The sequence below is a fragment of the Mustela nivalis genome, assembly GCF_964662115.1.
Source record: "Mustela nivalis genome assembly, chromosome: 6".
Taxonomy (NCBI): domain Eukaryota; kingdom Metazoa; phylum Chordata; class Mammalia; order Carnivora; family Mustelidae; genus Mustela; species Mustela nivalis.
This window is the reverse complement of record NC_139025.1, coordinates 94,495,119-94,567,207: the sequence shown is the minus strand read 5'-3', so window position 1 is coordinate 94,567,207 and position 72,089 is coordinate 94,495,119. Positions and strand designations below refer to the sequence as shown.

The 72,089-nt window shown below is 36.5% G+C and overlaps 1 protein-coding gene and 3 pseudogenes across 4 annotated transcripts; 1 reads left to right on the top strand and 3 right to left on the bottom strand.

Moving 5' to 3' along the window:
* Positions 1 to 7,459: 7,459 nt before the first annotated feature.
* Positions 7,460 to 12,921, bottom strand: LOC309867698 (olfactory receptor 11H6-like). The gene is made up of 2 exons (XM_082736764.1): positions 12,628 to 12,921; positions 7,460 to 8,650 (listed from the first exon to the last, which is right to left on the bottom strand). Exons 1-2 carry the CDS (start codon positions 12,674 to 12,676, stop codon positions 7,671 to 7,673), a joined length of 1,029 nt encoding a protein of 342 aa, XP_082592890.1. The 5' UTR covers positions 12,677 to 12,921; the 3' UTR covers positions 7,460 to 7,670.
* Positions 12,922 to 32,652: 19,731 nt separating this feature from the next.
* Positions 32,653 to 33,587, bottom strand: LOC309866626 (olfactory receptor 4K14-like; annotated as a pseudogene). Its single transcript has one exon. The product of its transcript is annotated as an olfactory receptor 4K14-like (transcript).
* An 8,097-nt stretch (positions 33,588 to 41,684) lies between these two features.
* LOC309867693 (importin subunit alpha-1 pseudogene) lies at positions 41,685 to 43,357 on the top strand (annotated as a pseudogene). Its single transcript has one exon. The product of its transcript is annotated as an importin subunit alpha-1 pseudogene (transcript).
* A 10,071-nt stretch (positions 43,358 to 53,428) lies between these two features.
* Positions 53,429 to 54,363, bottom strand: LOC309867753 (olfactory receptor 4K13-like; annotated as a pseudogene). The gene has a single exon. The product of its transcript is annotated as an olfactory receptor 4K13-like (transcript).
* Positions 54,364 to 72,089: the final 17,726 nt, after the last annotated feature.

Genomic DNA, 72,089 nt, shown 5'->3' with positions numbered 1-72,089 from the left:
GCAGGTGTTCAGAATGGTTTGATAGTTATTTAGCCAAATTCCTGGGGCCAGACCACAATCGTATCTCTTACCCCACTGCCATCTTAGGCCTAGTAGTATGTTATCTAACTTACATGTATTTGTGGTCTTTCCGAATATTTTTCTTTTAGTTGACTTCAAGATTCATACTGTTGTGGTCTGAATATATGCATGATATTATCTCAATACTTTTGTAGTTAATGAGATCTGCCTTATGACCTAGCATGTGCTCTTCTGTAGAATATCCCAAATGCATTTGAAAGAATGTGTATTTTGCTGCTATAGGATGAAATCTTCTAAATATGTATCTGTTAAGTCTGTTGGTCCAGTGTGTCATTCAAAGCCATTGTTGCTTTATTGATTTTCTGCTTAGATGATCTGTCCACTGATAGAAGATGGGTATTAAGTTTCTGCATATTATTGTGTTATTACCAGTGAGTTCCTTTATGTTTGTTCTTAATTGTTTTATATATTTGGGTGCACCCATGTTCGGGGCATAAATATTTACTATTGATAGATCCTCTTTTGGGATAGTCCCCTTTATTATGATACATTGCCCTTCTTCATGCCATATATGCAGTCTTTGATTTAAAGTCTCGTTTGTCTGATATTAGTATTGCTACTCCTGCTTTCTTTTGACATCCATTCACATTACAAAAATTTCTTCATCACCTCACTTTCCTTATGTAGGTGTCTTTACATCTAAAATTAGTTTTTTAAAGGCACCACATAGATGGACCTTATTTTTTTATTACATTTTTGATTAGAACATTTAGTCCCATTAATTATTGGTAGAAATGTATTTAGTTCCATTTTATTGTTCTGTTACTGTTTCTGGAGATTTTCTGTTTCTTCCTGGTCTTTGAGACTTTGATTTTTCCTTTCCACTTGAAGAGTTCCCATTAATAATTTTTACAGGGGTGGCTTGGTGGTCATGAACTCCTTTAGTTTTTTGTTTGTTTGGATATTACTTATCTCTCCTTTTCTGAATGACAGAGTGATGGTCTTGCTGGATAGAGTATTCTTGACTACATATTTTTCCCATTCAGCACTTTGAAAATGTCATGCCACATTCTTCTGGCTTGCCAAGTTTCTGTTGAGAAATCTCCAGCCAGCTTTATGGGTCTTCTCTTGTAAGTTAGGGACTTCTTTTGCCTCGTTGGTTTTAAGATGTTTTTATCACTGTATTTTTCAAATTTAACAACATGTCTTGGTGTTGGCCTGCTTTTGCTAATTTTGATGGAGCTCCTGTGCCTCCTAAATCTGGAAGTCTGTTTCCTTTCCCAGATTAGGGAAGTTTCAAGCTATTATTTCTTTAAATAAATTTTCTTCCCCCTTTCCTCCCTCTTCTTCCTCTGAGACTCCTAGAATACAAATGTTACTGTATTTGATGGAGTCACTGAGTTCCCTAAGTCTGTTTTTGTGTTCTATAATTCTTTATCTCTTTTGTTCAGCTTTATTATTGTCCATTCTTTTGTACTTTATATAGAAGTGATATCATTTTTTCATTCCTCTCCTTCTTTCAGCCTTGTGTTTATTGCATCAAGCCTGTTTCCAATCTCATTTTTTCTACTTTTTATTCCTGTTTCTTAATTATTTTTATCTCTACAGTAAGGCCCTCCCATAACTCTTACAATTTTTTTCTCAAGCCCAGTGAGTATCCTTATGATTGTTGCTTTAAATTCTCCATCCAGCATGTTATATCTGTTTCACTGAGATCTCTGGCCATGACCTTATCTTACTATTTCATTCGGGATGAAAGTTTCCATTTCGGCATTTTGTCTAAGTCTCTGCCTTCCTCTCTGTGTTAGAAAAACCTGTTATGTTTTCTGATCCTGAGAATAGTGGCCGTATAAAGAAGAGATCATATAGTGTCCAGGAAGTGGCGCTTCAGCGAATGTCTCTGATGTGTGCTATGTGTGCTTTGCTGTTATGTTTCTTTCTAAAGAGGCTCTTCTTGCCTGCTCTGGGAAATGTTGAGAAATCTCCAGCAGTAGTAGATAGATTGCAGGGGAGGGGGAGGAGGTGATAGAGCAGAGGAGCACAAAATCCGACCTTTTAGAAGTCTGCTCCACTGAATGACATCATTCTGGTGGCTGAGCAGGGGGTGAAACCCTAGCTAGGACAGTATGGTCTCAGAATCCTCAGGGTCACAGAAAGGCCAGGGGTGCCTGAACGTGGCAGAGCTTCCAGGTATTGGAGCAGAGATACTGGCTTCAAAGAGTGAGCTGAAGAGTGGGATCTCAACTCAGGGATGCCATAAACTGTGATCTGTGACACAGTGAGGCCACTGCTCTTTGAGCAGGGACTTAACAAGCATCAGGTCCAGGGAGATTGGAGACTCCCTTTCCTCCCCAGAAGGAGTGGTGTGGGAGTGCACTGCAGGAATCTGGTGGGTACCAAGACTCCAAATGGGGCCATGTTCCAGAGATACAAGGCTTGATCACACAGAGTGCAGCCAAAGACCAGAGAGATAGGAGTGACTGCTTTATTCTGAGGGCTCACTGACCAGTGGCGACCCAAACTCTCGGGTCCTCTGGGGCCAGAGATTGGGAGGCTGTCATTTTCATTTCCATGCTCTAAAGTTGGATGGAAAGATTTCAGGAAACAAAAGCTACTGAGAGCAAACCTGAGCAGATTACTTAGCCTGGCCCCTGGCAAGGGCAGTGCAATTCCACCTTAGGCAAAGACATTTGAGAATCAATGCAACAGGCCCCTCCTCCAGAAAATCAGCAAGAACATCCAGCCAAGACCAAGTTTACCAATGAACAAGAACTGCAAAACTAACTTGAATTCAAATAAAAATAAATTTAAAAATATATTTACAGGGCGCCTCGGTGGCTCAGTGGGTTGAGCCTCTGCCTTCGGCTCAGGTCATGATCTCAAGGCCCTGGGATCAAGCCCCGCATAAGGCTCTCTGCTCAGCAGGGAGCCTGCTTCTCTTCCTCTCTCTCTCTCTCTGCCTGCCTCTCTGTCTACTCGTCATCTCAGTCTGTCAAATAAATAAATTTTTAAAAAAGTCAAAACTTCAAAGGATATATTCAAGAAAGTAAAAAGTCTACAGATTAGGAGAAAGTAACTGCAGATTACATATCTGGTAAGGGACTTATGTCTAAAATATGTTAATAATACTTTCTACAATTCAACAATAAAAAGACAAATAACACAAAGTAGTGCTCAAAGGATTTGAATATTTATTTCCTGAAAGAAGACAAACAAATGGCCAAAATAAGCACATGAAACAAAGGCCAGTAACATTAAGGGAAATGTTAATGAAAATGAAGAGAGAACATTTCACACCTACCAGGATGACTCAAGTCAAAAAAGCAAAAAAATAACAAATATTGGTGAAAATACAGAGAAAGTTGAAATCCACATTATGTACATTGTGAGTATGATATAAAAATGTTGTAGTCTCTTTGGAAAATAGTCTGACAGTTCCTCAAAATGTTCAATTTACAGTTAACTTATGATCCAACAGTCCTACTCACAGGGATATACCCTATGGAAGTGAAAAAGGTTCAAATAAAGATCATGACTGTTCACAGCAGCATTACTAATAATAGGCACAAAACAGAAACTACTCAAATGTCCAACTGTTGAATAGATAAGGAAAATGCTTTATATCCAAAAGATAGAATGCCATACAGCCAAGAAAAGAAACAAAGTAGATACATGATATGACATAAATGAACCTTATAAACATTATTTGAAGGGAAAGAAAGAAGCCAGTCACAAAATGCCACATATTGTAAGATTTCATTTATATGATGTCCAGATTAGGTAAGTAAAATGGACAGTGGTTGCAAGAATTTGAGAGAAGGGAGAGTTACTGCATACAGGCTTTCTTTGTAGGATAAGGAAAATTCTAGTTGAGAGTATGTGATATAGTGTTCTTGAGACTGTGAGTAAAGGTATATCTAGTAATTCCAGCAACTATAGCAGTACCCGACAGCTACTAGTCATTACACCCTAACTTACAGTAGGAAAAAATGGGCATATCAGGAAAAGGAGAAGCATGGTTCATCCTAAATAAAGCTCTTTTGAAAAACAATTCTTAGAGGGTGCCTGGGTGGCTCAGGGGGTTAAAGCCTCTGTCTTCAGCTCAGGTCATGATCCCAGGGTCCTGGGATAGAGCCCCCACATCGGGTTCTCTGCTTAGTAGGGAGCCTGCTTCCCCCTCTCTCTCTGCTTGCCTCCCTGCCTACCTGTGATTTCTGTCAAATGAATCAACAAAATCTTTGAAAAATAAATTCTTAGAAGTAAATATATAAAGGAAAAATTGCATTGGCAATTGCATTGGCAACCATCTGGATCTAAATATTCAGAGTAGTTTCACTAAAACCTGGTGAGACAGTGGGAAGACATGTAATTATGATCAATGAGGAATCACCTTTCATAAGACTATATCTTCTCCTGTTTTTAGTATTGACACAAGAATTAACACTTAAATGTTGTTTTCTAAATTCAGCATATATATAAAGTATTATGTCATCTACAAAGACAGAAGAGAGTTTGACTTCTTTTTTGCCAATCTGAATACCTTTTATTTCTTTTTATTGTCTGATTGCTGTTGCTAGGACTTCTAGTGCTATGTTGAACAAGAGTGGCGAGAGTAGACATCCTTGTCATGTTCCAGATCTTAAAGGGGAGGCTGTCAGTATTTCCCCATGGAGGATGGTATTTGCTGAGGGTTTTTCACAGATAGATTTTATGAAGTTCAGGAATGTTTTCTCTATCCCTATACTTTGAATCGTTTTAATCAGTAATGGATGCTGTATCTTGTCAAATGTTTTTTCTGCATCAATTGAGAGGACCATGTGGTTCTTCACACTTCCCTTATTGATTTGTTCTATCACATTGATTGATTTGCAAATATTTAACCACCCTTGCATCCCATGGAGAAATCCTACCTGGTCATGGTGGATAATCTTTCTAATGTACTGTTGGATCCTATTAGCAAGTATCTTGTTGAGAATCTTGGCATCCATATTCATCTGGGATATTAGTCTGAATTCTTATTTTTGGTGAGGTCTTTGCCTGGTTTGGGGATCAGGGTAATGCTGGTTTCATAAAAAGAGTCTGGAAGTTTTCCTTCTGTTTCTATTTTTTGAAACAGCTTCAGGAGAATAGATATTATCTCTTCTTTGAATGTTTGGTAGAATTCCCCAGGGAATCCATCAGGTCCTGGGTTCTTGTTTTTGGGGAGGTTTTATGATCACTGTTTCAATTTTGTTACTGGATATTGATCTATTCAGGTTGTCAATTTCTTCCTGATTCAGTTTTGAAAGTTATAGGTTTCCAGGAATGCATCCATGTCATCTAGGTTTCTCAATTTACTGGCATATAAGTGTTGATAATAATTTCTGATGACTGTTTCTATTTCCTTGACATCAGTTTTGATCTCTCCCTTTTCATTCATAATTTTATTAATTTGGGTCCTATCTCTTTTCTTTTGGATTAGTTTGGTCAATGGTTTATTGATCTTATTGATTCTTTCAAAAAGCCAGCTTCTAGTTTCATTGATGTGTTCTACTGTACCTCTTGTCTCTGTCTCATTGATATCTGCTATAATCTTGATTATTTCCCTTCTTGTGTGTGGGGTTGGCTTAATTTGTTGTTGATTCTCCAGTTCTTAAAGGTGTAAAGAGAGCTGGTTTATTCTGGATTTTTAATTTATTTATTTATTTTTTTTTTTGAGGGAGGGTTGGATTGGTATGTGTTTCTACCTTAAGACTGCCTTTGCCATATCCCTTAAGTTTTGGACCAAAGTATTTTCATTCTCATCGATTTCCTGGTTGATCCAAACATTCTTAAGCAGGGTGGTTTTTAACTTCCAATTATTTGAATTCCTTCCAAACTTTTTCTTGTGGTTGAGTTCCAGTTTCAAAGCATTGTGGTCTGAGAAAGACTCTATCCCCAAACTACTAGAACTCATCCAGAAATGAAGTAATGTGGCAGGATTAAAAATCAATGTACAGAAATCAGTTGCTTTCTCATACAATAACAATGAAAATATAGAAAGGGAAATTAGAGAGTCGATTCCATTTACTATCACACCAAGAACCATAAGATACTTGGGAAGAAACCTAACCAAAGAGGTGAAGGATCTGTACTTGAAGAACTACAGAACACTCATGAAATAAATTGAAGAAGACACAAAAAGATGGAAGAGCTTTCCATGCTCATGGATTGGAAGAATAGACAATGTTAAAATGTCTATACTGCTTAGAGAAACCTATACTTTCAATATCAGCCTGATCAAAATTCCATTGACATTTTTCAAAGAGCTGGAACAAACAATCCTAAAATTTGTATGGAATCAGAGAAGATCCAAAATTGTTAATGAAATGTTGAAAAATAAAAAACAAAAATCTCATTTCAAGCTTTACTACAAAGCTGTGATCACCAAGACAGCATGGTACTGGCACAAAAACAGACACATAGACCAGTGGAACAGAATATAGAGCCCAGGTATGGACCTGAAACTCTATGGTCAAATAATCTTTGACAAAGCAGGAAAAAATATACAGTGGAAAAAAGACCATCTCTTCAATCAATTTTTCTGGGAAAATTGGACAGCTATTTGTAGAAGAATGAAACTCAACCATCCTCTTTTACCATATACAAATATTAAATTTAAATAGATAAAATAGGGTGCCTGAGTGGCTCAGTGGGTTAAAGCCTCTGCCTTTGGCTTGGGTCATGATCCTAGGGTCCTGGGATCCAGTCCCACATTGGGCTTTCTGCTCAGCAGGGAGCCGGCTTCCATATCTCTCTCTCTCTGCCTGCCTCTCTGCCTACTTGTGATCTCTGTCTGTCAAATAAATAACTAAAATCTTTAAAAAATGGATAAAATACCTCAATGTGAGGCAGGAATCTATCAAAATCCTAGACGAGAACTTAGGCATAACCACTTTGACAATGGCCACAGCAAATTCTTTCAAGATATGTTTCCAAAGGCAAAAAACAAAACAAAAAATGAACTTTTGGGACTTTATCAAGATCAAAAACTTCTGCACAGCAAAGGAAACAGTAAACAAAACAAAGAGGCAACCCATGGAATGGGAGAAGATATTCGCAAATGACATTACAAACAAAGGGCTGATATCCAAGATCTATAAAGAACTCCTCCACTCAACACACACAAAACAGATAATATATATATATATATATATATATATATATATATATATATATACCCATCAAAAAATGGGCAGAAGATATGAACAGACACTTCTCCAAAAAAGACATACAAATCGCTAATAGACACATGACAAATGTTCATCATCTAAATTCAGCATACATAACTTTTGACTCATTTGAGAAAATTTTAGCCATAAAGGTAAAATAAAGGTCAGATTGACTGCATGTAGCATGTGTGTGTGATATTAGCAGCAAAATTTTAACTAGTATTAAATCTAAGGATCAGAAAGGTTAGTGATTTTTTTAAATTTTTATTTGAATTTGAAAGATTTTACTATTAATAATTTTCCATAATAATAAAAATGAAGAGATGGATACAGTTTATAAACATTCTATTGCAATGAATGTTCCTCAACCCTAAAATTTTTAATTCCATTTATACAACTGAATATCAAGCTTTTAATTATTTATTCACATACATTTTTTTAGTTGTGAACAAAAGTACTTCAAAGATTTCTTCTATGCCTCTGACTAAATCTCACAATCCTGAATAATTTTCTCAAAGCTACCTTCATCTCCTTATTTCGGAAACTATAGATCAAGGGGTTGAAAAGAGGAGTTAAAACAGAATAGGACAAACTCAGAATCTTCTGTATCTCAGCTGGATTGCCTGCTGTTGGGCTTACATATATGACCATGATAGAGCCATAGAACAGGGACACCACAGCCAGATGGGAGCCACATGTGGAGAAGGCCTTATGCTGACCTTCTACTGAGGGGACCCTCAGCACAGCTCTAATCACCAGGATATAGGTGCTGGTAATAAAAAGGAAGGTGGAGAAAATGATTACTGAGTTGTAGATGGCACAGATGATCTCAGTGGTGTGAGCTGGCACACAGGACAGTTTTATAAGGATATCTGGGTCACACAGGAAGTGATCAATCTTCTTGGAACAACAAAATGGGAGTTGAAAGATGAGGTTAATAGGCAAGAGGAAGTATAGGAACCCACACACCCAGCACCCAGCTCCTATTCTGATGCAGCGCTGAACAGTCATGACAGTGGAGTAGTGCAGGGGCCTGCAGATAGCAAGGTATCTGTCAAAGGCCATGGCAGACAAGAAGAAGGTCTCAGTGGCACCCATGGAGAAGAAGAAGTAGGATTGGAGGAAGCAGCCATAGAAGGAGATGGTGCTGGTCTCAGAGAGTAAGTTGGCCAGCATATTAGGGACAATGGAGGTGATAAACCAGATCTCCAGGAAAGAAAAATTGGCCAACAGGATGTACATTGGAGTTTGAAGTCGATGGTTCCATCTCACAGCACAGATAATGCACAGATTTCCAGTTAGTGTCAGAATATAAGTCCCAGAGAAGATTGAAAAGAGGAAAACCTGAATTTCACAGGTATAAGAGAAGCCCAAAAGAATGAATTCACTCACAGAGCTAGAGCAATTATTTATGTTTGAATATTCATTTGTTTGTAATGCTGTAGAAACAACAAATTTCCATAAGATAAACGACCTCTTAGTATTACTTATTAAGGCAAATATATTGATTATGATTACACCACTCTACATGTCAATAAAATAATATTATAACTCATATATCTTAATCATTTTTAACTATTCGTAGTACTATTCTAGATATAACAAATATAAAGTGAACAGATACTTGCCTGTCATCCTGAGCGTTACAATCAAAATTTTTGGTATTGACAATAAACAATTCTATATTCAGAGATCTACAAAGTTTGGTCAAGCAGTTAATGAATACAGACTGAATTAATACAGCTAAGAGATAACTCAGCATTTTTAACATATGAAGATATTAAGATAATAATATTCTATAATCTTTGTTCTATTTGTGAGAGAAAAATGTCAAGTAGATTTGAAGACAATATCCAATTTGTTAAGTACTATATGCAATACAATTAATGTTTTATTAATTAATAAATAATTTTATTGTTAGGTTATGGACAATACTCATATTTATTTTAGAATAGATTATAAGTCAACATTAAAATAAGAAATTAAAAAATTAACAGACAGGAAGCAAAAAGTTGTTGACATGGATGTGGGGAAAGGGGTACCCTCTTACACTGTTGGTGGAAATGCAAGCTGGTATAGCCACTCTGGAAAACAGTATGGAAGTTCCTTACATGTTAAAAATAGAGCTACACTACAACCCAGTAATTGCACTATTACATATTTACCCCAAAGATACATATGTAAAAAGAAGGGGCACCAGCACCCCATGTTCATAGCAGCAATGTCCACAATAGCCAAACTGGAAGGAGCCAAGTTGTCCTTCAACAGATGAATGGATAAAGAAGATGTGGTCCAATTTCCTTACACCACACACAAAAATAGACTCAAAATGGATGAAGGACCTTAATGTGAGAAAGGAATCCATTAAAATCCTTGAGGAGAACACAGGCAGCAACCTCTTTGACCTCAGCTGCAGCAACATCTTCCTAGGAACATTGCCAAAGGCAAGGGAAGCAAGGGTAAAAATGAACTATTGGGATTTTATCAAGATCAAAAGCTTTTGCACAGCAAAGGAAACAGTTAACAAAATCAAAAGACAACTGACAGAATGGGAGAAGATATTTTCAAACGACATATCAGATAAAGGGCTAGTGTCCAAAATCTATAAAGAACTTAGCAAACTCAACACCCAAAGAACAAATAATCCAATCAAGAGATGGGCAGAGGGCATGAACAGACATTTCTGCAAAGAAGATATCCAGATGGCCAACATTCACATGAAAAAGTGCTCCATATCACTCGGCATCAGGGAAATACAAATCAAAACCACAATGAGATATCACCTCACACCGGTCACAATGGCTAAAATTAACAAGTCAGGAAATGACAGATGCTGGTGAGGATGCGGAGAAAGGGGAACCCTCCTACACTGTTGGTGGGAATGCAAGCTGGTGCAACCACTCTGGAAAACAGCATGGAGGTTCCTCAAAATGTTGAAAATAGAACTACCCTATGACCAGCAATTACAAACGTAGTGATCTGAAGGGGCATATGCACCCGAATGTTTATAGCAGTAATGTCCACAATAGCCAAACTATGGAAAGAACCTAGATGCCCATCAACAGATGAATGGATCAAGAAGATGTGGTATATATACACAATGGAATATTATGCAGCCATCAAAAGAAATGAAATCTTGCCATTTGCGACAACGTGGATGGAACTAGAACGTATCATGCTTAGCAAAATAAGTCAAGCAGAGAAAGACAACTATCATATGATCTCCCTGATATGAGGAAGTGGTGATGCAACATGGGGGCTTAAGGGGGTAGGAGAAGAATAAATGAAACTAGATGGGATTTGGAGGGAGATAAACCATAAGTGACTCTTAATCTCATAAAACAAATGAGGGTTGCTGGGGGGAGGGGAATTGGGATAAGGGGGGTGGGGTTATGGACATTAGGGAGGGTATGTGCTTTGGTGAGTGCTGTGAAGTGTGTAAACCTGGCGATTCACAGACCTGTACCCCTGGGGATAAAAATGTATGTTTATAAAAAAAAAAAAAAAAAAAAAAAGAGGATGTGGTCCATATATACAATGGAATATTACTCTGCCACCAGAAAGGATGAATGCCCATCATTTACACCGACATGGATGGGACTGGAGGGGATTATGCTAAGTGAAATAATTCATACAGAGAAAGACAATTATCATATGGTTTCACTCATATGTAGAACATAAGGAATACTGCAGAGGACCGCAGAAGAAAGGAGGGAAAACTAAATGGGAAGAAATCAGAGAGGGAGACAAACCATGAGACTTTGGACTCTGGGAAAGAAACTGAGGGTAATAGAAGGGAGGTGGTACATCAAGGAGGGTACATGATGTGATGAGCACTGGGTATTATATGCAACTGATGAATCATTGAACACTACACAAAAACTAATGATGTAGTATCTTTTGGCTAATTGAGCATAATAAAAAAATAAAAGTATTAGACCTGAAAAAGAAAGTTTTTAAATATCAATTGCTCCCTTCAGTAAAAATATACTCTTAAAAATATTACATGTAGGGACGCCTGGGTGGCTCAGTGGGTTAAAGCCTCTGCCTTTGGCTCAGGTCATGTTCCCAGGGTTCTGGGATTGAGCCCCGCATCAGGCTCTCTGCTCAGTGGGGAGCCTGCTTACCTTCCGATCTCTCTGCCTGCTTCTCTACCTGCTTGTGATCTCTGTCTGTCAAATAAATAAATAAAGTCTTTAAAAATATTACATGTATATGGGTTTTTTAAAAATGTTCACGCATTTCAGTACTTAGGATGCTGCACAGTACGTCAAAGAGATCACAATCATTGAATTTTTGTCAACAAAGACAGCCCAAGAAAATGGAGTGGATTTGCCTCCTCCCCCAACTTTGTATTTACCTTCTCTTTTTGTAATCTCTTTGTCCAGTGTAACTGAATATGCTTGAAAGTTAAATATATTTCATTTTATATATGGACACACACACATATATATATATATATATTACACATATTTATGGAATGAGAGAGGACATATTTTTACAAATATTTTCAAGTTGAAAAACTGATGTGCAAACACTGTCTTTCTTTAAAAGGAAATTTAAAAATATTTTACTTATTTATTTGTCAGAGAACGAGAGTGCACAGGCAGGCAGCATGTCAGGCAGAGAGACAGAGGGAGAAGGAGGCCCCCCGCTGAGCAGGGAGCCTGATTCAGGGCTAGATCCCAGAACCCTGGGATCATGACCTGAGTCAAGGGCAGCCGTTTAACCCACTGAGTCACCTAGATGTCCCTCGAAAGGAAATAAATCTTAAAGATATTCATAAAAATCCTCATCTTTAACATATAGAAAAGATTTTGCAGATTGAAATAAGGACAGGAATGTGAGTACCAAAACTTAAAAATACAGAATAGAAAAAATACAAATATCTTGAAAGTAGAATGTTGCATAGTAGAAAACATCATTAAACAAGGCTTAGAAAAGACAAATTACTTACTAGACATTAAAGTTAAATATGTATCATTCATAAAGCTATGGCAAATTTCACTGTGCTCAAAGAGGCTGATCCTTAAATTCTGCAAAACATGAATAAAATTTTCTTCTTTCTTATCCTCTAAAAATAACAGAAATTAGCAGGGCAATAGGCAATATATCACTTGAATTTCACTGAAGGAAACTTTGACTTACTGGAAATACATTCACTTACTGGAATTTTCTCTACCTATAGACCCCAACTCCTACACAGAGCAATACAAATGGGGAACTAGCAAACTACTTTAAGAGTTCTAATACATTTTTAAAGTTAGATTTGCTTATAAGCTCTAAAAAAATGCCTGGCTTTGATCCTGAAGAAAAAAATATTTTCATAATTCTTATGTTAACTGGTGGAATATAAAACTAGGAATGGTGGAAGGGGGACAAAGAGAGGCTTGGAGTCATGTGAGCTTTACCTTACCTGCAGATACAAGATGGGTATCATAGAAATCCGTATGGTTGAACACCATCTTCTGTATCACAGTGAAAACTCTAGTCTCAGATCTCAGAAAAAGAACAAATATAATAGTGTTCCATGCACTGCTGTGGGGATTCACAGAACTGTAGACCCTTTTAGGAGAAGAACATTACAAAATCAGTCATGGGCCTCTTCAGGCTTGCCCTCTTATACTTTTGCTTAAATAAACTGACAAAGCAACAGGAAACTTGACAGTTGAAAAGAGAATCATAGTCTCATGATCTACACAGAACAAAATGAACAACTGAAATAGGAAGCCCTTTTATTTTCTGTGAGGATCATCTTTGGGGAGTGGCTCTCTAGAGAGCGAATTTATAAAACAATGGCCCCATTTCCTCACTCAGAATGCTGTAATTTGTTTCAAATTCAAACACGTTTCCTACTTTAATTCACAAAATTTTTTATTTGGAGATACAAGAGAAATACAAACACATAAAATGATCTGGGCAGGTATTAGTTTTCTGTTTAACTATGATAGAATCTTCTTTCTGATTGATGAAGTTCTAGAACCTAGGTGAGGTTCGGTGGGCTGAGGTCTGGAGCCGATGACCAAGAACTAATTCTTGAGACATCTTTGGTGCAAAATGGTGGTTTATTAAAGCATGGGGACAGAACCCATGGGCAGGAAGAGCTGCTGCCCTGGGTTGGGGTTGTGAGAGATGGCAGGTTATGTACCCTGCCATTGGGGGAAGGTGAGGGGAAGGGAGGTTTCAATGGAACTTTCATATGTTAAAGAGGGCCTATAAGGTGTGGGATACTGGAGGCCTTGCTGCTTGATCAATGTTGCCTTTTGGCAAGCCATTCACATTTCTGCTATCAAGCACCTTTGTTAGTGAGACTTGGGTTTAGAAGAAATTTAACTTTATTTAGGGCTTGAGGAACTGAGTTATTTGCCTCTGGAAATTGTGCTATTGATAAGGTAAATTCTTTGTTTGTAGATCTCTAGGACATTTGTAAACCAAGGGAGACCCCTGTCTTGTAGGACTGTGATTTCTGCAAGTTAACTATTTGTTTCTCACTTATGGCAGTCAGAGGTGCCTGAGGAATGTCACACACATTGCTGAGGGGAGCGGGTGGAGAGGGGGTGCAAGGTGCCAGCTTTTGCTTTGTCCTCTGCCAGGCTCCTGATCCCTCATCATGATGATAAAAAAAAAAAAAAAAGTTGTGATTCTGGCAATGAGACTTCTTTCCATTCTTAGAGAAAAGACTATGGAATGTAGGTTAACACAGAGATTAGGAGCCTGTGCACTTAAGCATATTAAAGACTCTCTTCTTTTGTTTCAGACTATTTATCATCTTAACTTCAATTTGTTTGTCCCACCACAAGCTCACCACAATCACAAACACTGAGATGCATTCTTTAACTATGAGTAAAATTCTTTAAATAAGAAAGACATTTATCGAAATTTCCCTTGAAGTTAAGTACTTTGCTAATGCCTTTTAATGGCTCCATAGTATAGCATCAACATTTTATGAATAAACAAAATTTACATAATGATCCCCAAGTTTTTGAGAAAACTTGGGGATCATTATGTAAATTTTGTTTATTCATTTATTATACTTTTGGTATAATATTTTTCATTTATTATACCTTTGGTATAATATTTATTCATTTATTATACCTTTGGTATAATAATTGGAGCTATGAAGATTTTAAATCTAATATTAACATATATCTTGAGTAGAGTATTTCCAAATAATAAAATATGATCAAATAGAGGTTAGTACTTTAAAAGATATTCAATATTAAATCATTTACATAATATGTGAATATAACATATAAACATAACTTTTTAAAATCATTGATTGATAGAAAAATATAGGAACATCTTACTAATGGTAGAAAAAAGTCATAGATAAAATTGAACACCTATTTTTGATAGACTTCATAATAAATCAGAGATAGAAGAAAATTTCTCTACTTGGTAAAGAATCTCTGTACCAGAAATAAGTGGCTAAAACATTCTATAATAATAAAATTGAAAGTATTCCAATTAAAATCAAATTCAAACAAGAATGGCCACAATAGTAAACAGAGTTACTGTTTCAAGTGATTCACTGTCCTTCCAGTAAAAGGATTATATATCCATGTCTCACAAATGTTACACTAGCCAATGTAACTTGGTTTGTCCAATGTAATGTATGACAAATTTAAATATACCCTTCTTTTAAAAGATTTTATTTTATTTATTTTTTGTCAGAGCAAGCATAAGTGCATAAGCAGGGGGAAGGAGCAGCAGGCAGAGGGAGAGGCAGGCTCCCTACTGAGCAAAGAGCCTCATGTGGGACTTGATCTCAGGATCCTGGGATCATGACCTGAGCTGAAGGAAGATGCTTAACCAACTAAACCACCCAGGTAAAACAGTGCCACTAACCATATTAAGTAACAAAGATAGATTTTTTGATGGGTATACCATGAGATAGAAGCCACTAATTTGCACTGACACCAGAAGTTACAAAAATTTTTATGAATTATATACAAATTTACATGAATTCGGTATCCTTTAAGGGAAGTCTATAATATTTGACAAAAGGGAAATTTATAATATTAGATCCAAATTGACTCCAGCATATCCTTTGAGGGCATTTTCTACAACAAGCCAGAAGAAAAGGAATCCAAGGAAACAGTGAATGTCTCTGGGCAAGGAGCTGCCTTAGAGTTTGAAGCTGGCAAAGTAGCAGGCATTTGGGAGAAATGGTCCTGAAGAGAAGGAACCTAAAGAAAAGGAGCTCAAAAATCTATGGATTAATTTTCATTTCCTTTCTTTCATTTCAGTGACCAGAAATACCAATTTTAAAAGTGAGGCTCCAGTTCAAGAACCAAGGAATACATACCAGAAATAAAAATAAAATTAAAAAGAAGAACCCTAACAAACACACACACACACAAAAATGTCTGTAAGAAGTATGAAATATATACAGCACTTATATAGCCATCATGCGATATAAATACAGGACATAGTAAAAAGTCCTAATATATGTGTAATTAAAGTCCTTAATATAAATGAAAAAAATTACCAAATAAAAACAATATTTAAAGAAATAGCCGAGATTTTCCCAAACATAATAAAAATACATAACTTACACATTTAAGAGAGCCAGAGAATCACAAGTATTATATAAACAAGTCAAATTTCACTTGGCTAATGTTAAAAATGTTAAAAATCAAAGACAAAGGAAAAAAAAAATAAAACCAAAGGGGGGGAAGTCATATTGATGAAGTCCCAGAACCTAAGTCAGGTTTGGTGGGGTGAGGAGGTTCGGAGCCGACAACTAAAGAAAGAATTCTTAAGAAGTCGTTGATGCAAAAGGTGATTTATTAGAGCACGGGGACAGAGCCTGTGGGCAGGCGGAGATGTGGCTGCCCTGGGTTGTGAGGGTAGGCATGTTATATACCCTGCAGTATATAGGTGAGGGGAAGGGAGATTTCAGTGGAGTTTTCATATGCTAAAGAGGGCCTACAAGGTTCCAGGATATTCCAGGCCTGCCAGAGACCTTGCCCTTGCCCTTGCAGCTGGATCAATGTTGTCTTTAGACCAGCCATTAACATTAAGATAGTTGGGAGACTTTTTGGTGGGGTGTCACAATCCTGCTATTAATTGTCTTTGTTAGTGAGATTTAGGACATTTGTAAGCCAAGGGAGACTCCTGTCTAGCAGGATTGTGAGCTCTCCAAGTTAACTATTTGCTTATTGTTCATGGCAGTCAGGGCTGCCTGAGGGATGCTATACATATGGAGGGGAAAGGGTGCAAAAGCGCCAGCTTTTGCTTTTTCTCAGCCAGCCTCCTGCTCCCTCATCAATATTACTTTCAAAGGAGAAGTAGTAACACTGATGGCAACTATTCAACAGGAACAATTGAGAACAGAAGTAGATAAAATATTTAAAAAGTGGTGAAAGAAAAGAGAAATTAACCAACCTAAATAATGTGAAGGCAAAAAGATAAAAATTTTTCAGAAAAAAAAAAAAAAGAAAGAACTTCTTGCCATAAGATTTATCACACTACAAATAATAATCCTTTAAGCTGGAGAAAATAACCCCAAAGGGAAACACAACACTGAGGAAGAATTGAAGGGAAGTAGAAAACATAAATATTGGGTAAAAGTTGGCTGCTCAATGCCACAATAAAACAATTTTATGATTTGTAATAAATGTAAAAGCAAAGAAGACAATAAAAACATGTGTGACTAAATGAAATTAAAAAAATTTTCCTGTTTTCTAAGTTTTAAGTAATACATTTGTGAATTATATACAATGTATTAGCAAGAAAGGTTATAAATAAAAATCCAAAACAGAGAATATTAAATATATGAAGTCACTGGTTAATGCAAAACTAAGCAAAAAAGGAGAAATAAAGAAATAAAGAGCAGATGGAAATATTAAAAAAAAACAACAAACTGATAAACTGAATTATATTGATAATTACATAAAAAATAGGCATTTTTCACACTCCATTTTTAAAAAAAGATTATTACCATAGGCTGTTTAAGAAACACACCTTATACATCAAGACACAGAAAGGTTGAAATAAAAGGATGGAAAAAGAAATGAAATACAACACTTAAGAAAAAAATAGATCTTTCTTATGATACAAAGACCAATTAATCATCAAGAAATGGCAGTTCCAAATTTGCATGTAGCTAATAACATAATTTCAAAATATGTAAACAAAAGTTGTAGCAGGATAGAAAGTTTTTAATCACTTCAGATTTTAACACACCTCTCTTGGTAAGTAAGAAAACAGATAAAAAAAAATACCAGTAAGATTTTAGATGTATTAGCATGAGTAACTAACTTAAACTGACATATGTAAAAAGTAGAATTATAGTTGCACACAATGCAAACTATGCACAATCTTTTGCAAAGACACATAGAACACTTACCAAAATAACCACTTTTCTGGTCCAAAATACAAATCTTAACAAGGTTTAAAAGCATAGATTTCATGTTCTCAGACAACTGTAGAATTAAGTAGAAAATCTGTAATATAAAGTTAACAATACTGAAAAAGAAAAAAAAAAAGAAAAAAGGAAAACCCCAGATATTAAGAATAGAAAATTTTAAAGGTCATCACTACAAGCCCTACACACACTATATGGTTAATAAGAGAATATTATGAACCACTTCAGTAAAAATTTATTTTTTAAGAGAGAGAGAGCCAGAAGAGTGGGGGCAGGGGATGAGAAACTCTGACTGACTGAGTCACCAAGGCATCCCTGAGTAAATTTTAACTTTTAGACAATGAATGAAAAATCTGAAATGCAGAGTAGACCAAAACTACAGCCATTAAATATAGAAAATTTTAACAATGTCAAGCATATTAATGCTATTGAATCTTTAACTTAAAACCATCTCCAAAAACTCCAGGCCTAAGCAGTTTCATTGATAAATGCTTTGAAATATTCATGGAAAATATTTACATGATTATTCCTTCCAGCACCAGGAGACTACACATTCTTCTCAAGCACACATAGAATATTTTCCAGAGCATAAGTTAAGTCACAAAACAAGCCTTAAAATAGATTGAATTAATAGTATTTTCTCCAGCCATAATGACATGAAACCAGAAATGAGTAACAGGAAGAAAACTAGAAAATTCACAAATGTGTGGAAATTAAACAACACACTCCTGAACAATCAATGGGTAAAAGAAGAAATCGAAAGGGAAATTAAAAAAAAAAAAATCCTGAAACAGGGACACCTGGGTGGTGGCTCTGTTTTTTAAGCATCTGACTATTGATTTTGGATCAGAGTCAGGATCAGATCATGATCTCAGAGTTGTGATACTAAGCCCCTCCCCACCCCCATTTATGATCTCCCCCTCTTTCTTTTTCTCTCAATAAATATAAATAAAAAATAACTAAAATAAATGAAAATGTGCACATAACATATTAAAACTTATGGTGAGCAGCAAAAGTTTTAAGAGATGAGTTTACAGATAAAGGCATACATTAAGAAGAAAGATATCAAATAAAAAGCATGATTTTACACTTCAAGGGATTATAAAAAGAATAATCTAAGCCCAAAGTTAATAGAAGAAGAAAATAACAGCAATCAAAGCTGAAACAAGTGAAATGGAGAACAGAAACCCAATAGAAATGATCAATAAAACTAAGAGCTGTTTTTTTAAAGTTAAAGAAAACTGAAAAAGCCTTAGCTAGACTAAGAAAAAGATAAAGAAGACAAATAAAATCTGAAATAAAAGGGGAGACATTATAAATGATACAACAGAGATATAAAAGAATCATGAGACTACTATGAATAACTGCATGCTAACAAATTGGATAACCTAGGAGAAATGGATACATTCTGGGAAAAAACTACAACTTATAAACACTGAATCATGAAGAAACAGAAATCTTGAATATACCAATAACAAGTGAAGAGATTGCATCAGTAACCAAATGACTGCCAACAAAGAAAAGCACAGGACCAGACAGTCTCACTGGTAAACACTATAAAATATTAAAGAGGAACTGACAGTCTTCCACAGAAGATGGTGGAGTAAAAGGATCTCAAACTCACCTCATCCTATGAATGCAAATAGGTGACACACACATCAGTGTAACAATAACCCAGAAACTGACCCGAAGACTGGCAGAAGAGACACTCCACAACTAACTGTAGAAAAGAGGCCACAGAGAAGAGGGTAGGAGGGCAGAAAAGACTGGAAGCCAAGATGATTCCCAGGATTGTCTGCAGGAGGGAATGATCAGGCAGGTATGAAGAGGAGAGAGGACCAGGCCCTCACACTGATTACCCCAAGCAAAAGGGACCCACACAGGGAAGAAGAGTTTACAGAACATTTGGCTTTGAAAACAAGAGGAGCCTAACAACCAATGGGGGCTTAACATCTGGAACTAAAAATCAGTGCTCTTGCCAAGAGAGTGGAGACCCCACACTTAAAGGGACAGCAGAACAAATAGCCCCACTGAGACACAACAAAGAGGCAGCAGTTTAAAACATGCCTGGGGTATATGGAAAGATTTATTTCCTCCTCTGAGAGCATGTATTGGAGGGGCAAGGGATCTTTAAGAGACTTCTCTGAGAACCAAAGAGTATGTTGGCACCATTTACGTTCCCTACACCCTAGCCTAGATACAAGGACAACTGCAGGAATCAGCACAGTTCCAACACTTTCTCCAGCTTGCTAACAGTGTGCCCCACCCTAGAACACTTCTTCAAATCTCCCCCTTCCATTCCAGCTGGCTTTGGTAGGACTTTTTCCAGGTGGTTACATGTCCCCTCAGCTGATCACCGTGGATCTTCTGAAAGAGAGATGATATTTGCAAATGAGAGGGTAGGTATCAAAAAATATATAAAGAACTCATACAACTGAACACCAAAAATCCCCATAAAATAACACTTAAAAATGGGTGGAAGACTTAAAAAGACATTTATCCAAAGAAGATATACAGATGGCCAACAGACATTTGAAAAGATGCTCAACAGCTGTCATCATCAGGGAAATGCAAATCAAAACCACGAGGTATCACCCCACACCTGTCAGAATTACTAAAAGCAAAAACACAAGAAACAACAAATGTGGTTTTATTGGTGGGAACAAAAACCAGTGCAACCACTGTGGAAAACAGTATGAAGCTTCCTCAAAAAATTCGAGATAGAATTACTCTGTGTTTCATTAATTCCACTATGGAGTATTTACCCAAAGAATACAAAACTACTAATTCAAAAAGATAAATACACTCTTATGTTTATTGCAGCATTAGTGATGCAGAAGCAGATAGTGATGATATGGAAGCAACCCATGTCCATCAATAGATGAATTGATAAATAAAATGTGGTATATATATTTAATGCAATTTTATTCCTCAACCATAAAAAAGGATGCAACATTGCCATTTGCAATAACAGGAGGGATAGAGAGTATAATGCTAAGTGAAAAAAGTCAGAGAAAGACAGATACCATATAACTCCACTCATATGTATAATTTAAGAAACAAAACAAATGAACAAAGAAAAACAAAAGGGACAAACCAAGAAACATACTCTTATTCTTTTTATTATTTGTCCCAGTCAGTGATGTCTATTTCAAATTCAATTATTTTTCTAAAAATATCTTTGTTCAGACAAATTCTCATATTTGCAGGTTCATTTGCTTTCATTTATTTACTATATATTTTGCCAGAGATAATTATTATTACTTTTAAAGCAATTACATTTACATGAGTATCATATCACTTAGTGTAGACCTTAGTTTAATTTACCATAAATTGAGAAAAGAAGTATATTGATGCTTATAGATATCACCAATGATTAAAATATCACTTCTGCCACATTTACTACAATTTCATAATAGATTAGAAAGTACAACATGAATTCTTTCAAGAATTCTACCATGCTTTTTAAAACTTTTTTTTTCATAAACATATAATGTATTATTAGCCCCAGGGATACAGGTCTGTGAATCATCAGGTTTACACACTTCATAGCACTCACCATATCACATACCCTCCCCAATGTCAATAACCCCACCACCCTCTCCCATCCCCACACCCCTCCACCACCCTCAGTTTGTTTTGTGACACTGAGAGTCTCTTATGGTTTGTCTCCCTCCAGATCCCATCTTGTTTCATTTATTCTAAGAAACATAGTCTTTTTTTTTTTTTTTTTTTTTTACTACAGGGAACAAACTAATGGCTACCAGAGGGTAGGTGAGTGGGGATAGATGAAACAGGTGAAGAAGATTAAGATTACAGTTATCATGATAAGGATTAGATCAAGATTTGACAAATACATAAGCAGATTCCTCCTAAAAATGTGTGCTATGAAACAATCTATTCAGGGATATCAAAACCCTTACAATTAAAAAAAAATGATTATACATTGACTCATATGACTCTATAAACTTTGTGACATATTTGAAAATGCAATCAAGTGTTTGAAGAGCTTTTATTTCAAAAAAGTGATTTGGAGCTTGCATTTGATTCCTCTCTTAACAAATTCCTATAAAATAACCAAGTAATATAAAAGTTGGAAAAAGTCATCTGCAACAAAACATAAAAATATAAATAAATGCAGTAGTAAGTTTTGTGAACATGGGTTAGGCAATGAAATAACATCATATATATGTAATAACAATATCCCAAGAAACATAAATATGAGTAACAGAAGTAAAAAAAATGGATAAATTGGACTACATCAAAACCCAAAATTTGAAAGGACACAATTAAGAAAGTAAAAAGGCAGCAAATAGATTTAAAAAAAAAAATTGCAAAGTATATGTCTGATAAGTAACTTGTATCCAGAATAAAGATCTTCTACAACTGTAAAAATATTAAAAAACTCAATTAAAAAATGGTCAAGGTGGGGGAGGAGTCAAGATGGCAGAGAAGTAGCAGGCTGAGACTACTTCGGCTAGCAGGAGATCAGCTAGATAGCTTATCAAAAGATTGCAAAAACCTACAAATCCATTGGCAGATTGAAGAGAAGAAGAAGAGCAATTCTAGAAACAGAAAAACAACCACTTTCTGAAAGGTCGGACTGGTGGAGAAGTGAATCCAAAGCGACGGGAATATAGAACCTGGAGGGGAGGGGCCGGCTCCTGGCAAGCAGAGGAGCAACGGAGCACAAAATCAGGACTTTTAAAAGTCTGTTCCGCTGAGGGACATCGCTCCAGAGGCTAAACCAGGGTGAAGCCCACGCAGCGTCAGTGTGGCCTCAGGTCCCGCAGGGTCATAGAAGCATCGGGGGTGTCTGAGTGTTGCAGAGCTTACAGGTATTAGAACAGGGAAGCTGGCTACAGAGACAGAGCTGACAGTGAGCTCACAGCTCGGGGTTACCTTGAACCAGTCGCAGGCTCGGTGAGTTCGGAGCGCTGCCAGAGGTCAGACAGACGGGAGTTACTGGGCACTGTTCTCTGAGGACACACTGAGGAGTGGGCCCCGGGCTTCCGACCTCCAGGCCAGAGACCAGGAGGCCGCCATTTGTATTCCCGTCCTCCAGAACTCTACGGAATGTGCTCAGGGAACAAAAGCTCCTGAAAACAAAACCGAGCCAATTACTCAGCTCAGCCCCTGGTAAGGGTGGTGTAATTCCGCCTGGGGCAAAGACATTTGAGAATCACTACACCAGGCCCCTCCCCCAGAAGATCAACAAGAAATCCAGCCAAGACCAAGTTCACCTACCAAGGTTTGCAGTTTCAATATCAAAGAGAGCAGCAGAAATCCAGAGGAGGAGAAAGCAAAGCACGGAACTCATGGCTTTCACCCTATGATTCTTTAGTCTTGCAGTTAATTTAATTTTTTTTTTCTTTTTCATTTTTTTTCCTCTTCTTGTGCTAATTTTTTTTTTAACTTTTACCCTTTTCTTTTTTTACGTTTTTTAACTGGTTTATCTAATATATATGTATTTTTTCTTTTTTATACTTTTCTTTATTTGTTTTCTTTTTTTAATTCTTTTCTTTTATTTCTTTCTTTTTTCTGAACCTCTTATTATCCCCTTTCACCCCTTCACGATTTGGGATCTCTTCTGATTTGGTTAAAGCATATTTTCCTGGGGTTGTTGCCACCCTTTTAGTATTTAACTTGCTCCTTCATATACTCTTATCTGGACAAAATGACAAGACAGAAAAATTCAAAACAAAAAAAGAACAAGAGGCAGTACTGAAGGCTAGGGACGTAATCAATACAGGCATTGGTAATATGTCAGATATAGAGTTCAGAATTACAATTCTCAAAGTTCTAGGTGGGCTTGAAAAAGGCATGGAAGATATTAGAGAAAACCTCTCGGGAGATATAAAAGCCCTTTCTGGAGAAATAAAAGAGCTAAAATCTAACCAAGTTGAAATAAAAAAAGCTATTAATGAGATGCAATACAAAATGGAGGCTCTCACTGCTAGGATCAATGAGGCAGAAGAAAGAAGTAGCGATATAGAAGACCAAATGACAGAGAATAAAGTAACTGAGGAAAAGAGGGACAAACAGCTACTGGACAATGAGGGGAGAATTTGAGAGATAAGTGACAACATAAGTTGAAACAACATTAGAATATTGGGATTCCAGAAGAAGAAGAAAAAGAGAGGGGAGCAGAAGGTATACTGGAGAGAATTATTGGGGAGAATTTCCCCAATATGGCAAAGGGAACAAGCATCAAAATTCAGGAGGTGCAGGAATGCCCCTCAAAGTCAATAAGAAGAGGCCCACACCCCATCATCTAATAGTAAAATTTACAAGTCTTAATGACAAAGAGAAAATCCTGAAAGCAGCCCGGGAGAAGAAGTCTATAACAAACAATGGTAAGAATACTAGATTGGCAGCAGACTTATCCACAGAGACCTGGCAGGCCAGAAAGAACTGGCATGGTATATACAGAGCACTAAACGAGAAAAACAAGCAGCCAAAAATACTATATCCTGCTAGACTACCATTGAAAATAGAAGGAGAGATTAAAAGCTTCCAGGACAAACAAAAACTGAAAGAATTTGCAAACGCCAAACCAGCTCTACAGGAAATATTAAAAGGGGTCCTCTAAGCAAAGAGAGAGCCTACAAGTAGTAGATCAGAAAGGAACAGAGACAATATACAGTAACAGTCACTTTACAGGCAATACAATGGCACTAAATTCATATCTCTCAATAGTTACCCTGAATGTTAATGGGCTAAATGCCCCTGTCAAAAGATACAGGGTATCAGAATGGATAAAAAAACAAAACCCATCTATATGTTGCCTCCAAGAAACTCATTTTAAGCCCGAAGACACCTCCAGATTTAAAGTGAGGGGGTGGAAAAGAATTTACTATGCTAATGGACATCAGAAGAAAGCAGAAGTGGCAATCTTTATATCAGATCAATTAGATTTTAAGCCAAAGACTATAATAAGAGATGAGGAAGGACACTATATCATACTCAAAGGATCTGTCAAACAAGAAGATCTAACAATTTTAAATATCTATGCCCCAACATGGGAGCAGCCAACTATATAAAACAAATAATAACAATATCAAAGAAACACATAAACAATAATACAATAACAATAAGGGACTTTAACACTCCCCTCACTGAAATGGACAGATCATCCAAGCAAAAGATAAACAAGGAAATAGAAGCCTTAAATGACCCACTGGACCAGATGGACATCACAGATATATTCAGAACATTTCATCCCAAAGCAACAGAATACACATTCTTCTCTAGTGCACATGGAACATTCTCCAGAATAGATCACATCTTCAGTCCTAAATCAGGACTTAACTGGTATCAAAATATTGGGATCATTCCCTGCATATTTTCAGACCACAATGCTCAGAAGCTAGAACTCAACCACAAGAAGAAGTTTGGAAAGAACCCAAATACATGGAAACTAAACAGCATCCTTCTAAAGAATGAATGGGTCAACCAGGAAATTAAAGAAGAGTTGATAAAATTCATGGAAACAAATGATAATGAAAACACAATGGTTCAAAATCTGTGGGATACAACAAAGGCAGTGCTAAGAGGAAAATATATAGCGGTACAAGCCTTTCATAAGAAACAAGAAAGGTCTCAAGTACACAAATTAACCCTACACCTAAAGGAACTAGAGAAAGAACAAGAAAGAAAACCTAAACCCAGCAGCAGAAGAGAAATCATAAAGATCAGAGCAGAAATCAATGAAATAGAAACCAAAAAACAATAGAACAAATCAACAAAACTAGGAGCTGGTTCTTTGAAAGAATTAATAAGATTGATAAAACCCTGGCCAGACTTATCAAAAAGAAACGAGAAAGGACCCAAATAAATAAAATCATGAATGAAAGAGGAGAGATCACAACTAACACCAAAGAAATACAAACTATTTTAAGAACATACTATGAGCAACTCTATGCCAACAAATTTGACATCTGGAAGAAATGGATGCATTCCTAGAAACATATAAACTACCACAACTGAACCAGGAGGAAATAGAAAGCCTGAACAGACCCATAACCAGTAAGGAGATCAAAACAGTCATTAAAAATCTCCAAACAAACAAAAGCCCCCAGGACCAGATGGCTTCCCGGGGGAATTCTACCAAACATTTAGAAGAACTAATTACTATTATCCTGAAACAGTGGGAAAACCCAATAGAAATGGAAGGAAAACTTCCAAACTCATTTTATGAGGCCAACATCACCTTGATCCCAAAACCAGACAAAGATCACATCAAAAAAGAGAGCTATAGACCAATATCCTTGATGAACACAGATGTGAAAATTCTCACCAAAATACTAGCCAATAGGATTCAACAGTACATTAAAAGGATTATTCACCACAACCAAGTGGGATTTATTCCAGGGCTGCAAGGTTGGTTCAACATCCGCAAATGAATCAATGTGATACAACACATCAATAAAAGAAAGAACAAGAACCATATGATACTCTCAATAGGTGCTTGAAAAAGCATTTGACAAAGTACAGCATCCCTTCCTGATCAAAACTCTTCAAAGTGTAGGGATAGAGGGCACATACCTCAATATCATCAAAGCCATCTATGAAAAACCCACCGCAAATATCATTCTCAATGGAGAAAAACTGAAAGCTTTTCTGCTAAGGTCAGGAACATGGCAGGGATATCCATTATCACCACTGCTATTCAACATAGTACTAGAGGTCCTAGCCTCAGCAATCAGACAACAAAAGGAAATTAAAGGCATCCAAATCGGCAAAGAAGAAGTCAAATTATCACTCTTCACCGATGATATGATACTATATGTGGAAAACCCAAAAGACTCCACTTCCAAACTGCTAGAACTTGTACAGGAATTCAGTAAAGTGTCAGGATATAAAATCAATGCACAGAAATCAGTAGCATTTCTCTACACCAACAACAAGACAGAAGAAAGAAAAATTTAGGAGTCAATCCCATTTACAATTGCATCCAAAACCATAAGATACCTAGGAAGAAACCTAACCAAAGAGGCTAAGATTCTATACTGAGAAAACTATAAAGTACTCATGAAAGAAATTGAGGAAGACACAAAAAATGGAAAAATGTTCTATGCTCCTGGATTGGAAGAATAAATATTGTGAAAATGTCTATGCTACCTAAAGCAATCTACACATTTAATGCAATTCCTATCAATGTTCCATCCATCTTTTTCAAAGAAATGGAACAAATAATTCTAAAATTTATATGGAACCAGAAAACACCTCAAATAGCTAAAGGGATATTGAAAAAGAAAGCCAAAGTTGGTGGCATCACAATTCTGGACTTCAAGCTCTATCACAAAGCTGTCATCATCAAAACAGCATGGTACTGGCACATAAACAGACACGTAGATTAATGGAACAGAATAGAGAGCCCAGAAATAGACCCTCAACTCTATGGTTAATTAATCTTCAACAAAGCAGGAAAGAATGTCCAATGGAAAAAAGACAGCTTCTTCAATAAATGGTGTTGGGAAAATTGGACAGCCACATGCAGAAAAATGAAATTGGACCATTTCCTTACACCACACACAAAAATAGACTCAAAATGGATCAAGGACCTCAATGTGCGAAAGGAATCCATCAAAATCCTTGAGGAGAACACAGGCAGCAACCTCTTCGACCTCAGCCGCAGCAACATCTTCCTAGGAAAAACGCCAAAAGTAAGGGAAGCAAGGGCAAAAATGAACTATTGGGATTTCATCAAATCAAATGTTTTTGCACAGCAAAGGAAACAGTTAACAAAATCAAAAGACAACTGACAGAATGGGAGAAGATATTTGCAAATGACATATCATATAAAGGACTAGTGTCCAAAATCTATAAAGAACTTAGCAAACTCAACACCCAAAGAACAAATAATCCAATCAAGAGATGGGCAGAGGACATGAACAGACATTTCTGCAAAGAAGACAACCAGATGGCCAACAGACACATGAAAAAGTGCTCCATATCACTTGGCATCAGGGAAATACAAATCAAAACCACAATGAGATATCACCTCACACCAGTCAGAATGGCTAAAATCAACAAGTCAGGAAATGACAGATGCTGGCGAGGATGCAGAGAAAGGGGAGCCCTCCTACACTGTTGGTGGGAATGCAAGCTGGTGCAACCACTCTGTAAAACCGCCTGGAAGTTCCTCAAAATGTTGAAAATAGAACTGCCCTATGACCCAGGAATTGCACTACTGAGTATTTACCCTAAAGATACAAACATAGTGATCCGAAGGGGCACGTGCACCCGAATGTTTATAGCAGCAATGTCCACAATAGCCAAACTATGGAAAGAACCTAGATGTCCATCAACAGATGAATGGATAAAGAAGATGTTGTATATATAAACAATGGAATACTATGCAGCCATCAAAAGAAATGAAATCTTGCCATTTGTGATGACATGGATGGAACTAGAGTGTATCATGCTTAGTGAAATAAGTCAATCAGAGAAAGACAACTATCATATGATCTCCCTTATATGAGGAAGTGGAGATGCAACATGGGGCGGTTAATGGGGTAGGAGAAGAATAAATGAAACAAGATGGGACTGGGAGGGAGACAAACCATAAGTGACTCTTAAGCTCACAAAACAAACTGAGGTTTGCTGGGGGTGGTTTGGGGGGGGTTATGGACATTGGGGAGGGTATGTGCTATGGTGAGTGCTGGGAAGTGTGTAAAACTGGAGAATCACAGACCTGTAACCCTGGGGATAAAAATATGTGTTTATAAGAAATAAAAAATTAAAAAAAAAAAAAAAAAGATCCATTATGACCAGGTTGGATTCAACTCTGGGATACAAGGATGGTTCTACATTCGCAAATCAATCAATGTGATAGAACAAATTAATAAGAAAAGAGAGAATAACCACATGGTCTTCTCAATTGATGCAGAAAAAGCATTTGACAGAATCCAGCATCCGTTCCTGATTAAAATGCTTAAAATATAGGGATAGAGGGAACATTCCTGAACTTCATAAAATCTATCTATGAAAGACCCACAGCAAATATCATCCTCAATGGGAAAAAGCTTGCAGCCTTCCCATTGAGATCAGGAACACGACAAGGATGCCCACTCTCACCACTCTTGCTCAACATAGTATTAGAAGTCCTACCAACAGGGACGCCTGGGTGGCTCAGTTGGTTAAGCAGCTGCCTTCGGCTCAGGTCATGATCCCAGCGTCCTGGGATCGAGTCCCACGTCGGGCTCCTTGCTTAGCAGGGAGCCTGCTTCTCCCTCTGCCTGCCATTCTGTCTGCCTGTGCTCACTCTCTCCCCCTCTCTCTCTCTGATAAATAAATAAAAATCTTTAAAAAAAAAAAAAAGAAGTCCTACCAACAGCAATCAGACAACAAAGAGAACTAAAAGGTATCCAAATTGGCAATGGAGAAGTCAAACTCTCTCTTTTCGTAAATGACATGATTCTTTATACGAAAAACCCAAAAGACTCCACCCCCAAACTACTAAAATTCATACAATTCAGCAACGTGGCAGGATACAAAGTCAATGTACAGATAACAGTGGCTTTTTTGTACACTAACAGTAAAAATACAGAAAGGAAAATTAGAGAATCAATTCCATTTACTATAGCACCAAGAACCATAAGATCCCTGGGAATAAACCTAACCAAAGAGTTAAACGATCTGTACTCAAGGAACTACAGAACACTCACCAAAGAAATTGAAGAAGACAAAAAAAAGATGGAAGACCATTCCATGCTCTTGGATAGGAAGAAAAAACATTGTTAAAATGTCTCGACTTCGTAGAGCAATCTATACTTTTAATGCCATTCCAATCAAAATTCCACCAGTATTATTCTAAGAGCTGGAGCAAATAATCCATGGAATCAGAAGAGACCCCAAATCGCTAAGGAAATGTTGAAAAACAAAAATAAAACTGGTAGCATCACGTTACCTGATTTCAAGCTTTACTACAAAGCTGTGATCACTAAGGCAGTATGGTACTGGCATAGAAACAGACACATAGACCAGTGGAACACAGTAGAGAGCCCAGATATGGACCCTCAACTCTATGGTCAATTAATCTTCGACAAAACAGGAAAAAAAATTATACAGTGGAGAAAAGACAGTCTCTTCAATAAATAGTGCTGGGAAAACTGGACAACTATAAGTAGAAGAATGAAACTCGACCATTCTCTTACACCATACACAAAGATAAACTCAAAATGGATAAAGACCTCAGCGTGTGACAGGAATCCATCAGAACCCTAAACGTGAATATAGGCAGTAACCTCTTCGATATCAGCCACAGCAACTTCTTTCAAGAGATGTCTCCAAAGGCAAAGGAAACAAAAGCGATGAGGAACTTTTGGAACTTCATCAAGATCAAAAGCTTCTGCACAGCAAAGGAAACAGTCAACAAAACAAAGAGGCAACCCAAGGAATGGGAGAAGATATTTTGCAAATGACAGTACAGTTAAAAGGTTGATATCCAGGATCTATAAAGAACTCCTCAAACTCAACACACACAAAACAGACAATCATATCAGAAAATGGGCAAAAGATATGAACAGATATTTCTCCAATGAAGACATACAAATGGCTATCAGACACATGAAAAAAATATTCATCATCACTAGCCATCAGGGAGATTCAAATTAAAACCGCATTGAGATACCACCTTACACCAGTTAGAATGACCAAAATTTACAAGACAGGAAACAACATGTGTTGGCGAGGATTGGAGAAGGGGAACCCTCCTCACTACTGGTGGGAATGCAAGTTGGTGCAGCCACTTTGGAGAACAGTGTGGAGATTCCTCAATAAATTAAAAATAGAGCTTCCCTATGACCCTGCAATTGCACTACTGGGTATTTACCCCAAAGATACGGATGTAGTGAAAGAATGGCCATCTGTACCCCAATGTTTATAGTAGCAATGGCCACGGTTGCCAAACTGTGGAAAGAACCAAGATGCCCTTCAACAGACGAATGGATAAGGAAGATGTGGTCCATAGACACTATGGAGTATTATGTCTCCATCAGAAAGGATGAATACCCAACTTTTGTAGCAACATGGACAGAACTGGAAGAGATTATGCTGAGTGAAATAAGTCAAGCAGAGAGAGTCAATTATCATATGGTTTCACTTATTTGTGAAGCATAACAAATAACACGGAGGACAAGGGGAGATGGAGAGGAGAAGGGAGTTGAGAGAAATTGGAAGGGGAGGTGGACCATGAAAGACTATGGACTCTGAAAAACAATCTGAGGGTTTTGAAGTGGCGGGGGGTAGGAAGTTGGGGGAACCAGGTGGTGGGTATTATAGAGGGCACATATTGCATGGAGCACTGGGTGCGGTGCAAAAACAATGAATACTATTATACTGAAAAAAATAAATAAATTTTTAAAAAATAAAAGGAAAGAAAATTCATGGAAACAATTGAAAATTAAACCACACCTGTCCAAAATCTTTGGGATGCAGCAAAGACGTACACACACACACACACACACACACACACACACACGCACACACACACACAACACACCATTACTTTTTATCCATTTCTCTCCCCTTGGACACAGGTCACTTTCGTATGTTGGCTATTGTAAATAATGCAGTAGTGAAAATAGAGTGGAGCTTTTAAGCTCTTTAATTGTTCACATACAGGGGTGTAATTTGTCATAAAATTTGACAAGTCCAAAGTCTGTAAAATCAAAACACAGTAGTATTGCAATAGCAAGCAAGAGGACTCTTGCGAAATTTATCCCAAGGCAGTTTTAAATCTGTATTCTTTTAGTGTTTATGAAAATGTGTGTGATTACAGTCATTTAAGAAGCCATAAGAACCCAGGAGCATACCTCTTATTGAAAACATTGTCCAAAATTATTGCAAGTTTCATTCGGTTACTCAAGTAACCCAGTCATTGCTCAATTATCTCCTTTTGTTTTACGTTTCAGAATCAACATACAAGAAAATGGAATGAATTATTTGATGATTAGTTTGGTTAATACAAAAGTTAACTCTTGCTTATGATTGTCCTTTTAGGATGTAAAGATATTTAAAAACTTAGAATAAGATTTGACTCTGCGGTACTCAAACACACTTTTTTTTTTTAAATTTTTTATTTTTTCAGAATAACAGTATTCATTATTTTTGCACCACACCCTGTGCTCCATTCTGTCCACAAGGGACAGAATCAATTCAGTAAGATACAGTGTAGATGTGGTATTTTTTAAAGTCTGTGGGTAAAACCTGATTCATTTCCTAATCCAAATTAAGTAGCAACCAATAACTTAATTTACACCATGAAATACTGAGTCATAAAACACAGATTTTTCTCATGTGGAAAGTAACTTCTATATTTGAATTTCACTGGCATACATTAACTTTTTCAATAAAAAGATTAAGCATAATACCTGGTCTCATGAAAAATGTGTTTTTTAAATCAATAGGATTTCATGTCTTTTTCCTCCTCACAGACTTTGAAAAACAGGGAAAGATTCATAGGGCATTTTATTCTCAGACTAGATTCCTTCTGCTGAGTATCTCATGTCTTGAATGCCCGTGAAGTAACAGCTCCTCCTATACTGAGCTATGATTAGGACATTAAAATGCATTTTGTACACATACTTTAGGCAAAATAAACTAGTAAGAGAAATTCAGTTTAACAAAAAGAGAAAGAAAATTGCCAAGTCCATTCCAAAGTGAATGTGTGGATTGAATGTGTATGAACATGTATGTCTGTTTACATAAAGTTATATATATTATATATTAACTACTATACCATTATACTAATATGATATTGCAATGTCATTATATTATATTGATAAATTACACATAAATATGATAAAATTATGTAATATAAATCTTACATTATAAAGTAGCAATACTATAGTTATATGATAAAATTTTATTTAAAGAATAAATTTATGTAGAATAAAACTATATACATGATTTTTGTTGTAATCCACAACTATTTCTCCGTAGTATAACACAATACAATTTATATCAATAAAACATCAGAATGAGATCTTTAAGCAGAATCCTATTAAAGAAAGCATATCCCCGGAATGAGTAAGAACACGTAGGTCCAAGGAAAGCTGGAATTCAGTGAAAAGTCATGTGTTGGTTACCCAGTTTTTTCATAGCAGTTTTCATCTCTTTATTTCTCATTGTGTAGATAAGGGGGGTGGTTCAAGAGTGAAGTAAAAATGGTATAAAACACAGACAGGAGCTTGTCCACAGAGAACTGACTGAAAGACCACATATAAATGAAAATGCAGAGCCCAAAGAAGAGTGTGACTACCATGATTGTGCAAAGCAAGTAGAGAGTGCTTTGTATACCCCACCAGCAGCACGCTGTTAGACAGTGGTGAGAATAACAATATAAGAGACCGAGAAGAACACAAAGCAGTTCATGGACAGCAACCCACTGTCTCATATAATATGTATACCTACGACATAGCTGTCTATTCAGGCAAGCTTGATCACGAGAGGAAGGTCACAGAAGGAGCTGTCAACCTCATTGGGGCCACGGTAAGGTAAATTCACAGTAAAGGCTACTTGACTGATGGAGTGCACAAATCCAATGACCCATGAAACCAACACCATCCCCTTGCAAGTCTGCCGGCTCATCATGGTCATGGAATGCAAAGGTTTGCATATAGCCACATATCTGTCATAGGCCATGGAAACCAGAAGTACCATCTCAGCCCCACTGATAAAGTACAAGAAGAAGATTTGAGCCATACATCCTCTAAAGGAGATGAGCTTTCGATTACTAAGAAAGTCCCTGATTATCTTGGGGGTGGCAAATGAGGCTAGCCGTATATCTAAGAAAGAATGATTTCCCAGCAGGAAGTGTATAGGAGAGGAGTGCAAGTGGGGGTCAGAAATTACAGTGACCACAATGATGAGGTTACCCAGCACAGTGGCCACATAGATCCCAGAGAAAAATATAAAGAAAAAATGCTGGAGGTGTTGTGAAGTGCAGAGTCCATACAACACAAATTCTGACACAAGGCATAATTCTGCAGCTCCATTATCTCAAGTTTCAGATTGTGTCCTGAATCTATATAAAGAAAAGAGGTGGACATGAAAGGGCCTGTCAACTGCCAGGCACATGAAAGTGATCACCTAAATTTCATCTGAATATAATTTTAATTTGTAATCTACATATAAATTATAATACAAAAATGATAAAGCCACTCCCAACAACAGTTTACTTGTCTTCCATGTTAAGGCTGCTTAAAATCTTGCTTTTTAAAATTTTTTACTATCCACTTTATTAAGATAAAATGTTCCTACCTACCAAAATTCACCCATTTTAAGTGTAAAACCTAATGCTTTTTAAACAAATTTATGGAGTTATGCAGCCCGTCTCCACAATGCTTGCTTTGAAATCTTTACCCTCCAGACAGCCCAGTCTCCTTCACAGACTTCTGATAATAGTGGAACTATCTCCTCCTTCCATATTCATTTGTTCATTCACAAGCTCACTCATTCAGACCATGTCTATGAAACACTGACAGTTTTCCATTCCCACTTAATTCAGTTAATAAAGCCATCAGTACGAAAGGAAATAAATCAATTAACCTAAGGCTCATACAGTTCCCCCAATTCCACATTTTTATTACTGCTCTTGTCATCTCTATTGATCAGTTAGTTTTGGGATTAAAAAGCCAATGATCCAATTCATTTGTAGACTTCTTGTGTATAAACTACTTAAGAAAATATTTTAGAATGGCTTCAATGAAAGAAATATTTTCCAAAACCTCTCAACATGAGCCAGAGCATAAAACCTACCCAATAATTTGGGGGAGAGGGTAGCTTTCACAGTATACATGAGTACTGATAAGTTCAGCATTTGAGTATGAATGTAGTTCTGAACTTGCAGAAGAACAGGGATGGGATGGATAGGTTTCATTATCAGTTTATCATGAGTAATTAGGTGTTACACCAGTTTTCTCCCTAAGAGTAAGATATTGTATAAACGTTTTTATAAAGACATTGAACAGAATTCTTCATGAGTAATTTCACAAATGACACAGAACTGTCCTTTGTATGAACTTTTATTATGTTGGCCCTTTACGAAATTGAGGACTATAACATGGAGTAATAGTTTGGGAAGTCTTCTTATGGGAGCTAAAGTTACATGTCCCAGATCTGAAATATTCTAATGATGTGAATATGATACTGTGATAGAATAAAAAATCTAAAGGAATTCATGTTTATTATACCTGTTTTAGTGAATAGCACCAGTCTCAACCAGGTTTTTGTAAGGATAACAGAGACTCAGATTCTTTTGTTCCTCTTAAACTTTTATAAATGGATTATATTAAAAGATTTAATTGCAAGACTTCTTAGGAATAGGTGATATCCTTCTTTAGAATGAGATTATATATCTGAAGTTAAAGAGTGCTGTGTACACAATGGATATAATCATAATTCAGGATGTCTTCACAAGTTTTGTTAGATGACACTGACACTAGCTAGCATACATTATTACAGACCATAATGGCTGTTCTTTATCGGTATTCTTTTCCTTTATGGCCACAAAAGTTTTCACATGTAAACCTAAATCATAACTGGGTTTCATTTAGTGTGTTTTAGAAATTAAATGAGTGGAAACTCAAAACAATCAAATGGAAAACCCAGGAAACAAAAACCAAAGAAATCTTTTTAATTGCTATTAAATTAAAGATGCTCTAAAATTTGATATTCATGATAGTTGCACAATTGTGTAAATGTACTATAAGTCATTTTATTATGCAGTGGTAATGAGTGAACGTTGTGGTATGTAAATTATATCAATCAAGCTCTTGTAAAAATGGATGTCTAAAGAAGTGGGACTAAATGAACTTAAATAGGGCTCTGATTTCAGAAAGCACTTCATGATTTACAAAGGCCATTTAGAGGTTTTTAAAATATTAAATTTATAATCAGAAACAAATGAGATTGATTTTGTATACCTGCAAATGCTACTTAGGAAACAAACATAACAATGACAAAATTTGTTTACCTGACAAGTTAATGTTATTTCCTCCAATGATTTTAATGTAAAAAGTAATGGAATGAATTGGTCTCTGGTTGACTTGTATGTTCAGACACACATTCACTAAATGTCTATCAAAGGCTGTTTACTAACCAGCTCACTGCTGGTGCTGCCGGTCCCTCGAATTATATTTCAAATCTACACCTGAACAGCACTTTTTAAATTTTTTTTTAAGTTTTTAAAATAAACATATAATGTATTTTTATCCCCAGGGGTACAGGTCTGTGAATCACCAGGTTTACATACTTCATAGCACTCACCATAGCACATACCCTCCCCAATGTCCATAACCCCAACCCCTCTCCCTGAACAGAACTTTTGAAAACATAAGAGTTTTTTATTTTGTAGAGGATTTAAAAAGTTCTTTCTCCTCCTCCTGGAAAACAGTTCCAGAAAATCATCACTTTAAGAAATTAGAGGATATAAAAATTAAAAAAAAAAAAAGAAGTTAGAGGACTTCAGATATGAGTCTTCTTTGGACTTCAGATAGAAATATCTATATTCTCTCTCCTGTCAAATTAAGAATCCCTTAAAGATGGGACATTGATAGTCAATTACCATATGGAGCTTGAGGAATATGTTCAAGTGGAAATTTTTGCTAATAAGTCACGTTCATTTCCCTGAGTGACAAAGCTAGAAAGATTTTAAAGATGTCAGATTTTATGAACACAGGTACAATTATTTTAATAGTTTAAGCAGGATAATATGTATCTTCATCTAGTTAATACACTGTAAAATGTACTTTTCCTTTAGCAATAGGTTAACAAGTTACGTTTTAAAATATACTGAAAATCTGACAACCTTGCACATTATTCTATGTAACTTTCATCAAGCACAATACTTTGGGACATCACATTGGTATATTCCAAAATATTTGCTTTCTTAAGATTCATATAGTCATGAATAATGAAATCTCCTGGTATCCAGGCTACTTTGCACATTATTTATAATTGCTATCCACTTACCTCCTCAAATCATTTTGAAGTTAATTCAGGCCCTTCTGCTAAAGGCTGCATGCTGATTAAAAATATCTTGAATGTTCTGATGAATGATAATCACATTTACAACTATTGACATGACATCAATTCCATATTATATTGATAATCACATTTACAACGACTGACATGACATCAATTCCATATTAAATTGTGTATATAAGCACAATTGCATTTATGAGACATTTCACTGCCAATTCAGTATCTGGGTGTAGTATAAAGTATCATTTTCTATATTGGCTTCAGATAGTTTATTTCACTTAAAAGGAATCACAAAACTTTTCTAAGTTGTTTCTCTACTTAAAGCACACAAACCATAAATGATAAAAATTGTAGAAGTAAACTTTGTGTATCAATGTTATTTGTTTTTGATATATAGTCATTATTTAGTTATTTAGGTACAAATAAACTATGTCAAGCCAAGAATAATGGAGAAGCTCATGACAGCTAAAACAAGTGAATATTTGCATAGAGGTAGGGAAATGTTGCCTAAACATGATGACTAATTTTATGTGTCATTTTGGGAGAGTGTTTTTGGATGAAATTAAAGTTGAAACAGGTGAACTCTGAGTAAAACATATTTTCCTTCATAAGATAGGTGGGCCTTATCCAATTAGCTAAAGGCCTGAATAGAACAAAAAGACTCACCTTTCCAAGCAAAAAAGAACTCTCCAGTACATGGTCTTTGATTTTCATCTGTACCATCAGCTCTCCTGGGACTCAGGCCTTCCAGTCCACAAAGCAGGCTCTGAAAAACACACGAGTCATTTATTGTAATAAATCTCTCCCTTTCTTCCTATGTCTCTGTCTCTCTCTGTCCCTTTCCTCTTCTCTTTCCTGAAAACCCTGACAGATACCATAACTATCAAGACAGTAATAGAAAAATTCAGAAAGTAAAATAACAATACACAAAAATATGTAAATATTTTTAAAGATTTGTATTTTAGGAAGCACCACAACATACAAACAAACAAACAAACAAAAAGCAGTGTAAATCCAACCACAAATTTGTAAACTTGATTTCCAATCTTGAGACCCACAAAGTCACTACTGAGAGTTGTGTAGACTTAAAGTGTTCAAGGCCTACTAGACAAAGGGCCCATCAGGGCTGACATCCAGCCTGTGCCCCAACCATCCAACAAACAATATATCCTAAACAGGCCTGGGCTTTCCCCTTGGATGCACTTCTTTTCTAATTTATACAAAGTTCCAGTGTGGCTATTTTAGCCCTGATGACAAAACCCTAATATACTTTAGACAGAAAAAGTATTTATAAATCAGTAAGTGAAGGAAACCTGAAGGGAAAGAAGAGGAAAGAATTTAGGAAAATAAATTTTTTAAAAGGAAAAGGATTAATAGGCCAATAAACATTAGAAAGTTATTCTCAATAAATAAAACTTAAAAAGGCATACTTTTATCCATATGTTAGTTTTGGAATAAATACATCAAACTCATGGTCAGGTCTAATGGAAATGGATAATTCCACAATAAAAGTAACAATACAAATTTAAATAACACCTGACATCTCTTGAGGACTTCCTGTATGCCAGTGCTATGTCGAGTTGACTCTTTCAATTAATCTTCAAAACAGTCTAATGAGAGAGACTCCATCATTACTGATTTATAAATGAGGAGACCGAGGCTAATGTGTCTGGACACACACTGCCAGTAGCAGAGTTGATGTTCTAACCAGGTGCATGGGCTCTAGAATCTATATTCTTAAGCTGTGTAAGGCCAACTCCCTCACTGTTAAGAGGAATGTAAGTCAGTACAACTTTTGGACAGACACTTGGGAAATATAAATTGGGCTCCCTGAAAAATGCCGGTAAACCTCTACCTAGTATTTCTGTGATAAAAGATGTCTACCAGGGTGCCTGGGTGGCTCAGTGGGTTAAGCCACTGCCTTTGGCTCAGGTCATGGTCTCGGGGTCCTGGGATCGAGTCCCACATCGAGTTCTCTGCTTAGGAGGGAGCCTGCTTCCGTCTCTCTCTGCCAGCCTCACTACCTACTTGTGATCTCTCTGTCAAATAAATAAATAAAAAGTCTTAAAATAAAAAGATGTCTACCAAAGAGTTGGATTAATATATGAAAAATATAACCATTTATTTTGCCCAAATACATAAAATGAATTAATGATCAATGTGATAGAATATAATAACAAAAATAATGTTTTCAACACACATTTCAATATATTAAGAAACGTTCATGGTGTTTTGTTTTTTAAAAAAGGACACCAAGCTATACATGTAGTCCACATTTTCCAAAGCATTGATGAATGAAATTGACCATTGTCTCCCTCACAGTATTTACATTCTCACAGAAAATGCAGATACATGAACAAAACCAAGATGGTAATTTACAATAAGGCTACGGAAAAAAATCAAGCAGGATAAGAGATAGTGGGAATGCCAGAGTTTTTTTTTTTTTTTTTTAAATAGGATGTTAAGAATAGGTTTCCTTGAGAAGGTGACTTTTGACCAAAGACTTAAAGGAGGACATGGGAGTATCTATGTGTACATCTGGGAAAAGCAAAACACTGAGAGAACAGCCAGTGCGGAAACACTTAGATGGCTACTGCCTGAGGTTGTTAAACAACTCCTGGGACTGAAGTGGAATAAGATGGAGAGTGGTTTGGATGATAAGCAATTGTGGGTAGAGCACAAGTCCTAAAGGGCCCTGTAAGACATTACCAGCACATGGCTTTCGCTTCTGTGTGAAGTCGTGAGTGTGAGTTTTGAGTAGAGGATAGGCATTAGAACAGCTCTAACTGCTCCTGTTGGAAAACACAAGGATGGAAGCTAGGAGGCCAGATAAGGAGCAAGTTCACTAATTCAGACCAGCTCTGATGACGGCTCATTTCACAAATGTACACTATAAGACAGAAGCAGTCAGACTCCAGATACAGTTTGAAATTAGAGCTAACAGGACTACCTGAAGATTATTATAGGTTGTAATTATAATAGAGAATTCAAGCATGATTCCAAGTATTGTAGCCTAAGAAACTCCAAGGATAAAGTTGCCATTATATAAGATCATAAGTACTGTATTTGTAGACAGATTGGGAGGAAAACTGAAAGGGTAAATTTGAATATATTTTATATACATATATAAAACACATATACACATTATATATACTAATATATGTATGTGTATACTTTGTATGCTACTTTCTATAGTGCCCCACAGATCTCTAAATTCCAGTTCTTTACTTTGGATTCATTTTTTCTTTCTGTTCCTCAGATTGGAGAAACTCAATCAACTTTCCCCAAGTTCACTAGTATTTCTTCTGACAACCAAAACTGCAGTCGAGCTCCCCTAAAGAATGTTTCATTTCTGTTATTGTACTTTTTTCTCATAATTTCTGCTTTTAATTTTTTCCATTTCTTTATTGATGATACTCCCTATTATTCTTCTGCTTCAATAGCCTTCACACATACAATGTAGGTATGATTTTGGGCTACAATCAAGCCTATCTTCTTATTGCTGATCTTATTTTCCAAAGATGCTTAAAATCAAAATCTTCCATTGTACATATATTTCTGCACTGTGACTATGTCTCCCCCTGTCAGGATTTATAGTACAGATGCCGGACAAATGAGTGAAGAAGCCATCCTGTAAATGAGTTTTCCAAGTCCAAAGTGAGCTCAACTCTAAAATAAGCTGTCCCTTTGTGGCTCAGACATGAACTGCTCAGCTGAGTCTTTCCCCAATCACAGACCAAAACTTCAAGGAGAATGAAATGTCTACCAAACCAGGACATTTTGGGAAACTGTCTGGCACACATCAACCTGGAACACACACCTCCAGTCCTTCTTCTAGAGTCCCATGTGGTTATCTCAAATAGGCTTCCATGTATTTAAAGTTTCCATGTTTCCTTCTACCCTTCTCTTTTAATATTAACTATTCCAGAGAAACATTCTTAATATGACTCTTTGACAACTTTTACTGTTTTTCCTATCATGAACTTCTTTCTCAAAAATCTTTAGGATCAATGTCCTTGCCTTCAACTCTCTATTCCAGCCTATATAAAAAGTAATATTCTTATGCCAAATCTGCCACTGCTTTCAGTCATTGAAGTACACCAACACTTATTCATGCGGTTGCTACTGCTGCTTTCCATAAACTCACTTTCGCTAACTCATCTGTTCCATGAGGGTTTCTAGTTCTCCATGTGGTTGCATGCTTTGGTGATCTGATCTCTGTGGGTTACCTTCTCATATTCCTGCTCACACCAGAAATGGATCCCACATTCTTTTATTTATTAAAAAGATAAAAATAAAAACTAACGATATCCGTTAAATTGTAGTATCAGTTTGCATGTCTTTATCTAGAAATGCCTAAATAATTATACTTGAAAAATCAGGGAGCACGGCTTATCCACTGCACCTCATTACTGAGCATGATTACCAGTATAACCCAGGAGCTCATTAAATGTTACTTGAAATGACAATCATTATGATGGAATCTCTGCTACTGGCATTAAGAGAAGATAATGCTAAAATTACTATTAAGAAAGAAATTCTATATATGTGCAGAAGAAGTAACTTTCATAATCATGCCTGTATAAATAATACGTTAAGTTGTACAGGTAGCAAAAAAAAAAAAAAAAAAAAAAGAAATAAGGTTGAGACATCTGATATCATTATATAAATTGGGAATCTGCATTTCTATTGGGAATCTTGCAACTATATTAGCTACCAAAGTACAATTTTTGCTCTAACACCTCTATTCCATTTCCTTTTTTCTTTGTCATTCTAATCTCATGCCGCTATTGTACTCTGAAATGTACTGATGATTTCACTGTCACACCATTTGAAAATGAAGATATAATAGATCCCTTTTAAATCTTCTAGATATTCATCTAATGATTTACTAACTCATTAATGGATTAAGATGTATCTGCCCTGACACTGTGCAATGATCTAGTGAGAATAAGACAAATGAGACACCACTGCAAGCCTCAAGAAGTACTTTGCTAGTAGCATTGACAAAAAAAAAAAAAAAGAAGAATGCAATAAAAACTTGAACTTGGGCACACCGTCTTTGGGGTGATTTGTGGTGGACGTTTTGAGGGCAGCTGACCTGCAGCCTGCGCGTCCTGGACCGCCTCCCGTGTAAGCCTGAGCCCACCGTGTAGCTTTCTCCCTTTGTCTCATAACCATGTCCACCAAAGAGAATGCTAATTCACCAGCTGCCCACCTTAACAGATTCAAGAACAAGGGAAAGACAGTACAGAAATGAGGCGGAGTCTAATAGAAGTTAATGTGGAGCTGAGGAAAGCGAAGAAGGATGACCAGATTCTGAAAAGGAGAAACGTAAGCTCGTTTCCGGATGATGCTACCTCTCCACTGCAGGAAAACCGCAACAACCAGGGCACTGTAAATTGGTCAGTTGATGACATTGTCAAGGGCATAAATAGCAACAATTTGGAAAGCCAGCTCCAGGCTACTCAAGCTGCTAGGAAACTGCTTTCTCGGGAAAAGCAGCCCCCCATAGACAACATAATCCGGGCTGGTTTGATTCCAAAATTTGTGTCCTTCTTGGGCAGAACTGACTGTAGTCCTATTCAATTTGAATCCACTTGGGCTCTCACCAATATTGCTTCCGGGACCTCAGAACAGACCAAGGCTGTGGTCAATGGAGGCGCGATCCCAGCGTTCATTTCCCTGTTGGCATCTTCCCACGCCCACATCAGCGAACAGGCTGTGTGGGCTCTAGGAAACATTGCAGGGGATGGTTCGGTTTTTCGAGACTTCGTTATCAAGGTGCGGTTGATCCGCTTCTGGCTCTCCTCGCGGTTCCTGATATGTCATCGTTAGCATGTGGCTACTGACGTAACCTTACTTGGACACTTTCAAACCTTTGTTGCAACAAGAACCCTGCACCCCCGCTAGATGCCAACGAGCAGATTCTTCCTACCTTAGTTCGTCTCCTGCATCACGATGATCCAGAGATCTTGGCAGATACCTGCTGGGCCATCTCCTACCTGACGGATGGTCCAAACGAACGGATTAAAACGGTCGTGAAAACAGGAGTTGTGCCCCAGCTTGTGAAGCTTCTAGGAGCTACTGAATTGCCCATTGTGACTCCTGCGCTAAGAGCCATAGGAAACATTGTCACTGGGACAGATGAACAGACTCAGGTTGTAATAGACGCAGGAGCGCTTGCTATCTTTCCCAGCCTGCTAATGAACCCCAAAACTAATATTCAGAAGGAAGCCACGTGGACAATGTCAAACATCACAGCTGGCCGCCAGGACCAGATACAGCAAGTTGTGAATCACGGATTAGTCCCGTTCCTCGTTGTTGTTCTCTCTAAGGCAGACTTTAAGACATAAAAGGAAGCTGTCTGGGCTGTGACCAACTATACAAGTGGTGGGACAGTTGAACAGATTGTATACCTCATCCATTGTGGCATAATAGAACCATTGATGAACCTCTTAACTGCGAAGGATACCAAAATTATTCCGGTCATTTTGGATGCCATTTCCAACATCTTTCAGGCTGCTGAGAAACTAGGTGAAACCGAGAAACTTAGTATAATGATTGAAGAATGGGGAGGTTTGGACAAAATCGAGGCTCTAGAAAACCATGAAAATGAGTCTGTGTACAAAGCTTCATTAAACTTGATTGAGAAGTATTTCTCTGTAGAGGAAGAGGAAGATCAGAATGTTGTGCCAGAAACTACCTCTGAAGGCTATACATTCCAGGTTCAGGATGGCACTGCTGGGACCTTTAACTTTTAGCTTGTACAGCTGACGCAGAAAGTGCTTTGTTTGGTAGAAGTTTGTCTTACTGTTTCTCTACTAAGAACTCTTTTTAAATGTGTTTTGTTATTGTAGCACTTTTTACAACAAAACTCTACTTGACCAGTTCCAAACTGTAAAAACTATATGAAGCTCCTCTTGCCAGTGGGTTTCTTATTTCTATGTGGACTCTCCTCTCTTGCAGTGTCCTGTAAATAAAGATTAAATTCCACCCTTTTCTTTAAAAAAAAAACAACAAAAAAACTTGAACTTGGAATGACAGTAACACATAGCAAGCAGGGTCAACGGGTAAATAATCCAGGACTCAGGTTTAAGAAAAAAAACATCACTGAGGACATATAACACCTCAAAACATGGAGGCTTAAGTGGGTAGGAGAAGAATAAATGAAACAGGATGGGATTGGGAGGGAGACAAACCATAAGTGACTCTTAATCTCACAAAACAAACTGAGGGTTGGTGGGGGGAGGGGATTTGGGAGAAGGGGGTGGGATTATGGACATTGGGGAGGGTATGTGCTTTGGTGAGTGCTGTGAAGTGTGTAAACCTGGTGATTCACAGACCCCTGGGGATAAAAATATATGTTTATAAAAAATAAAAAATTAATTAAAAAAAACAACTATTGTTTTACTACTTTGTATGAAATTTAACATTAACTATAGAGTATATTAGTGTTAGATTGGTGGGGAATTGAGAGGGTTAAAATTCTTATACAGAGGAACTTTTGTTGTGTGACTGATAACACATCACTCAATAATAGAGAACACATCAATCAATTAAATAATAGTATTTAATTAATTTCTCTCATTAAAACTATAGGGTTCCGATACTTTTATGGATTTGCATTCATTTGTCACATAGTGAGAAAATTTATTTTATTTATTCATTTATTCAACATTTAATTCCTACTATGTGAAAAACTTTTCTAGGCATTATGATTGAGTGGTGTTTTAGTTTTGGATGATTTCAAACAGTCTCAAGACAGGTTATTTTTGCTCTATCATATTGCATACCTGTGCCAAGTTTCCCTGAAAGTTCATATTCAAGAGAGTAAAGCAAAAATTTTTACTAATTAAAATGAACCTCAAAACCCAAGGGAAAATAGCAAGTGGGCTGCCTTAATGATCTCTGTGATCTTTGAAAATTGCTTAACCTCTCTGTGTCTCATCTTCAGTGTGCCAGATGCTTAGTCTAGGCTTTGGGGACACAGACAAGGTCCCTACCCTTACCATGATCACTGAGGTAGATGCTTGAGGGGACTTTCTGTCAGAGTAGAGAGCACAGAGGGGCTGAAAGGATGGCCCTGGGAGACGGATCTCTTAGAGGAGGTAATAGCTCACTTCAGCTGCTGGGGGAGGATGGCCAGGGAGGCATTCTCCCCCAAATTAGTGGAAACAGGTAACAGTGCAGGCATCTAGCCTAGTCCTCCCCTCTGTTTTGGGCCTCTTCCACATGCAACCACTGGCCTCTCCCCTCTAGGCATAGCCAGAAGCCTTTCCAGGAAGGGCTGCTCCAGAAGGCTATTCCCTCAAGATCCCCAAAAAGACAATTTACACTCTCTGCAGGGGCTGGCCAGTGACTGAAATGGCACTAGTACCTGAGTGGGATCTGTGAGGTAGGAAACAATGGAGGTATGTTGAGCCTCATAGACAGGTCCATCCACACTGGCCACACTTTGCACCATTGGCCCTCACAGGGACAGGTGCCACTTTCTAAGCACCCATGTGTGGGAGAGACAAATGGCTTGGCATTTGTGTATGTATGTATTTAATTTCACTTAATAATGCCAAATTCCTCTGCAACCTGGTTTACTCTCTCACTAATACTGCACAAGGAGCCCTATATTGCCACGTTCTTCTCACCAATTTGCATCATCCAAAATTCTAATTTTCTATTAATTTCATGGTATAAATGTGTATTGTACATTTAATTTTTTCTCATAAAAGAAGTTAGTTTTGTGTTTGTATTAGTTTTCTAGGACTACCATAATAAATTACCACAGGCATTATGGTTTAAAATGACAAATTTATTCTTTCACATTTCTGTAGGCAGAAGTGTAAAATCAACACTAATGCAATATGATCTCATTAAGATCCTTACCCTAATTACATCTGTCAATACCCTATTTCCAAGGTCACATTCATAATTTCCAGGTAGACATGAGTTTGAGGGGACACTATTCTATATACGCAAAGTGAGGCCAGACACTTGGTTCCTGGACTATTGAGAAATCATAGCAGAGTTATCATTTTACTAATTGCATTGTTAACTTTATCCACATTGTTTTTTTCCTTAATTATGGTTTATGCACCTCTTAATATCATGCATGATTAACCATTAACTTTGTCTTTTTTATCTCTCTTCTCTACTTACTCACTGATTATAGAAACATAATGAGGACTAGTCAGTAACATTTGTCTTGACATATCTGATCATGCCAGATCTCGAATAGTGCCTCATTGTTCAGAAGAATGCTTACCTCCATATTGCTTCAAGCACACTCTCTTTACCACCTGCCCATCCCTTACAAGTTTTCAAGAAACCCATTACCCTCCTTTCATGTATATAAGCTGTCTCTAGGCTCAACTGGGCATGTTGGCTTTGGAAATCCCCTCCCTTCTCAATGGGCTGCCGTTCTGATAATAAAGCTGTCTTTCCTTCAAAATTAGGATCGCAGACATTGGCTGACTGTGTCTTAGGTGCACGGACAAGTTTGAGTTCCTGAACAAATTTGGTGAGCCAGCCAGGAGGTTTGTGCCTGAGGGAGGCAAGTCTTGGCCACAAGGGTGACTTCATGGGAATTTTCCACAGGATCTTGGATCACCACTGCATCCAAGAGAATTCCCTTGGCTGCCCTCCAGACCGGCACTGGCCTCTTCTCAAGGCCAAGTTTTAAGTGAAGGAATGACACCTTCCATGAGCTCTGGAAGAACTTCTGTTGTTGAAGGGTGAGTTTTAGAGCACACAATCAGCAACTGTATTTCCTCTCTTAGGAATCTTTCCTAAGAAGACCTTTAAAGAAGGACCCTCACACCTTACAAGATTAAACAGTCATAAAACCATCCTGAGTTTCTTTTGTTGATGGATCCTTTGCTTAGGTTTTTCTCCTATGGCACTCATATTGCTAGTCCTGTCTGTCTTGTCTGTCTGTCTTACCTGGGAAAACATCAATTCAATCTAGAATGTAGCAGTTTGGGTTAAATTATGCAAATATGGCCTTGTTTTAGTTACACTTCTATGAACAAAATGAAAAGAATGATACTCTTTTAGCTCAGCCACAATAAAACTGGAACAGTTTTTTGCAAAGTAGCAATACTTCCCCAGAAACAATTCAAAGTCCTCAACCTCTGTGAGACAACTTATAAAAATCATTATCCATGCCTAAGACTGAAAAAAGAAAAGGGAAGAGAAAAGAGGCCTTTTAAAAGCATAAACAGCTAGAAAAACACCCTTCTCAAAATCTAGCCCAAAGGGCACATGGGTAGCTCAGTCAGTTAAGCATCTGATTATCTGATTCTTGTATCAGGTCAGGTCTTGATTTCTGGGATGTGAGTTCAATCTCTGCATTGGGGTCCATGCCCAGTGTGGAACCTACTTAAAAAAAAAATCTAGCTCACAATTTCCATAAGGTTATTGGTAAAGGAAAAATACAAATCTTTACTGTACAGTCTTTGGTTTGTGTCTGGTAATATGGCATTATCTACCTCTGGTGGTATTACTAATGTTAATGATAAAAGAGCCCTATTTAGTTCAAGACAAGCACTTACAAGAATGGGGCATCCTACCACGCAAAGATAGAAACTAATTCAAATGCTTCTCTGGTTCATATAATCTGGAATAATTAAAGCTTGAGTATGTTGGTTTAATGAAAATGGACATGTCTTTTGGAGTTATAGCTTTTATGAGTCTTGTTTGAAACATTATAGTTTCTCTACTGTTTGCTCTTCCAGATTTAAGACAACTCTCTCCTAAGAGATCTATGACTTACAGAGATTTCATAAAATATGCCTTTGTGAACAAATTCACTTTTTCTCCCTACCTGAACCCTCCAGAAATCAGAAACTCAAGAGTCAGTATTCCTTCTTTTCTGACAATTATAGTTATTTCCATAAGTTCAAGAACATCTGTTCTCCTTGTAACAAAACATCATTGGAAACATTGGTTATTTTATGAAGGCTTTGACTAGAATGCCATATTTGGGAGGGGGCATGCATAAACTCACATATGACCAGACAGCTTTAATGAACTAAGGTTGACTTTATAATGCCAGTGAGTCCCTTAGAAATGTAAGCCCGGTGTCTTGCTTATGGAGTTCTCAGGAGCCTTACTGGGAGAGTAGAGAATGTTTCATGCTGATAAGTGCAGGAACCTCGGGATATCTGGGGGACTTTGAGAAGAGAGGAAATAATCCAAAGCTACAGGTACTGCAGACAAATCAAATGGCAAGTATTTGACTGGGCTTTGGGTCTCAAAAGACTATTAAAATTTCAATCTGATATTCCTCATGAATAGATCTAGCAAAGCAGGTTTAAAAGAACCTGTGTGGCTGATCACAATTCTTGTTGGGCTTATGTAGGTAGTTAAGCCAAGTTTGTTAAAACTGGATTTATTTTGCAAACATACTAGTCTCAATCTGGCTACCTTCAATAAGAATAAAGGTAAATTTAGATAGATAAAATTATATTTCAATAGCACACATTTCTGAATGTTAAATTCTAATGCTGATTGTCTTCACATGTTTGTTCCTACCTAAACAACTGACTAGATCATAAATTCTCCTGGTTTGTTCGAGTATCTGTCTATGACTCTCCCAAAAAGGTTTCCCATTTTTTCCTCATTCTTTTAACTTGAACAAACCTGGGATTCATCTACTAGCTCCAAACAATCCTGCCAGGCCAGAGACATCAGAGCAACCAGACAAGGGGCCAACCTGTGACCCCAATCATGATATAAATGCAGAAGGAATAATAAATAAATAAATAAATAAATAAATAAATGCAGAAGGACTTCCCAGACTCCAAAAGTATCGAGAATCTATCCTGGTAGGAATAAAACAGGAGTTTTTAAGATTCAACAAGTTAATCAGATGCCTCAAGAAGACCCCTCATCTTTTCTTGAACCACTCTATCAGGCACACCATCAATATGCTGACATTGATCCTGACACACCTGAAAACTTAACACTTGTATTAGCAAAGTGTTCCAGATATTCAAAGGAAATTACATAAAATAGAGATAGCTTTAGTGATGGCTACTTGGGCATTGGTAGGGAATGGTTTTAAGGTTTCTAATAAATGGGACGAAGTCCAGAAAACAGAGAAAGAAACAAAGAAATAAAAATAAGACAGCATACTATTCTGCTGGCTTCTGCGACCTCAGGAAAATCTCCCCGAGAAACAGTAATATTTAAAAGCAAGGTCCAAGCCCTGTGCCTAGATATTCCAGAATATTGTTGAGGGCAGTTTTCCCACTTCCACTATCCAGCCTATTGCTCTTCACCCCTTATTAGCAGGAAGTAGCTAGAACAGTCATTATTTCTATTCCCCATGATTGAGGAATTATAAAATAAGAATGGGGATTTGAGGCAGGTACCAGGTTCCCGGACCTGTTTTGAAAGCATAAGCAGAACTATAGTTGTATTAGTTGTATTATTAACTTGGCTCCATTTTCTGTTTTGTTCCCTACTTATTGTGGTTTATGCACCTCTTAACATCATGCACAATCAGTCATCAAGCTTTGCCATTTTTACTGTTACTCTCTGTTTACCCACTAATTGTAGAAACCCGTGGAGGGCTGGACAGTATTATTTATTTTGACATATCTGATCATACCAGATTCTAATATTGCCACATTGTCCAGAAGAATGCTTACCTCCAGACTGTTTCAAGGACACCACACCAAGTTTTCAATAAACATTACCTTCCTCTCATATACATAAGCTATGCCTAGGACCAACAGAGGAAGGCAGCTTTGAGAATGATTCCCTGCCTTCTTCTTGGGCTAACGTCTCATGATAAAGCTTTCTTTGCTTCAAAACCAGTGTCTCAGAAATTGGCTTACAGTACATTGGGAGCAAGGTCAAGTATAAGTTTGGTAAAGACTATACCTCTATTTAGACTTTCTACAGAGAGAAATATAACCCAGTTACTATTTTGTATTTACCTTTTTTTTCAATCAACACTATTTGTAAATTTCATCCTCTTTATTATATATAGTCATTTTTAAAACCCAAATTCCTTTGAGTGACTCTTAGAGTTGAAAGTTTCTATATCGCTTTTCTTTGACTCAAGTATATGAGAGCAATAAATTAGCCTTTGCATTATTTGTCTGTGGAGTCAGTTTTCCAGCCCTCAGTTATATTTTAACAAATTTCTGGATTTGGAGAAGAGGTAATTACAAATGGGATTCCAGAATTTGGTTAATACTGTTAGAGGTAGAACAGAATTATAAAGACATGCATGGCTTCTAAAAACAGACTAGTTGGAATCTGTTCCTTTCCCTTCTAGCTGTGGAACGTTAAGCAAGTTATCAAAGCCTTCTGCTTCCATTCCCTCATACAGAGAATGGGGATGGAAGTAGCACCTCACTTTTAAGACTGAGAAACTCAAAGACTTCCCTAGACAGCCTAATTATTAACTTAATTAATTTCCCCAATACTATCTTTTAGATACAGATGGAAGAATGGCTTTTGGCCACTCTCTTTAGTAGCCTCAAACAAGTCCTACTTTCCTATCTGACCAATTATGATCAACGTAAAATCATTTGGCAGCATATTCTAAGCAAAGGGTTCAGTCTTCCAAACTGAAATGATGAGAAGATATATTTTTAGTTCCTCTTGATATTTGGAGGGATTATCTATTATTCTAGGGCAGTTAAAGACTTAGTTTTGTAAATTTATGGCAGGCAATAGATTTAAAAATCATGAACAATGATTTTTAACATACAGACAGTTTATAGTTACTGGTCTGCTTTGCCTTTTTCAGAACACTTTAACTCCTAATGGTGACTTAATGAGTTGTGACGTCCACTGGAATTCTGGACTTAGCTGATGGGTATTAGCAGATGGGAAGCCCTTAAAATAACACTAAAATGTGTCCATGAAAATGGCTATTTTTGGTAATGGTGAGATGGTAATCAGCTCCACTGCCTCTTTGGAAGGTATAGGCTGCATACTGATTGCCTATTGGGGGACTGCAAAGACTCCAGACCATTCTTTTTTTTTTTTTTTTAAACAAATGGAGATTTTTATCAGTATAAATTTTTGTCAGCATAAATTCTGTCATTTGAAAATAACAAAGAAGCTTATTTTCCCTTTTTTAAAAAAATCATTTTTATTAACATATAATGTATTATTTGTTTCAGGGGTATAGGTCTGTGAATCATCAGGCTTACACATTTCACAGCACTCTCCATAGCACATACCCTTCCCAATGTCCATAACCCCACCACCCTATCCCTTTCCCCTCCAGCAACCCTCAGTTTGTTTTGTGAGATTAAGAGTCTTCTATGGTTTGTCTTCCTCCCGATCCCATCTTGTTTTATTTTTTCCTTCCCTACCCCCCCATAACCCCCACCTTGCCTCTCAAATTCCTCATTCTTACAAATCCTCCTTCCTATTCTTGGTTTTTGCTAAAGCTAGAAAGCGAAACATAGGAGATTACGGCCACTAGGTGGCAGGCAAGCTTCTTGTAAACTTTTCCTGTTTTTACTTAGTTTTAACACCAAAATTTAGATTCTTTTTCTTAGATTTCTTCTACAGCTAAAAAAGATTTACCTCTACTCTTTGGAAATGTTCAATATAGCTCCAATGAAATCAACAAAATTTTCCATGTCAAATAAACCAAGTGTGATTGGTAGTTATTATCCCATATATGTGTCATTTTTATAAAAATGTGTAAAAATATTCATTATATTGTGTAAGCATATTAAAGGCCATAATTCTTCTTACTGGAAAACAGATGTGTCATCAATTTTATGAGCTATACCTATTTTGTTCTTTGGCAACCAGGAAAAAATTCAGAGACAGTATTAAGTCCTAGACATGTGATAAGGTAAAATATGAAGTAAAATGTTGAAAAATTATAGGAGAACATAAGATTATCATAGTTGAAACTTATATGCTAAGCCCAAGAAAATCAGCGAAAAATTTCAATGACTTAGTGTTCAGGTCAGTGGCTAATTTCAAAGAAATATACATATAACTCTACTTTTCCTTTATTCCAGAAATAGCAAAAAACAAACAAACAAACAAAAACCCAAATAAAACAAAACCCCACACAACTAAAAAAATGAGCTAAAAAACGTAAAAAAAAATTTGTAAGTTTAGGTAGTTTCTGTATATAATGAAGAAAGTTATAAAATGTTACTGGGGTGTCGGAGGCAGGCCCCTGGCCAGGTCGGCCTCCGCCATTAACATGGCTCCTGGCTAGTTGCCAGGTTAGGATTGCCTCGTGAGACTAAGTGGAATGCCCAAAGAGGAAGTAAACAGCATTGGTTGCTAGCAAAGTTGTTCGTTTAGGTGCACAGCCTGATTCGCTCCTTCCTGTACCCTGCTCGTTGATTGGGCATGTAAACGTATATAAGTGTGTAGACTTGCGGAACTAGAGAGAGAAGATACATCTGAACTGGGGCTTCTTGTCGTCCTTGCGGGTCGAGGGCGATACTGGGGGACATGGTTCATAATATAAATCATGTTCTAGGAATAAAAAGACCAATACTGTTAATATTACTCCATAAATCAATATATAAGATTAATGAAATTATAATTACTTAGTATTCATATCATTTGTTAAAATCATTCCAGCTAATATCAATGAATAACTGAACTGGTTTCAAGATAATCTGAGGAAGAATAGCAATAAGGGCACTTATATAATAGATACTAAAATGTAAAATAGATTTTTAATAATGAAAACAACTTGCTATTGAATGAATCCCAAAGGCATCATGCTGACTGAAAAAAAACATGCTCAAAAGGCTACTCACTGTATGATTCAACTTATTAAAAGGCAAACCAGGGACCAAAAAAAAAAAAAAAAAAAACCAGATCACTTTATCAGAGCTGGAACACGAGACAGAAGGGTGGACCACAAAGGGGCAGAGGGAAATTCGAGGGTTGATGAAATTCTCCTATATTCTCATTGTTATGGTTACATGACTATGCATTTGTCACGATTCACAGCATTGTACACTAAAGAGAATGATTGTTTTTTCTATTTGTAAACTGTATTTTAAAAGATGAAAAAGAAAGTTTGATTCTGGTACTAAGAATTGAAGATAGACTTTTCAGGAGTACCAGTCACCCCTTCTTCTCTATAGACTCTGAGTCAATTTATAAGTGAACTCAAAAAAAGGCAGAGACAAATATTGGTGTTATTACTGATAAAGTTGTACTGGACTTGCAACCATGTAATATAGTACTGTCCATGACACAACATGATTTCAAATTTAGTGCACTCTCCCCATCAATGGGCTGTAAACTTCCTGAAATCAGGGATGTATCTTCTGGCTCATTGTAGGCTCACAAAATATGTGAAGCATGGTTGGAGGCACTGTATCTGGGGCAACTAAGTGACTAAAATGAATACACATTAACTAGGGATTACCTACTAAATGTACTCTTTTAGCACCTTAATCAGACACTCAGCTAAACGGCCTATGTGAGAAGTCATCTGTGTACATTTTCTACTGATAGATTCCCAATAACAGCTACAATTAAAATAGCAGCAGTAATAACTAAAAGCATAATAGAAAAGTAATAAAATTGTAAAAATTAAAAACATTCCAAAATAATAAAAGAAACATATAAAGAAATTTCTGTAGATAATTAAGTCGATAAAGAGAATTTATTCATTTTTTTGAAATTTGCATGAGAAGAAGCAGTGAAGAGAGGATTTAAATGCATGTCTTCCAGACTTTACATGTCATGTGTTTAATCACTGAAAGTGACAAAAAAAGGGGTTTGCTCTTTAACAGTTACACCTACTGTTTCCTTTTATAGAACATGAAATAGCTTCAACGTTCATTCCTTAAAATGTCCACACAAGAAATTATTTCTTCAGAAGCATCATTTACAAAGTGTGTTTCACATTTATATGTCAAGTCCTTATCTTCTTTATGGCTGCTTTTACTTCTTGATTCCTTAATGTATAAATAATAGGATTTAAGAGAGGTGTGAAAATTGTATAAAACACAGAGAGAATTTTATCGACAGAGTATCTGCTGAAGGGCCATACATAGATAAAGACACATGGGGCAAAGAAGAGAGTCACAACCGTGATGTGTGCTGACAGAGTGGAGAAGGCATTGGCCGAACTACCGGCAGCACGGTGCCTGAGTATATGATGATCCCATAGGAGACAAGCAAGAGGAGGAAGCAGACCAGGGACAGGAGGCCACTATCAGCAACAACCAGCAGTTGTAGCAGGTAGGTGTCTTTGCAGGCAAGTTTGATCACAAGGGGAAGGTCACAGAAAAAGCTGTCCACCACATTGGGACCACAGAAGGGCAAATTTAACATGAAAGCCATCTGACTAGATGAATGCACAAATCCAACTGTATAGGAGGATAACAGTAGCCAAACAAGCACTCATGGGCTCATGGTGGTCAGGTAATTGAGGGGTTTGCATAAGGCAACATACCTGTCTATTGCCATGGCTACAAGCAACATCATCTCACTCCCCCCTAAGAGGTGCATGAAGAACATCTGAGAGTAACATCCCCACCAAGAGATGGTATTCTGTTTTCGGAGGAAATCCACAATCATTTTAGGGGTAGCAAAAGAAGCTAGGATCATATCAATACAAGAGAGATTGATAAGCAGAAAATACATTAGTGTGTGAAGGCATGAATCTAAGATCACAGTGACCAAGATGAGGAGGCTTCCTAACACAATCCCTGCATAGACCACGGAGAATCCTAGGAAGAATAGAATCTGAAGATTCTGAGATTTAGAAAGTCCCAACAAAATGAACTCGGACACCACTGAATGGTTTGCCCTTTCCATGTTGCCAACTTTATCCCATCATAATCAAAGTGAGTGAGAATTGTGGGCAGAAAAGTTGTGGTTACAGAAAGTATGGTTCATGTTGGTATCTAATTTTGACACTTAAACTGGGTACCTGAACTTAAAGCACCTCCCACTTTTGAGAGTCAGTGATTCTGAAATGGCCCAGAGAAGTGTACCCAAGAAGCAAGGAGAATTCAGAATATATATTTCTGAAAGACAAAAATAAAAACAGCACATGAAATTATCATTGTATTGTGGACTTGGAATCTGAAGATCTCAATACAACACCTAGCTGAGCTACTCATTGGGGGCAACATAGGACAAGTATCTCCTTTCCAGGGTTAAGTTTCCTCCTCAGTAACATGAAATAAAAACAATCAGATTACATGATATTGAATGCCTCTTTATTGTATGAAGAGGTATATAAATATGATTATGATGGTGGTGGGTTCTACATTCATAGAAAAATACTGAGTTTCTTATCCTGGAAATGACAAATGTAGAAAATACAACGTGGATTTTAAAGACCCATATTTTGAAAGAGATTCTGGTAAAGAACTATTAATTAAACTTTAAATATGTCTTATTTGTAAGTTTTTGGCTCCTGAGAAATGTATTGCTTCTTTCCTGCTCCATTCTTGCATGAATCTGTCAGAGCTCATGCTACTATCAGTAATGGTCATTGCACACTTTGTAAGGGTGAGAACCGTGTAATTATATACATGCCATACATTATTATATATGTTAAGCATGTATAAATTATTCACTCAATATTTAACACCATTCACAACAAATGTCTCTTCCAGGATTTTAAGTAAGAAATACCATGAATGTAGAAGTCCACAGCCAAATGGAACTGAATTTATTTCATTTTCAGTTTGTATTGATTCATTCATTCTTTCACTTATTTGTTTCTATAAAGAGGATTGCTGGTTGGCTTGTGCATGTATCATTATCACAAGCTTCCAAGTGACAAAATGAGGTGGCTTGAAGTAACTGATTCATGTGGATAAGAGAAATAAAGTTTCTCTGTATTATGGCATAAATTTAGGTGATCTATGTATTATGGCATAAATTTAGGTGATCTAAATTTATGCCATAACTTTCCCATCAGCCATGCTTATAACAATAGGAGTTTTACCAGTTTTGCTTTAAAAAATTATTTTAATCATTAATGGTTTTCAATCACCTAGATTTTTACAAATCTCCTTCAGTAAATATATGCAAATAAAGAATCATGGAACACTACATCAAAAACTAATCATGTACTTTATGGTGATTAACATATCATCACCATCATCATAATAAAGTATAGGCTTTTGTTTTTGTATTACTTACCAGAGTGGAGAAAATACTTTCATGAGAAAGTGTCTCATGTGAATCCTGGGAATAGCCTTACATCTCATATTCCCATGTTCTCATTCATTCCCTGCAATTTATGCTCCCAGTCTTCTGTAATAGAAGGAAGAAGCATCATAATGCTATACAGTATGTTTCTCTCAGACAATCCCATGTGTACATTTTATCCAATTGGGGATGTATTTTCCCTATAAAAAACATGTCCCCTGACCAATTATCTGCTCTGAGAACCTTGTATTGATGCAAAGTCATAAGTCATATTAAGTATGTAAAGTTACTCATTTCCATGTAGGAAGGTTATGTCTCCTTTCAGTTTTATGGCTAATATTTAAAAGATACATACTAATGCTTTTTGAAATCTCATTTTTGAAACTGCATATGAAGACAATAGTACAGACTTCAAATATATATGAGGTAGTTTATACACATTCTAACATCTGGAATACTGACTGCATGACTACTCAAATATCAACTGAAGGAGTGAATGAATGAATGAAATGCATAATGAATATTCAGCATCTAGATAAAGTCAGTATTAAAGCAAAGTCCATGTTAATTAGGAATTCTAAGCACATTTCTTTAAAAGTGTCAAATTGGATGCTGAAGCATTTTTAAACAGAAACAGAATAACCATTCTAATAAAATTGTTAGGAGTACGTATTTTTCCCTAGTTTACTTTTAAAAAGGAACAAGGTGCTTACACGAATGGAAAAGAAAACATGCCACATGTAGCTAGAAGATAACTCGTAACAGTTTGTTTCCTGGATAGTCTTTGAGAAAAGTAATATATGCATTAGGACAGTGCGTGTGTTCCGTGTGTGTGTGTGTGTGTGTGTGTGTGAGTGTGTGTGTGTGGTGTGGGTATTAGTATCTATTTACTTTATATGATTTTTATTAAGACAATAATGTTCAATACTATTTATTGAGAGAATAATATTCATATGCATAGTTATTTTCCTTGGGTTTGTCAATACATTAAAAATATATTCCATCTTAATCTCACAAAACAAACTGAGGGTTGCTGGGGGAAGGGGGTTTGGAAGAAGGGGGTGGGATTATGGACATTGGGGAGGGTATGTGCTTTGGTGAGTGCTGTGAAGTGTGTAAACCTGGTGATTCACAGACCTGTACCCCTGGGGATAAAAATATATGTTTATAAAAAATAAAAAATTAAAAATATATATATATTCCTAATAGCACAAGAAAATCCATATTTCATCACTATACAGAATTCCATTTCTTTGATGATACATAATCCTAATTCCCCCCACAAATACAGTTTACTTTTAGGAAATGAACATTACTCACAAGAATTCTGTTTTCATCCAGTCATTGTCTTCTTTAAAGAAAAAACAACAATTACAAACCCCAAGTTGACGTGGGCCTTCACAATCAGCCTCTCATCCACTCTAAATATCCGATACTGTTTTCTAACAGTGCCAAAATACAACTTCTGTTTTGGTAAAAACAAATTCATGGTTTTCTGCACTTCCCCAAACATTTTGTTTTTCTATCCCTACATGTTTCCATCATTTTAGGTAGACAAATTCTGCTGTCCATATGACCGTATCTTTCAGGACACCTTGAGGCTTCTCTTCTGTATAATGAAATTTTCCCCAGTACAAAACCCACAACAATTTCCACTGTACTACGGTCTATCTCATGTGCTCTACCATTTACATAATCTCCAGGTATACCATGTGCATTACGTATTAATATTCTGAAATTGAAGGAAGACTAGAACAAGAGCTAGGCAAATGTGTTCTAGTCCAAGGTCTCTTATTTCTAGTGTTGTGATTCTTCTTTCCCCAGATCATTTTAAGCTCCTTGAAAATGGACAAATTACTCTTATATTCCCCATAATACATGTTATAAAGACTATCAAAAGAGACACTGATGAAGTGAGTGAAAACTGGCAGATATTTAACAATAAAACTTTTTGGATTTTTCAGTACTAGTGATATATAACTGTGTTGGAGTAGGTAGGCTTATTAAAAATCATAGAATTTTTCAACTTTTTTTCTGTTTTGATAGTATAACTTACACTAATCTATAACTTTCCTCTAAGGCACATTTTCACATGTAAGTTTTTAACTAAATCATAGACACACACACACACACACACACACACACACACATTCTTTCACATAATCCCTAAAAGTAAGGATGGGGGCTAGGGGGCAACAGAGAAAAAGAAAAATTTGGTTTTCAGAGGAATCTTTTGATTATCTGCCCAGCATCTCCCCCTTACCACAGAAACAAAGTTCAGTAGCTTTCTCTTTACTGTAAACAACTTTCTGGCTAATCCAAAATGGATGAGGAGAAAAGTAAAATAATCTTTGAAATCAACATTTTAATTCTAATGCATAGACTCACATGCAGAGAATATGGTTGAGTATTAGAAATAGAGATTTACTCACAGGAGACCATAGACATCAAATTATGAAGAGAAAAGACAAACAGTGATTGATGTACTAGTTGCCTGATCTACAGAGAGCTGTCTGTCCAACTACCTGAGAATATAGGAGTGATTCATTCTATTAACATGTATTTTTTTAAGTACTTGAAATCTTAAAACAGAGGAATATGAGATAAAAGCATTTTGACTTGGGTCAGACTGGCCAAAATCGTGCTCTTATCCACATGATACTAGCCAACTTAGCTGATTTTTGTTTGTCTGCTTGTTGACCAGAACAGCATAAATCGAAGTGTTAGGTCTGGTAGGTTTATAAGTACAAGGAATAACATGCTTGCTTGAAAACAAAAGCAAAGATAACATTCAGTCACTTACTTCCCGAGGAGGCAGCGTTTGGCACAGATTGGAAATGCTCTTGAATGTTTATTTGTAAAGATACTGACATCATGAAGTTTGACATGGAAACTCTCTAGCAGATGGAAAATAAAATCACCTGAAGTGCATCAAAGTGCATTCATTTATTTTCCCCACTTTGTCACACTTATAATGAGACTATGCTATGTGTCTGTATAACTAGAATGATAATGCCTTCTAGAAGTCTCTAATGTTGTCATAGTGTTTGGCTCCTAAAGGACTTCCAACATTTCATTCTACTTATGAACAAAGAAGTTAAAAGCCCATATCTAGAAATGGTTCTATATTCTTTGGATGTATGTTAAATCTTCCCCTATGACTCACCAGTTTTACAGTATTTTCAGAACATTACTTGAGTAAGACACATTGAAACCTGGAGAGCTTCTCCTTCCAAAAATAAAAGTATTTACCTAAAACAATGACAAATATGAACACTTTACTTAAAAAGAGTCATATATATTGAGAGTGTGGTGATAAAAATGTGACATAATTTTGAGACCTAACAATACTCAATTGATGATTAAATACCAATGGGGATTATTAAAGATGCCATGTTGTTTTCCCTGAATTACAACAGAGAAAACTTTCCCTGGGGGATGCCTGGGTGGCTCAGTCGTTAAGCGTCTGCCTTCAGCTCAGGTCATGATCCCAGAGTCCTGGGATCGAGCCCTGCATCAGGCTCCCTGCTTGGCAGGAAGCCTGCTTCTCCCTCTCTCACTCCCCCTGCTTATGTACCCTCTCTTGCTGTGTCTCTCTCTGTCAAATAAATCTTAAAAAAAAAAAAAAAAAGTTTAGACATTCCCTAAACATCTGACATTGCCTACTTACTGAAATGGATATTTCTTACTAAGGAAATATAAAACCACTATCAGGTCTGGAGTGCACGAATATGAAAACTTTCTTGAAGAATATTTGAAAAGATAAAATACAAATGCATAATACCATTTACTGTACACTAATCTTAGGCTTGGCACTATTTTAAGCATAAATGGACCTATCAAAACAGAAGATATAAATATGTAAAGCTGGGGAATTGTAGTCTCATCATTTCCTTATTCTAACCCCTCAAATTTAGGAAATGTTTCCTGTGGAATATTCCATTGTCTCTCTTCCATATCCAATTGAAAAACATATTTACTCAAAAATATTAGTCAGATCTTCATGCCTCTCCAGTTTGAAGTAACTTTGAATTGTCTATTACCATTTTTAATGAGACCACTGCTCCAAGAGTGAAGGAAAAGTGATGTAGGAGAGCCTGGGTCGCTCAGTCAGTTGTGGGTGGGGGAAACTCTTGATTTCACCTCTTGATTTTGGCTCTGGTCATGATCTCAGGAGGGTGGGATGAAATTCTGCCAACCAGCTCCACATTCAAGAGCAAAAATCAACCTAAAGTTTTCTCTCTCCCTCTGCCCTTGCCCCCCTCATGATTTCCCTCTCTCTTTAAATAGATATATAAGATCTCAAAAAGAAAGAAATGTGATACAGCTATGTAATCCGATGTTCTTCAGTTGTTTTTGTAGATTAATAACAGTTGAGTTCCTTTTTTGATCAGAGGCATTGCTCCACATGAAGTACACTTATAGACTCTCCAATATTATAAACCTTTCATTGTATTCTTTGGTGGCTGCTTTTTAACAACTATTATAGAACCATGTATCATAGCCACTAACTCAGAAAATGAGCAGGTGAACCCTAATGTGCCATTGGGGACAACTGCTCTGTTTCAGGGAACCCTGAGGGGGCTGCATAAATTGAGAGCATAGCTCCTGGCTGGGTTTGGCAACACTTGCCAAACAAATTTGGATAAACTCATGGCAAGAGAAGCCAATAACTCAAAAGACAAGGGTTTGGAAAAGAGGGAAAAATTTAGTTCAGATGCCTGTAGCTGGCTGAGGTGGAAAGCTCAAGCCCTACAACAGACCTCTCTGCCTGTAAGATGGATGCCTAGAGTTTTCTAGGAGATGTTTAGGGAAGTACCTGCAAGACAGCAGGCAAGGAGCACTTGATCACATGTGGGGGTTGGTATGTGTTTTTAGTCCCTGATCATGTCCAGGGAAGAGGACCTGTGGGTGGTGGTCTTCTAGGTATTCCATTGCTATGAGATAGGCCTTTTTTGATCTAGAGGTTGGGGTGTTTCTGTCATAAGAGGTAACTGCTGGGGTCTAGAGTTGAGCAAGTAAGCTTGCTAACAAGAGGATTAGCAAATCCTAGAGATGAATAGGTGACAATTCCATTGAATTCCCATTTTTAGACCACTGGGACTTCTGGAAGGAGTCCAGTATGATCCATTTGTTCTTTCTGTGCAGAGAAATCTGCCTTCAGATTTCCAGAGAAATCTTGTCTTCAGAGAAATCTGCCTAAAATTGTCAGTTGACAGCCTTCCTATGAACACTGAGTTAAGTCCACAGTGTTCAGACTAATGGTTTTGGTGGGTGAGACGGAAGTAGGTCCACTTTTTCTCTGCTTGGATGTTTCCATGTCATTTTATTTCATTATCCCCAATAGGGGATAATGGTTCAGGAATCCCTAAAGCATCTGACAAAAATCTTAGCATTCCAATCTCCTGCCTCAGTACCATGTCTTTCTTGGGTGGTTTCTACATGACCTGTTTTAATCTTCTTCTAAGTTCCCATAAATGTGTGCATGACGGAATGCTTGAAATGAGAGTGGTTTTAGTTTCCAATTATCTATGGCCAATTTACTTGCCTGTACAGCAAGATTCCCTGGCTTAAGTGACTATCAACATCTAAAGGTATCATTGAGCCATGAGCCTAATTACTTCTGCGATACAAAGTAAGGGACACTTGACAGCATCCATCACACAGATCTCCCCTTATCTTCTTCATCAGAGTTTGACTGTCTTCAGGATTTACTGTGGCTGATTTATGAAGAACAATAGTCTTCCTTATGGAAACTACGTTGATAACCAAAGAGCATGTTTTGATTTGATCTGGAAAGGGCCAAATAGTTTAAACCTAGGATATGTCCAGAATAGTAGCCATTAGACATACGTGGCTATTTTAACAAACTACTTTTCTTTTCTTTTTTTTTTTCTTCTTTTGTTCTTTCCCCCCTCCTCTCTTCCCTTTCTTCCTTCTTCCTCTCCTTCCTTCCTCCTACTTTCGTTCTGTTATTCTGTCATTCCAGTCCCACTTCCTCTTTTTCTTGGTTCTTCTAGAATTTATATTATGCAATTTAAAATTTATATCATTTCACCTATACTGAACTTCTCTACCCTCTAACCTCCCTTGTACTATATTGCCGTGTCATACTTCTATTTGCACATATTATAATTGTAATAGTCATTAAGCTTCATTTAACATTTCTGATGACCATGAAATATTTAATCTGTTATTTGCTCAAAAATGTCTTTTTTTCACCTTTAAGTTTGAGAAGGTGATTTTGGTATAGAATTCTACTTTGAGGTTTTTTTCATTTTCATATTTTAAAAATAGTGGGCATAGTTTCTGAAACTATTCTAGAGTTGTCAATATCTTGTTCTTCTGTATATATATATTTTCCTCCTCTGACAGATATTAAGATTTTATAATTGTTCAATTTCAACATTTATTGTATGTCTTGAAGTGATTTTTTTCATGAAGCATTCAAACCATTCTGTGATTTTAAAACATTTTTTTCTTTTAAAACATTATTTCTTCAAATAGGCTTTCTGTCATCCCTGAATCATAGGTCAATGGGCTCTGTTAATGTTTTCCACATTTTTTTCAGCTATTGCTTTAGCTTAAATTATTTCTATTTTATATCCAGGGACTTTTTAAAATAATTTATTTATTTAAGAGAGAATGAGGGAGGAGAGGGGCAGAGAGAGGGGGAGAAGCAGACTCCCCACTGAGCAAGCAGTCTAATGTAGGGCAGATCCCAGGACTTGGGGATCATAACCCCAGCAGAGGGCAGACACTTAACCAACTGAACTACCCAGATGCCCCTCTATTTTTGTTGTTGATCTTCTTTTGTCTTTGAAATGGAATTTCTGTTTCTATATTGTATTTTATAGCCCTAAAAATTCCACTTGATTCCTTTTTAATATCTTTTATTTTTTCTCTCATGTATATGTTTTCCTATAAATCTCCAATTATTTCAAAATTCCTATATTTTGAATATTTAAAATTCCATCATCCAAATATTTCTCAGTATGGTTTGACTATTTTTCCCTTGTTATAGGTCATTTCTCAATTCTTCTTTCAGTTGTATTAATATTTAATATTTAAATTTTTAAAAAATTTTTATATCTACTAACTATTTATATTTGTATTTATTATTGATCCAATGGGATGTATTAGTGGTTCTCAACCAAGGGACTTTAGCAATATCTGGAGACCTTTTTATGTGTCAGACATGGGGACAACTACTGGCATGAAATGATAGAGATGAGGAATGCAGCTAAATATCATACAATATAATAGTAATTACATACAATGTAATTGTAATTGTAACATTTCATCAGAAATGTTAAATGAAGCTTAATGACTATTACAATTACAAGGCAACCTCCCATGAAAGAGAATTACCCAGCCTAAAATGTCAATAGTGTCAAGGTTGAGAAACCCTGTCACACATTATGAATATTAAATTATTGTAATTTTTTGTATATTTCAAAATAAGATCCTTGTTGGAGGTATGTATTTGAAATATCTTCTTTGGAATATGTCAACTTTTTATTTTCTTAATGGTTTCATCCATTAGACAAATTTTAAATTTTAATGAAATCCAATACATCTTTTTTTCTTTTTTGTTTTATGGTAAGGTATGTTGTGTTAAGAAATTAAGACTATGAAGTTGATTTATTGTTAAGTTCATTGTGTTCTAGATTGTTATTATTTCACCTTTGAAGTTAGGTGTGTGTTATGTCTTATATCAATGTTTTGTATATGACAGGAGATAGAAAACAGGAAACATTTATTTTTCCACATGAATAGCTAATGGATCTAGCACAATTTATTTTAAAGGCCATCTTTCCCTCCACTGAATCCCAGTACCATTTTATCATATCTTAAGTGATTGTATCCATGTGACACAATTTATGGAGTACATACTCCTTTAGTATGTCTATTTGTCTATCCTTATGCCAAAGCCACACTATCTTAATTACTATGGATTTGTAAAAAATATTGAAATATGATAGCATAAATCATTCAACCTTTTTCTTCTTCAGTACATGCTATTTAAAGTCCTCTGCATTTTTATATGTATTTCATGATTTATTTGTCAGTTATCACAAAAAAACATGCTACAATTTTAAGGGAACTGCACTAAATCTATAGAGCAATAAGAAGTGGGGGATATTATTTGTTGGGTAATATTGAGCCTTCTGATCCATAAATCTAGTACATTTCTCCATTTAACTTTTCTTTAATTCTGCTTAGCAATGTTTCAGTTTTCAAATGACAGGTCTTCCACATCTTTTGTATATCATTGTTATAATTAATTTTAGGAAGTTTATCTTCAATTCAGAAAACTTAATTTCAATTATTTTCTTAGTCAGCAAAGCTAGGACTGCTGTAACAAAATGCCATACACTGGGGGTATTAAACATTTACATTTACATTTCATAGTCATAAAGGCTGGTAAGGCCATGATCAGGATATCAGCAAGCTCCCGTTCTGGTGAGAGTCCTCTTCCTGGCCTGCAGATAGCTGCCTTCTTGCTGTGTCATACCATGGTGGTGAGAGAGTGAGCTCTGGTCTCTTCATTTCCTGAGGACACTAATCTCTTCACGGAGCCCCATCCTCATCTACCTCATCCAATTCTCCCAAAGACCCTAGCTCCAAAACACATCAGGATGGAGATTAAAGCTTCAGCCAAGGAATTTGGAGGAGACACAAACATTCAGTATATAACTGATTTTTAGGCCTCAATTACTCTAATGATACACTGTTATCCTTTACTGCTAATGTGGTAAATTACAGTGATTGCTTTTCAAATGATAAGTGAACTTGGTCATGATATACCTTATATATTTGATTTCTTTGTATTTTCTTTGTAACATTTTACTCTACTATTCCTGTATTTTTCATGTCTTACGATTTTCATGTCCCTATTAGGTTTCATGTCAGACTTACAATGGATGAATCCAACTGTTTGTAAAGTGTTCTTTTTCTGAGAATTTATCTTACTTCATTCTTTTTTTTTTAAGATTTTATTTATTTATTTATTGACAGACAGAGATCACAAGCAGGCAGAGAGGCAGGCAGAGACAGAGAGAGGGGGGAGCAGGCTCCCCACTGAGCAAGGAGCCCGATAGAGGACTTGATCCCAGGACCCTGGGATCATGACTTGAACTGAAGGCAGCTGCTTAACCGACTGAGGCACTCAGGCATCCCTATCTTACTTCATTCTTGAACACTGGGAAAAATTAATCAATGAAGCCAACCTTGTTTTTTTACGGGGAATATTCTAATTTATAGTGGGGTTTTTTTTTTTTTAGATTTTATTTATTTATTTGACAGACAGAGATTACAAGTAGGCAGAGAGGCAGCTGGAGAGAGAGAGGGGAAGCAGGCTCCCTGCAGAGCAGAAAGCCCAATGTGGGGCTCGATCCCAGGACCCTGAGATCATGACCTGAGGTGAAGGCAGAGGCTTAACCCATTGAGCCACCCAGGAGCCCCCTAAATTGTAGTTTTAATTTCTTTAACATATACACAAGATCCACTCTTTTTCTTCTTTTACCAGTGTAACCTGTGATTTCAAGGAATTTTCAGCTTTCTAAGCTGTCAAGTACTGATAAGATTTAGACACAAAGAGGTAAACTGATACTAAACAACCAGGAATATTCAAACAATTAATAGCCATATGAAAAGGTGTTCTACTACATGTATAATCAAGAAAATATAAATCAAGCTGCAATGAGGATTGCAATGTACATAACAAGACTGCTGAAGCTAAAAAGGCTTAAGAAGATCAAAGTCTGGTAAGGATGAAGAACAAGTTAGAATTCTCTACACTGTGAGTAGAAGTGTAAATCAGTGCAGCCACATTACAACTCTCTGGAACTTTCTAAAAGACATGCATACCCTAGATCCAGTAATTCCACTCCAAAGTGTATGTCTAAGACAAGTGAGTGATTATGCCCATAGGAAATATACAAGAATGACTATAGCTTCTCTGGAGATAATACATGAACCCCACTAATAAATATGTTATTTTCTTAAGTGTCTAAGCTAGAAATGTATGAAGTAATCAATGGATGAAATAATGAACTCATAGATGACAGCAACAATAAAGTAGTTTTAGATATTGCTAAGCAAGGTGTTCGCTGAAATACTAACACAATTAGACAAAATAGTTGGTTGGATAGGCCATTTGTTGACTTCATAAACACTGGAAGTCCAATGTGAGAAGGAAGAAATTAGTTATTGCTTAAAAAAGAAGAGATGAATTAAAGAAAAACAAATTGCTTTCATTTTAATCATGAGGTATTCTGGCACAATGCAATAGCAACTGAACTCACAGATCCAAAAGGAAGTAATTACAGGGGAAAATTAGAAAGGTGTCAGAGTGACTCTTAGGAATCAGTTATTTCCAAGTAAATGACATTCTTCTCTTCACCTTTATTCAGATAATAGGATTGATGAAAGAGATTTTTATGATCATCATTTTTAAGAAATTTCCTATCATAAAGTGAAATATAATACAATGAAACATCTCTTAAGTTTCTAAATTCTTGTTACTTTTGACTTTTTTGAAAATTCAAAGGTATCTACATTTTAAAGAGACACTCAGTTTGTATGTCTGTTCATGGAAACATGGTTATATTGTTTGGCTATTAATACCTTCTTACTGTCCCTTTTTGATGGTGAAAAACTACATACTAATGAGAGATTCTGAATAATCTAGCTTGCCAAATATATGGCTTTTAATTGCTGAGGGAATTAATTTATAAGATGCAAGATTTTCCCAGGGTCATTAATTGACAAATTCCTTATGCCTTCTGTGGTTTCAAAATAAAAGGGAGTTCTCTTCATTAAGCCATCGGAAAGGATAAATATCCAATTTTTGCATCAACATGGACAGAACTGGAGGAGATTATGCTAAGTGAAATAACTCAAGTAGAGAGAGTCAATTATCATATAGTTTCATTTATTTATGGGATATAAGGAATAGCATGGAGAACATTAGGAGAAGGAAGGGGAAAATGAAGGAGGGGTAATCAGAGGGGGAGACAAATCATGAAAGACTATGGACTTCGGGAAACTAACTGAGGGTTTTAGAGGGGAGAGGGTGCGGGGATGGGTTATCCTGAGGTTGGGTATTAAGGAGGGTGGGTCTTGCATGGAGCACTGAGTGTTATTCACAAACAATAGGTCATGGACCACTACATCAAAAACTAATGATGTACTGTATGGTGTCTAACATAATATAAAAACAAAACAAAAAACAAAAAAAACTGGGACATACAAAAAGAACATGGAAGAAAGTGGGGGCAAGTGAAAAACTGTGAGTTTCAGTGACTTTCAGTCATAACTCCCAAAGCAAGAGAAAAGTATAGAGAAGAAAAGTAAAGATATTTTATTTTTATTATGTTTTATTAAATAATTTTTCAAATTTCAAATTTCAAATGTAAAACATGTTTAAAAAAGAATATTTGTGATAAATCAAGAAATATAGAATAATATGACCAAGTATATATAACTATACCACCCAAAAGAAAGCACTAAAACACTTAGATGTGTGCTATCTTGAGCTAAATTTTATTGAAATTCAACTATTTTTCACATATTCAACTATTATTTATATATTTTCTTACACATTTTGTGTTTTACCTAGACTCGTTTTTTTAAATTAAAAAAAATTAAGATTATTTATTTATTTATTTGACAGAGAGAGAAATTACAAGTAGGCAGAAGTAGGCAGAGAAGCAAGCAGATAGAGGGAGAAGCAGTCTCCCCACTGAGTAGAGAGCCCAATGAGGGGCTTGATCCCAGAACCCTGGGATCACAACCCGAGCTGAAGGCAGAGGCCCAACCCACCAAGCAACCCAGGCGCCCCCTTAAACTTGTTTTTATGTAGGTTTCTTCAAATTTTCCATATCAACTTATAAGAATTTGATGTTAAGGACTTATTTTTATACTTGGATATTTTTCTCCAATTCAGCTTCTACCTCTTAGAATTTTGAATACGTTTTTGAGGTTATAGAGAGCTTCCTTATCTTCACTGAATAAAATCTATTAACTTCAGGGCACCTGAGTGTCTCAGTGGGTTAAGCCTCTGTCTTTGGCTCAGGTCATGATCTCAGGGTCATGGGATTGAGTCCTGCATCCATCTGGCTTTGTGCTCAGCAGGGAGTCTGCTTCCCCTTCTCTCTCTGCCTGCTTGTGATTTCTCTCTTTCAAATAAATAAAATCTTAAAAAAAACCTATTAAATTTAAGTTCTGTGATTTCTGCCTTTGTTGTGATCCTAAGCCAATATTATAAAATACAACGAAGCATTAGTTTCCTTATATATTTCATCTTTTATTGCTTGATCTGTTATGAATATAAAATATTAAATTCACTTTTAAGACTGTGTAATTCACCAACCTATTTATTCCCAAATAACTGCAACTTTATCCTAAATAGAATATTTTTTATATAAAACTCTTAAAGAATCCAGTTTCTTACATCTAATTATTATTCTATGTTCTTAGGAAGGTAAAGAATCATTTTTTTTTTACATTTTTTTTTTAAAGAATCATTTTATTGTTCTCCTTTCTAACACATTGTATGTGTGTGTGTTGGAATATTTTATTTATTTATTTATATCAACATATAATGTATTATTTACTTTAGGGTTACAGGTCTGTGAATCATCAGTCTTACACAATTCACAGCACTCACTGTAGCATATACTCTCCTCAGTATCCATAACCTAGCCACCTTATCCCTCCACCACCACCCCCCAGCAACCCTCAGTTTGTTTCTTGAGATTAAGAGTCTCTTATGGGCTCTCTACTCTGTTTCACTGGTCTATGTGTCTGTTTTGATGCCAGTACCATGCTGTCTTGGTGATCACAGCTTTGTAGTAAAGCTTGAAATCAGGTAACATGATGCCCCTAGTGTTATTTTTGTTTTTCAAAATTTCCTCAGCGATTCGGGGTCTCTTCTGATTTCATACAAATTTTTGGATTATTTGCTCCAACTCTTTGAAAAATACCAGTGGAATTTTGATCGGAATGGCATTAAAAGTATAGACAGGAAACAACATGTGTTGGAGAGGATGTGGAGAAAGGGGAACTCTCTTCCACTGTTGATGGGAATGCAAGTTGGTGCAGCCTCTTTGGAGAACAGTGTGGAGATTCCTTAAGAAATTAAAAATAGAACTTCCCTATGACCCTGCAATTGTACTACTGGGTATTCACCCCAAAGATACAGATGCAGTGAAAAGAAGGGCCATCTGTACCCCAATGTTTATAGCAGCAATGGCCATGGTTGCCAAACTGTGGAAAGAACCAAGATGCCCTTCAGGGGATGAATGGATAAGGAAGATGTGGTCCATATATACTATGGAGTATTATGCCTCCATCAGAATGGATGAATACCCAACTTCTGTAGCAACATGGACGGGACTGGAAGAAATTATGCTGAGTGAAATAAGTCAAGCAGAGAGTCAATTATCATATGGTTTCACTTATTTGTGGAGCATAACAAATAGCATGGAGGACATGGGGAGATCGGGAGGAGAAGGGAGTTGAGGGAAATTGGAAGGGGAGGTGAACCATGAGAGACTATGGACTCTGAAAAACAATATGAGGGTTTTGAAGTGGCGGGGCGGGGTGGGAGGCTGGGGGAACCAGGTGGTGGATATTAGAGAGGGCACATTTTGCATGGAACACTGGGTGTGGTGCAAAAACAATGAATATTGTTACGCTGAAAAGAAAAAAAAAAGAGTCTCTTATGGTTTGTCTCCTTCCCCGGTTTACTATCAATAGATTTGTCTCCCTCATTGCTCTTCTTTTCAAGAATTTTCCTGGGAATTTTCAGAGGACCCTTTGGAGAGGCTGGTGGGAAAACAGCAGAAGACAGGTCACCAAGGTCACCAAGACCTTTCTTGGTGAAGTTGCTTTGTTCCAGACATAGAATGTATTTCCAATTCTGGCTACCTGTAGTAGATTGCCAAATCCATAATATCAACCTGAATGCTACTGCAACTCTAAATGTTTTATAAGTAGGTGATAAACCAGCATAGCCTGTTACTATCACAAGCTGCAAGTTATTTATAGATTCTTTTGTAAGTTCCTTTACAGTTATATGTAACATAAATGATTTTCTGATTTGAAGTCCCTAGCTAAATACCAACTATATTTTGGGGAGCATTGATTATTTATCTAGAATCTAATTCAACTTTATTAAATTTTACAGAACCTGACTTATAAAAATTAGAAACTACATTAATCCTAGAAACTAACAGACCAGAGGTAAGCACTCTTGATACTTCAATGAATCTATGTTTCTCTGAGATTTCTCTGAAATTTGTATATGGGTGCATATTTTTCATAAACTGTGATAATAATCTACTTAAATATAATGATATTTTGAAATTTAATAACATACATTACACATTTTTCATATGAGCACATATAGATTTTCATTTTAAATCATTCTATTAATGACAGGCTTTGCGGGAGCTTTCCAAATATTACTTATTAAAGCCAATATTACAATAATCATTTGACCATTTCCCTGTGAAAATTTTTACTATAAATCACAGAATTGAGGGTTCTTTTTTAAAATGTTGCAAAGTGAAATCAAAATATAATGCCATGCCACAGTTTTTTTGTTTCCTATCTTGTTAATTTTAGCCATTCTGGCAGATGTGAGGTGATATCTCACTGTATTTTTGATATGTACTTCCCTATAGATGAGTGAGGTGGAGAAAAGGGAACCCTCCTACACTGTTGGTAGGAATGCAAGCTGGTGCAGCCACTCTGGAAATGGTATGGAGGATCTCAAAAAGTTAAAAATAGACCTACCATAGGATCCAGTGATTGCACTCCAAGGTATTTACCCAAAGGATACAAAAATTTGAATTCAAAGGCATACATGCACCCCAATGTTTATACCAGTATTATCAACAATAGCCAGTCATGGATAGCCCAAATGTCCACTGACTGATGAACAGATAAAGAGGAAATGGTTTATGTATGCAATGGAATATTACTCAGCCCCCCAAAAGAATGAAATATTGCCATTTGCAATGACATCAAGGGAGCCAGAGAGTATTATGCAAAGTAAAATAAGTCACTCAGAAAAAGAGAAATACCATATGATTTTGCTTGTATGTGGAATTTAAGGAATGAAACAGATGAACAACAAAGTGCATGGGGGAGGAAGAGGCCAACAGGAAACAGAAAACTATAGAGAAAATACATAGGGTTACTGGAGAGGAGACGGAGGGGGTAATGGGTTAGATGGGACATGGATATCCGAGGCAGCACTTGTGATGGTCACTGGGTGTGGTATATAAGTGATGAATTACTAAATTCTATACTTAAAACTAATACTACACTCTATGTTAACTAACTGGAATTTAAATAAACACCTGAAAAAAAAATGCCAAATTTCCTTCAAAAAATATTGTACCAAAATACAAAAAGTAGTATCTAGTAATTCTTAAACTCCCATTTTTACCCAATTTAAATTTAATGTTTAAATGTGATGAATAAAATTATGTAGTTTGGTATTCTTACTTATATTTCCTTAGTTATCAAGAAGGTTGAATATTTTTAATTTAAATTCAATTAATTAACATATATTATTTGTTTCAGGTCTCTGAGGCATCAGTTTTATATAATAACCAGTGCTCATTAGAACACATATCCTCCCCAATGCCCATCACCCAATTACCCCATTCCACCATCCCCATCCCTCCAACAACCCTCAGTTTGTTTCCCAAGATTAGGAGTCTCTTATGGTTTATCTTTATCTCTGGTTTTGTCCTGTTTCATTTTTTTTTCTCTCCTCCCCTATGATCCTGTACCTTTTTTTTTTTAATTCCACATATCAGTGAGATCATACAATAATTGTCTTTCCCTGATTGACTTATTTTGCTTAGCATAATACTCTCTATTTTCATCCATGTTGTTGCAAATGACAAGATTTCATTTGTTTCGGTGTCTGAGTAATATTCTATAGTATATGTATAATCACACCTTTATCCATGAATCTGTCAATGGACATTGGGCTCTTTCCTTAGTTTGGCTACTATGGACATTGCTGTTATAAACATTAGGGTGCAGGTGCCCTTTCAGATCAATACAGTTGTATCCTTGGGGTATATACACCATAGTACAATGGCTGGGTTCCAGGGTAGCTCTATTTTTAACTTTTTGAGGAACCTCCTTACTGTTTTCCAGAGTGGCTGCACCAGCTTGCATTGCCACCAACAGTGTATGAGGGCTCCCTTTTCTCCACATCCTTGCCAACACCTGTCATTTCTTAACTTATTAATTGTAGCCACTCTGACTGGTGTAGGGTGATATCTCATTGTGGTGTCGATTTACATTTCCCTGATTTGAAGTGATGTTGAGCACTTTTTCAT

What these genes read in the sequence shown, in the direction of transcription:
- LOC309867698 (XM_082736764.1), bottom strand. Translation starts at nt 12,676, where the DNA reads ATGGTGTTCAACCATACGGATTTCTATGATACCCATCTTGTATCTGCA. An exon ending in TACCCATCTTGTATCTGCAG is followed by an intron (nt 8,651 to 12,627) that starts GTAAGGTAAAGC and finishes TTGTTTCTACAG; the next exon opens with CATTACAAACAAATGAATAT.